We start from the raw sequence: 72,089 nt of genomic DNA, 5'->3' as shown, positions 1-72,089 counted from the left end.
AGTAATATTGTCATAAAATGATTTCATTCTATTCCCTCCATGTTGCTCCCAAACAAGATTACTTACATTCCATTTATCTTCATTCATTTCCATTTCATTCCCTTATGAACTCCCAAACAGAGCTTAAAGGTTTATGACTTAACTTATATATATATATATATATATATATATATATATATATATATATATATATTAAACTTGAAAATGAATGAAAATAAATAATTTTTTGTTCAATGTTTAGAATTTTTTTTAAAATTTTTTTTTATATATCATTAATTCCACATAACACATTCCAAAACGCACTATTCCATTGTGATAACTTCACATAATACTCAATTACAATTCAATCTACTATCCACCACCAATCTAATCTATGTTATCTTGATAGTAAATCTACAAATTGCATTCTCATATCCTTAGAGCTTGCCACATTATTATTATTATCTTTTTTTTTTAGAGATGTCATTATTATTATCTATATAATATAAAACCGAAGTTTTTGACTTTTGAAAAGACTTACATTAGAATTAGGATTAAAAAATAATTATAATTTTTTTAATTAGACCTCACATTAAAATTTTTTTTTTTTAAATGACTCACTTTAGGTTTCAAAAAAGAAAAAGAAAAAAGAAAGATTCACGTTAAAAAAAATTAGGATTAAGGAAAAAAGAGAGAGAGAGAGAGAGAGAGAGTCTTGTTAGGATTCTCTCACTATTTAGTTTTAAAATAGACCGCATGTTATATTTTTTTTAAAGGACTCACATTAGGTTTCAAAAAAAAAAAAAAAAAAATTAAAGAAAGACTCACGTATAAAAAAAAAAACTTTAGGATTAAGGAAAAAAAGAAGAAGAGAGACTCTGTTAGGACTCTCTTACTATTTAGTTTTAAAAATTAAAAAAAATTAAAAATTAAAATGATGATGTGGAAAATTATGGGAGTTTCAGAGGATTTGGTTATATATATATAGAGAGAGAGATAGAGAGAGAGAGATAGAGAGAGAGAGATTAAAAATATAAAATTTTAATAAATTTGAAATGAGTTTACATATCTTATGTTAAGAAAAAATAAAAATAAAAACTACTCTCCATTTACTTCAAGTTTGGGAGAATGATATCCACTCCAAACTCCAAAATAAGTGACATTTCTCTCTCCTAAGGTTTAGAAAATTTGACAAAATTTGGGAGAATGATATCTACCACAATTAAAGGAAGTGACGCTTCCCTTCCTTAAAGTTTATTTTTTTAATTTTAAAATTCAACATATTAATCATTCTATTAATAACAATATAAGAAAATATTGAAAAGATTCATTTGATCAAACCTTAATCATCATTTTTTTTTATACAACTTCAACGTATGATGTCCTTTCCATGGTTGTAATAATCTTTTTTTTTTCTTTTTCTTTTTTTAAATAGAATAGAATTTCAACCTATGTTATATGTTCCATGATGATGTGATAGGAATGTGTGTATTGAGCTTCTATGTCTATGTGTGCATATGCATGTATGTTAGTGCTGAGCATATTAATTGGAAGTTAGTTAGTTACTATGCCAGCTGTATGTGCCAGCTAAGAGTGGGCTGATGAGTCTAACTGATTGTAACTATTTGTAACTACCTGATTGTATTGTACTAAGGTGTATATAAGGTAGAGAAGGGTGTATGGGAAGTTTAAGGAGAAATAATAACAATTTCCTTTGTCTTAGTCTTTCCTAATCTCTCAATTTCTCTCTGATCTCCCTATTCCCAATTTTCTTTCCTTGGAGGCAGGTTTCCTCGAAACAACCCTTGAATATAATCCCTCTTCCCTAAGCTGATTCTATCAATTTGGTATCAGAGCCAACTCTATCTTCATGGCAGAAACACGATCCTTGGCTGCTCTCAATGAGAAATACAACAATCTTTCATTCACTTCTGACCAGCATGAACAAGAAATACGAGGCATTCATCAAAAACTAGATGCCATGACTTCGGTATTACAGACATTGACAGAAACTGTGCAAGGATTCACTGAGGCTGGAAATCAATGGCAAAATGGGACTACACCTTTAACTCCAGCTACTACAACAACACAATTGGACTCACTCACAGCAATTCCAAAGACAGTGAGATTGGAATTCCCAAGATTCAGAGGAGAAAATCTCTTTGGTTGGGTCTATAAGGCTCATCAGTTCTTCCAATTGTACAATACTCCTATCAATCATAGGATTCTTCTAGCTTCTTATCACATGGAGGATGAAGCTTTGGTTTGGTTTCAAGAAGCTGAGGAAACAGGACAATTCACTAGCTGGGAAGCCTTTGTGAGAGCTTTACATATCAGATTTGGAGCTTTGGCCTATGATGATCCGATGGAAGCATTAACAAAATTAAGGCAGTTCAGTTCTGTTTCTTCCTAGAAGGCTCAGTTTGAAGCTTTATCAAATAGGATCAAGGAATTATCAGAAAAACATAAACTTAGTTGCTTTTTAGGTGGGTTAAGGGATGACATTCGTTTACCTGTTAAGATGTTTAATCCACAAAGCCTTAATTCAGCCTTTGGCCTTGCTAAAATACAAGAAGAGTACCTCCTTAGTAACAAGAGAACCACTAAGCCTTGGATAGATGTGCCTAAACCCTCTATTCTTGGACCACCACCAGCAAACAAGAATGACAAGATGGATGTCAAAACTTCCAGATTTCCTATTCAAAGACTACTTGCTGCCCGGATTGAAGAAAGAAGGAAAGAAGGGAATTTGCTTCCATTGTGAGGAAAAGTGGCATGCAGGACATCAATGCAAGACTCCAAAAATTTTCCTTATGGAAGGATTGTTTGAATTCCATTCTGACCCTCCATTAAAAGAAGTGGATTCTGATGTGTATAGTGGGTTGGAGTAAGGTGTGGAGGAGGATATGGTAGGTTCCAGAGGCAGTAGCTTGAGAGTACTGTAGAATTGAAGGGTAGTATGGCTAAAATTACCCTTTATGCATTACTTGATAGCCCATCTCCAGGTACAATGAGGGTCTTGGCAAGAATCAAGCAACAAGAGATGGTTATTTTGATTGATAGTGGTAGCACACATAATTTTGTGGATGAAGGTATATGGAAGACCTTGAATTTACCTTTTTCATCTCAAGATACATTTGAAGTCCAGATTGCTAATGGTGCTTTGATCAAGACTAAAGGAGTTAGTTATGGGGTTCCACTTAGAGTTCAAAGGCATATCTTTAAGGTGGATTTGAACATATTACCCCTTGGTGATTGTGCAGTGGTCTTGGGTACACAATGGTTGTATTCTTTGGGGTTGACTTAATGGGATTTCAAACATTTAACTATGCAATTCTGGTATGAAGGAATTTCTATTATGCAGAAGGGTTTGCAACGCTCAAAGCCTTCCTTACATGAGGGTGAGAAGTTTTTGACACCTGCTCTCAAGAAGGGGTTGTTCTTGCAGATTATAGCTCCTTCTCCAGCAGCTTCAACAATGCAGCCTCATCCTGCTTTAGCCCAACTACTTCAGAATTTCAGCAAGGTCTTTGAAGTACCTACTGGTCTGCCACCATTCAAGAATCATGAGCATTCTATCACTTTGAAGGAGGGCAATCAAGCCATCAGTGAAAGGCCCTACATGTATCCTTTCTATCAAAAATTTGAGATTGAAAAGATTGTCAAAGAATTTCTTGATGTTAGTTCTATTAGAGCTAGCCAAAGTCCATTTTCTTCACCTGTGTTGTTGGTAAGAAAGGCAGATGGCAGTTGGCAGTTGGCGCACGTGCATTGACTATAGGTCACTTAATAAGGCCACTATTAAGGATAAGTATCCAATTCCAATAGTAGATGAGTTACTTGATGAGTTGTGTGGAGCAACAATATTTTCTAAACTGGATCTTAGGTCTGGTTACCATCAAATTAGAATGAATGAACATGACATTCCAAAAACTGCATTTAAGACTCATGAGGGCCATTATGAGTTCCTAGTCATGCCTTTTGGCCTAACAAATGCACCCTCCACTTTTCAATCCTTAATGAATGACATCTGTAGACGACTAAATTTCTTAGTTCGGCATGCCTTGGATGCACATTTCTAAAGCAGATATTTCAGAAAGTCTATCCTTACACATCTTTACCATGAAGCAACGTCAACAACATCTTTAAACCTTTCTTAAGGAAGTTTGTTTTGGTGTTCTTTGATGATATTTTAGTCTTTAGCAAGACCTTAGATGAACATGTTTCTCATTTACAATTGGTCTTGGAGGTGCTACTTAAGAACCATTATTTGCTAAAATGAGCAAATGTGTTTTTGGGTGCCAAGAAGTGGAGTATTTAGGACATTTGATTTCAGGTGAGGGGGTTAGAACTGATCCTAGAAAGACTGAGGCTATGCAGAAATGGCCTACTCCCACTTCTGTTAAGGCTTTAAGGGGGTTTCTTGGGTTAACTGGGTATTATAGGAAGTTCATAAAAAATTATGGAGTCATTGCTGCCCCACTGACTGCCTTACTTAAAAAGGACTTTTTTCATTGGTCCTTTGATGCTGAATTGGCCTTCAATGCACTTAAGTAAGCTGTTTCTAATCCACCAGTCTTGGCTTTACCTAATTTCTTGAAGCCTTTTGTGATTGAATGTGATGCTTCTGGTTATGGTTTGGGTGCTATTTTGATGCAAGACAATAGACCTTTAGCTTATCATATTGAGGCACTTAAAGGAAGGTGTTTGCATCTGTCTACTTATGAAAAGGAACTATTGGCATTGGTGAAGGCTATTAAGAAATGGAGGCCTTATTTGGTTAGCAATCATTTTTTCATTAGAACTAGTCACCACGGTCTTAAATACATCCTTGAGTAGAGAATTGGCACTCCTACTCAACAGAAATGGATCACAAAGCTGCTGGGTTATTCTTTTGTGGCGGAGTACAAAAAAGGGAGAGAAAATAGAGCTGTTGATGCTCTTTCTAGAGCGCAACCTTCTGCTAACAGCCTTGCCCATGATGCTTCACTTTATCTCATTTCATTCCCCTGTCCAATGTGGTTGGATTTACTCAAGGTTAGTTACAATTCTGATGTGGTTTACTAAGACTTGCTTTCTAAGCTTGCTGATCCCACTACTCTTCCTCCAACTGGTTATTCTTTACAGAATGGCCTTATTCTTTATAAGAATAAGATTTTTATCAGCCCTACATCTTCCTTGATTCCATTGATCCTTCAACAAATGCATGACACCTCAATTGGTGGTCACTCAGGTTACCTTAAGACTCTTCATAGGGTTAACAAGGATTTTTATTAGTAGGGCATGAAGTCTGCTATTAAGGATCATATCAGGTGTTGTGAGGTTTACCAAAGAACCAAAAGTGATACTTCTAAACCAGCTGGCCTGTTGCAGCCTCTTCCCATTCCTGATAGGCCTTGGCTGGATATTAGCATGGATTTCATTGAAGGGTTGCCTAAATCTCATGGTCAGGATGTTATCTTGGTAGTGGTTGACAGACTCACTAAGTTTATGCACTTCTTCTCTCTTCATCATCCTTTCACTGTTGCCAAAGTTACTGCTGTGTTCATGCAGGGTGTCTTCAAACTATATGGCATGCCCAAGTTAATTGTTAGTGATAGGGGTGTTGTCTTTACTGCTGCTTTTTGGAAGGAGTTGTTTAGGTTGCAAGACACTAAATTGGCCATAACCTCAGCTTATCATCCACAATCTGATGGTCAGACTGAGGTTGTTAATAGAAGCTTGGAGCAGTACTTGAAGGCATTTGTGAGTGACAGACCTCATGAGTGGACTGATTGGTTGCATTTGGCAGAATATTGGTTCAATTCTAATTACCACACTTCTGCCAAAATGACCCCCCTTTGAGGCCTTGCATGGTTATCCCCCTCCTAGACTTTTGGATTATGTTTCTGGTGTAACTAAGGTGGAGGCAGTGGATCACTTCTTACGTATGAGACAGGAGCTTCTTCCTCTTTTAGTGTTGGTGATTGGGTTTACATTAAGCTTCAACCTTATAGACAGTCTTCTCTGCGAGTGAAAGAGTATAACAAGTTCTCTCCAAGGTTTTTTGGTCCATTTTAGATTGTTCAATGCATTGGTGAGGTGGCTTTGCCAGAGGGCTGTCCTATCCACCCTGTGTTCCACGTTTCTTGTTTGAGACAGAAATTGGGAGCTCAGGTTACTCCACTTCCTTCGCTTCCTTCTATGGATTCAGCTGGTCTACTTCAGCATGAACATGTTGCAATTCTGTAGCAGAGGTCCAAACGGTTGTGAATTCGTGTCATTACTAAGGTATTGGTTCAATGGCAAGGCCAATCTGCTGAAGATGCAACCTGGGAGTCTCTTTATGTTCTTCACAACAGATTTCCTCACCTTGTGGGCAAGGTTCTTTGATTGGGGGGGGGGGGCACTTTGTTGTGATGTCTGACCTTGAGGACAAGGTTTTTTTTAAGTGGGGTGGATTGATAGGAGTGTGTGTGTATTGAGCTTTCGTGTCTGTGTGTGCATATGCATGTATGTTAGTGCTGAGCATATTAATTGGAAGTTAGTTAGTTACTATGCCAGCTATATGTGCCAGCTAAGAGGGGGTTGATGAGTCTAACTGATTGTAATTATTTGTAACTACCTGATTGTATTGTACTAAGCTGTATATAAGGTAGAGAAGGGTGTATGGGAAGTTTAAGCAGAAATAATAACAATTTCCTTTGTCTCACTCTTTCCTAATCTCTTAATTTCTCTCTGATCTCCCTATTCCCAATTTTCTTTCCTTGGAGGCTGCTTTCCTTGAAACAACCCTTGAATATAATCCCTCTTCCCTAAGCTAATTATATCATGATGCCTTTTATCATCAGGTCAAGAGACAATTTAGTTTTTGGCGCAAGTGGAGTGTGAACCTCTATATTTTTTATTCGATAACAAGATATTTTACCAATTGAATTAATTGAAACCCATAAACCCTAATCATCCTTAATGAATTTTTTATTATTTTTAAAATTTTGTTCCTTGTTGCCAAAACTCAAGAGAGGGAAATGTAATTTACCCCCAAAAAATTATATTAAAGGTGAAGTTGTAAAATTTTTAGGAAATACCCATGTGGGAGGGTAAGATCCAGCACAGAATAGAGCCCCGGAGCCTAATCCGAGGAGTTGGAGGGGCCGCCCACACATCAGTGCTGACTCGACACATGGATAGAATCCGAGGAGGAGAGATGAAGAGGCTGATCCCCTGAAGAGGCTGATCCCCTGAGGAGCCTGAAGAGTGAGCATTCCTCGGATTACTTCAAGTAGGCCATTTGCATCAGAAGACAAAACACTGAGGAAGATGTTAGAGACGTGCAAGCAAAGAAGAATGAAAATATCCAGATAAAGTAGTCATCACATCCGCATTCAATACAATGCACCAATTCAGTTGGCCGCATTAATGAAGGAATGACACATGCACAATGTCCTTACAGCTTGCAACACACTTTTCCACCTCCAACAAAAATTGTTGATGGGACAAGCATCCAAAAGAAGGTCAATGATTGTACAAATGGAGGGTTAGGGTGCAATTCAGTTGACTATATAAAGAGAGAAAACCCCTCCAAAACGGGGGATGAAAAACTAAAAGGAAATACTTCCTCTATAAAACTATTTTGTTATTCAAACTTGAATATTATATGAACTAACATTCCTCGGCCTATCCTGAGGAAGTGTTAATCAAAGAAATTGCTACCCTCTAGTACCTTGTGTTATATTTTTCCATTTACTATCTTCTAAAACTATATAAGCAAATCAAGGTTGACCTTGAAAGCTCACTTTCTAATAAATTAATTGTATTGGGTCATATTACTTAAGCTTTCCATTCTAGCTGGGCCCAAGTGTTTATGCCCACGTACAACCTAGTTGTGTAAAATTTAAGTTTCACCCTAATATGTTTTCAAAAAAAAAAAAAAAAAAATTCAACCTAATATCATCCCCAGATTTAATAAAATTAATTGAGAGAAAGGGGTTCGGTTAACTGATGTGTGGTGTTGGTTTTTGGTAGTTTAGTGAGACAAAAGAGTATGTTTGAATGGAATAGTTAAAGAACAGAAAGTTTATTGGAGGATATAATTGAAAAGAGGACTATAATTAAATTACATAGAAAATGTTTAAAATAAAATGTCTTTATCTCAACAAAAAAAGTCTTAAAAAATTAGCTACTACGTCTTTGATATTCTTGATGGGTTACATTACATCATGAGGTGCACTAAGCAGGTGTGTTAGCACAAATCAAAAGCAAAATGCATTTTAAAGATTTAAACTTTAGATTATTTTAGTACTTGCCAAGTGACCCATCTAAGATTTGCATAATCCCTTCTCTTGGAGCATCTCCAAGAGTCACAATATCTCTATTTTTGGAAGAAAAAATTCTACTGTTCATGCTCCAGCCGGTTCTCTATCAACACTTTTCCAATTTTTTTTTAAAAGTTGCTACAGTACTTCTCTTAATTTAGAGAACACTGTAGCATCTCTATTCCTTAATTTTATCTTAAAATATTGAACAGTGCTATTAATTTACTATTTTTTCTCTCTCATCCAAAATTTTTTCCTTCTTCTCTATTGTGCTCTTGGTTTCTCTTCAAAAAGCTCTCTTTCCCTCTCCAAGAACTCCTCTCTCACAAAATCAACCCTCGTCGCTGCTCTCTCTCACAAAAAATCGCACCATGTCTTTCACAAAAGAACTCACACCGTGTTTCAATCGAAGTTCGCTCAACCACCTATGACGAAGAATGGAGTTCTGAAAACATTGGCTCAACCTTGAATATCGATACCCAAAATTTTGATTTAATAGGGTTTTTGTCATGTTTGAATTTATTAGTTTATCGTATGAGTCTCTGATTTGGTAGTTTTGAATGATTTTCTATTGTTCTTCACCACTATCTGGGTTTAGGTTTTGGGTTTTTGGTTTTTTTCTCTCTGTCTGTCTTTCACTCTGTTCTTGATCTTTTCTCTATTTTTTCTATTTAATTAATCCTATTAGAGTCAATAAACTAATCTGATTCCTTTTACACACCCAAACCAAGAAAAACACAAAAACCCAAACAAACAAAACAACAAAAAAGAAAATAGAATCGTTTTCCTCGTTTGATTCCCACCAATCTCTGTTTTTTTTTTTTTTTGGGGTGTGGAAATATTGAGAATCTGAATTCTGTGTGTTTTTTGTAGCTGAAATTGTGATGGGTTTCAAGCTCTAATCAAAATTTTTTGATCCAGTGATTTTTTTTTCCTAAGTTGGGATCAACCCTGCTGATTGTGGTTGTGTTCTCTGCTGCGTTGACTTTAAAGAATTCTTGGTAACGGCAATGATGTTTGATCGCTGAATTCATATTGGGTTTTGCATGTTTGTCATTTTTGCTTGGTGGGTTTTTGATATCTATGTGGTTGGAATGGTTTTTGGAAAATGTTTTCTGGGAATTCTTGATTTTGTTTTTTTAAAGAGCATTGTCATAATTTCCATATGATTTGGTGAATTTTTGTTTCTGAATGTGATTTTTATTGATAATGCGTGAATATGTGTGTTTCTATAGCTAAAAATTAAAAGATTTATTGACAAATGTATGAGTTCCTGTTGCATTGAATTGTGTGGGCCATGAATTAAAAAGTAGTGAAAATCTTAGAGTTCTTGTTGCAATTGACTTGTGTAGCTGTGTGTGTGTGTGTAAATAATTCTATGAATGAAAATGTAAGTGACTAATCTAAGAGTTCATATTGCATTGAGTCGTGTAATTCTAGAATGTGGTAATTTATGTTGCTTGGTTCCATGAGATTTTGTGAAAATTATTTCTGAATGTACAATTTTAATTGTGAAATCTCTTATGCTGTTAATATTTTGGGCTGAGAATGAAAAATTTATGGACAGCTTATAGTTTCTGTGTAATTGAGATAAATTATTGTTAAATGCTTGAAATTGTGATAGAACTGGGAGTTTGATGCCAATAAACTATGAACTGAATGAAATGGATTCCTTACACATTATAGAATTATAAGTGGATTCCTTAATAATTATATATTTCTTGTTGTTCTTAATTACGATTGTCTTGTTGGTATGAAAATATAAGGCAGGGGATGTGTCAATGTAGCTTGTGTAATGAATTATATGATTGAAATGATGATAATTTATTATTTATTTGAGGACTATGTTTTTTTGTTTTTGTTTTTGTTTTTGTTTTTGTTACTAGGAATGGATTTGAGTATTCCAAGAGACACATCTTTCACTAATCTTTTAGAAGATAGTTATGATGAATATATGTCAGGATCTTCACACCTAAGTGGTGAAGATAGTGTTCCACAAGCTCAAGCATTTAGCCAAATGTCTCCACCCCAAGTTGAATCCACAGCTAAGAAATTACAACGTGGCAACAACTTCTCCATACAAGAAGACGTGCTTCTTGTGTTTGCATTTCTCAACGTCAACCAAGATGTAGTGCAAAGCACTAACCAAAAATGCACAACATATTGGTCAAGAATTTGGGAGTATTACCACCAGTGAAAGACCTTCACTTTTGAGTGTACGGTGGGTTCTCTAACGAACCAATGGTCAACGATTCAACTTTGCACCAATAAGTTTTGTGGGTGTTTGGTACAAATTGAATCAAAGAATGAAAGTGGTAAGACTAATGAAGACAAGGTACATCTTATAAAGAAATTTTTGTTGATTTGCTAATTTGTTCCAATTGTTTCAAGATAGTAACTATAAACAATTTGTTAATTTTTCAGCTTAATTCTACAAAATAGCTCTATCAAACATTGTAGCATACCAAATTTCAATATGAACATTGCTGGAATTAATTAAAGTACTCACCAAAATGGTTGGCTATTGGTAACAATCAGCAACCAAAAAAAAGAGGGAGATCTGAGGCATCTTCACCTTCAATCTAGAGTCAATAAGTTTAGAGGATGATGATATTCCACAGGTTCCAATTGTAAACTTGGAGAGACCACCAGGGGTGAAGGCCGAAAAAGAAAGATTGAAGAAACAAAGGTCTAGAGAAAGCACGACTTCACATATAAAAGACATATTGAATGTCATGATGGAAGAAAGAAGAAAAATAAGTGAGACGAAAATGGCTTGTATTGAGAAAGGACGTCTTTTAGACCAAGAGCATGAGATGGCACGAATTCAACTTAAGGATAAAAAACTTGAAATAGCAAGAATGAAAATGGAGTTGGATATGAAAAGATTGAAATAGGAATATGAAATGGAAAAATTGAGAGTGGGAAAGTTGAAGGAGGACAATGAAATGGAGAAATAGAGAATGGGAAAGCTGAAGGAGGTCAATGAAATGGAGAAATTGAGAATGAATCAAATGAAGGAAGAAAAAGAGCTTATGATGATGGATGTAAGTATGTTGTCTCCAGTGCAGCAAGAATATATTCAACAATGCCAAATGGAAATCCTTGAAAAACGAAGGTCTCGTTCTTAGACTATTATCATCATTAATGCTCTTATTTTGTATATAATTAAAAGAGCACTTTAGACTTGTTTTGTATATTGGGTCGCTCATTTTTGTTTTGCTGCAATATGATCTTGTTGCACCATTCATTTTGTTTTGCTACAATGTGATCCTATTGCACTATATATGTATATCCAAGGTGATGGTAATCTCTGCAGCACATTAAGCTGCGTAATTTCATTTTGTTTTGCAGCACATGAAGCTGCGAAATTTGCTTTAAACTCTGTTTTCCCCTTATGTTTTTCTGATGGTAATCTCCCCCCCTTGCTTGAGGCAATTTGTAAGGGAGATGCCACTGCTTGTAGTCCTTCTTAGTCTTTTAATGAAATTGCAGTTTTTTTTTTTTTAAAAGGTGATGTTCAACCTTATTGTATTAAAGCTTTTGTTCTTTTGTTCAAATTTTATGCTTCCCATATACAGGGCTTTCGTTCAGATTGTGTGTGTGTGTGTGTGCACGCTGCCCATATACAGAGGCTCTCATTCAGATTGTGTGTGTGTGTGTGTGTGTGTGTGTGTGTGCTGCCCATATACAGGGGCTTTCATTCAGATTGTGTGTGTAGCTTTGAAAATATTATTGTTTGGAGATTTAAAAATTGGGAGATTTAAAAATATAGTTGTTGGGAATTTGAAAAATATAGCTGTTGGGAATGAATAGAGAAAGAATAAAAAAAATATTAAAAAAAGAATAAAGAAAAGTTAAAGAAATAATGAAGAAATAATATTTAAATGAAATAGAGAATGAAATAGAGAATCTGTTGAAAAGTAGAGTTGAAAAAGTTGGTAATTAAAAGGTAAAAGTCACTGTTCATTCTCCAAACAGTTCAAAATTTTAGAAAATCTGTTGGAGATGCTGTTAATTAACCATTTTCATATATTAGATACTAGTAAATTGTAGAGGACACCAATGACCAAACCACCGCAATAATTCAGGTACAATGCACTGCAACCAGGGGCGGAGCCAGGGGGGGTCGAGGGGGGGCAACTGCCCCCCTGACTCTTCTAAAACTTTTTTAGCTATAGGCATATGAAAAGTTTGCCACTCTGATTCATTAAGATGGGGAAAAAAAAAATCACTCAGTAAAACCAAAAACTGATAGTCTACCCAAAAAAGCAAAAGAGTATGACACCGTAACAAAGTGAGCAAGAAGTTTCCTGACATGTCAAAGTCTTTTTATTTTTATTTTTTTTATCTGGATACACCAAAGTCAACAAGTCAAAAGAACTTTTAGCTTTGGCTTATCCTATATTTTCACTTTCTCACTAATATACTTTCACAAACTCATAATACTTTTGCCTTTTATTTTTTATTTAATTTATTTACATGATAAGAAACACAATAATTTTCACAATATATTAAATTGTGTAAGCAAACTAGTTTTTTATCCCTCACACGTCTCTCTTCAGGATCATCTTTCGATGAAAAGAAGGAATGCATTTAAGAATACCAAACCGGTTTAGTGACATTGAAAAGAGAAGGGGATCTCTTTTTCAAAAAAGAAAAATCATGAAAATTACATTAGTTTACAATTGTCTATTTATTTTGTTTTAAATATTTATTAATAATTTCAATTTAATTTTGCCCCCCCTTAACTAAAATTCTGGCTCCGCTTGCAACTATCCCATTTTTTTATTGGCTTTTCTGTTCACTTAAACTAATACAATCTTTTTTTTTTTTTTTTTTTGACATGAGAAACTAAGGTGCGATTTGGATAGCTGAACGTGTCTAGCATTCAGTGTTTCCAGCTTCTTCTTTTTTTTTTTTTTTTTTCTTGCGCACAGATTTCAACCAAGGACAAGAGGCATTGTTCGGCTACTGTTCATACACTGTTCATGAACAGTACACGCACTTTTCAGCTTTTTTAAAATTAAAAATGGGACCCGCAGTACTATTCACACATTTAAAAATTATTTTGCTACAGTGTTTTCAGTTTTCAGCTGTATCCAAACGGACCCTAAAAGGGCGTTTGGATGTGGCTGAACCCGTCCAGCGTTCAGTGTTTCCAACCTCTTTTTTTTTTTTTTTTTTTCTGCTGTAGGGAACAAAAGGCACTGTATGCGTACTATGCGCGTACTGTGCGCGCACAGTGGCGCACTGTTCATCACTATTTCAACCAATTTTTTATTAAAAATGGGACCTGCAACACTATTTACACATTTAAAAATTATTTTGCTACAGTATTTTTCAGTTTTCAATTTCAGCTGCATCCAAACGGACCCTAATACAATCTTAATGGCACTGTTATTAATTTAATACTTATGAGGCTTGAACCAAAATATTTCTATGATTAGGATATAATACAAGTGTGTGACCACTTGTGGTTTATTTATTAGTGGCCAAATTGATTACACATTTCAGGGTCCAGAGTCCAGACTGTACAGTAAAAACAAGTGACTCTTGGGACCCCTAGAGAATGCACGTGTACTCATATACATAAATCAAATCTTTGTGGCAATATGAGTGAATTTTTTGTAACCCAATTGTTATATTTTAATGTATGTACCACCAAAAAAAGAGACAGATCTTTAGGATATACTATTAAAAGCAAATCAGAAGTAATTAATTTACTTGAAACTTTAAAAAAAATAAAAATAAAAATATTGTAGATTTCCGAATAGTTTATAATAATACCATCTCTATAGCAAGGTTGTGATAATTAGTTAATTACAAAATTAAGCATTATACTACGCCAATATCATGTTCATGATCTTTTTGTATGAATAGTTGCTTATAGTGGTTGGCACGCATGGACATGTGCACACAAGTGAGTGCAGGTACATGTGTATCATTGAAGATGACCATTGGCGGTGAAGATTACTAATTTATTATTAGATAATTCGAACATAATTTTCTTCTCTAAAACATATTACTCTTGGCAGTATTTAAATTAGCTTGAAAAGTTTGATATATTGACAAAAGACAGAGAAGAAAATGGACGGATTAATAAGGGTGAATTCAAAGTAGAGTATGTAGAAGGGTAGGATTTTCTAAAGTTTTTAGAATAACTCTACCAACTACTATATATATATATATATTTTTTTTTTACAATTCAATAATCTTGGGAGGGGGATCCGAACATTATTTTTTACCTTTGAAAATATTAAAAAGTGTCAATCAATTGAGTTATAAGGTTCTTAGCCTACAATACTTAAGACCACTGTCAATTTCTTTAAAACATTCTCCCCTCTCCTCATGTGTGTGTTAAATACTTAGTATTCTAAAAAAAAAAAAAAAACTCTTAGCCTACAATAGCTAAAGTTTTTAAAATTTTATTCATCCATTATAAAATAATGGAAATTACATTTTACCACTTTAGCTTATACTCCAATTTATACTTTGTACCTTAAATTATTTGAATGCACGTTTTGCACCTTAAATTATGACCCTTATTACACTTTGCATTCTGACATTAAATTTACTGTTATGTTAGGTGGAAATTTATAGCATATAACTTGCACATGAATTTTGCTTAAGGCTGCGTTTGGTTTAACGGTAAACCAATTTCAGAAATTATTTTCCCCGTTTGCGTGTGTTTGGTGAGCACAACAAATTTGGTCAACTGAAATTATTTTCCAGTTTGACCGTAAAACACCCCTTATACGATGGAATTGGTTTACCGTTCCTATTTTACCTTCAAATCACATTTTCCACGGAAAACAGAGAGAGAGCACGAAGAGAGGGAGACAGAGAACGAAGAGAGGAGAAAGAGAGAGAAGTGCCGACGAGCTCGCGCCGGCGAGATCGAGCCCCAAGCCCAGACGAGCTCGCGCCGGCGAGATCGAGCCTCAAGCCCAGACCGAGCCCCAAGCCCAGACGAGCTCGCGCCGACGAGATCGAGCCGCGAGATCGCTACCACGCCGGCGAGATCGAGCCGCGAGACCACCGTCCCAAGCCCAAACCCACCTCCGTCGTTACCAATTTGGCCGCCGTTACCGATCTCTCTCCCTCAATCTCTTAATCAATCCGAACATTGATCTCTGATTTTGTTGTTGTTGTTGCGGTGGTGTGGGTGGTGGTGTTTTGGTGGTTTTTGTGTTGTGTGGTGCTGGTGTGTGGGTGGAGGTGGATTTTTCTGTGGCTGCTGTGTGGGTGTTGTAGATTTTTTTGATATAAAATTTGTTTGGAAGCTGAGAAAATGTGAAAAATCAGTAAAAAATTTACATTTTCAGAATGTTACCAAACACTTCAAAATATTTTCCAAAGTATTTTTTAAAATGCCACCAAACATCTAAAAATATTTTCCTTTCCCGAAAATATTTTCCTTTCCTAAAAACATTTTCCGGAATTGCTTTATTGTCGAAACAAACGCACCCTAAGTGACACAAAGTTAAAAGGCAAAAACACTTTTCTTTTTTTTTTTTCAATCAAATAAAAACAAAAGCCTCTTTTTTTTTTTACCAATCTCTCTCTCTCTCGTAGCAGTAGCTCCTCTCCCCAAATCCTGCTGAACGTGTAACCTTAAATCCTCAAGACAAAATCATCAATGACACCACCACTGTTGGACTGAATCACAGAAAAATCATAATGGGCACCGACAAGTCATATGAGAATTCAGTTAGAGCAATAATGCAATAGGCAAAACCTAAACATAGATTATAGGAATGCTCTTTTATGTCATCGTAAAGAAACAACGTGGTAAAAGCAAATTCTAGTGATCATGAGTGGAGAAGTCAATTGGTCAACTTCCAATTGGATTAGCTAGGCATTGTGAACATCCTCCTTTTTGGATTTGTCCTAAATTTAAATTTGAAGCACAAGGTACCTTTATTCGGTGAATTTAGAGCTTTTACGTTGATAGATTTTATACTCTCCTCTCACACTTTAATTTTTTTTTTTGATAAGTCTCACTCTTTAATTAATCACATAAAAATGGCATTATCAGTTTGTTAAAGTTTAATGTAATGGAGCTTCTACTTTGATAAATTTTAAGGATGATTTTGTTTTGTGGATTTAGGGTTACACGTTCAACAGGATTTGAGAGAGAGAGAGAGAGAGAGAGAGAGATTGGGTAAAAAAAAAAAGAAAAAGAAAAAGTATTTTGTTTTTAATTGATTAGAAAGAGGGTGTTTTTGCTTTTTAACTTTGTGCTATCTAAGTAAAACTCACATGTAAGTCACATGCTATAAATTTCCATCCAACATAACAGTAAATTTAAGGTTAGGATGCAAAGTGTAACAAGAGTCATAGTTTAGAGTGTAAAATGTGCATTCGAATAGTTTAGGATGTAATTTGTAGTATAGTTTTTTTTTTTTTTTTTGAGAAGGTAATTTGTAGTATAGTTTAAGTTGATAAAATGTATTTTCTCCTATAAAGTAAATAGAGCGAATTTTTTCACATTTTTCATATTTAAATAAACCATGCATACTATATCCTACATTTTTTTTTAAAGGATTTGAATATTCAGTACAGAAAGAGGAGCCTCCAAGCTTCTCAATAATGACAAAAAAGAAAAAAAAAATTGTAACACTGCTTAAGGCTAAAAAGCTCTTTTACTGAAAAAAAAAAGAAAAAGAAAAAACCTACTGAATAGTACAAGGTATCATGAATTAATCTATTCTATTTCATATATCCAAATGACTTCTTCAATAGAATCTATTAAAAAAAAATCATCAATAATTCTGAGGGTACGTGTCTCATCTCAAATCACGTCTAAAAAAAATTATTAATGTTTTGTCATAATTAAGAACCATAATCAAACGAATAATTCAAATACAATCATATTTACATTTTAAATTAAAAAAAAAAAGTTAAAACAACATTGTGTTATGAGTTATTATTACCATATAACTAAGGCAATGGACTACCACACAAACTGACATCATGTTCATGTCTAACAACCCTTGGAGGTACTGCAATATGACTGTAGCAAAATAGAATATGCATTAATTATAAAATGATCTGGTTAACTAGTGTTGGTGTGCATTGGTTATGGTTAAGTTTTTTTTTTTTAAAAATTTTTTTTTATACATATATAGTTGAGGTGGGAGTACTTATTGAATCTTATATATTTTTATTGGAAATACAAAAAGGCAACAATAAATTAAGTTACAAGATTATTGGCAAGTTAAATTTTTTATTACAATAAATTAGTTGTTTATGGAGAATTGCACAACATTCAGTTAAAGAAAGAATACAAATCATCTGTCCCATTTTTTTGTGGTTCAATTTGTGTTCTATCAATTATAACTTATTATGTGTTTGCTTGGCATTTCTTATAAAATAATCAAAATTTATAATGGAAAAAAAAATTAACAAGACTTATTGGTAAAGTTTAAAGTGAAACACAAAAATAAAATAAATTATTTATATTCGTTACAAAATATATGTTTATTAACTTTTGCCGCTTCTCAATGCAACGGACAGCTAAAATCGTTCTTTAAGGAATGTAATGGAGAATTTCTTAATATTCTAAGCTAAATTATGTATGAATGTGTGTGTGTATATATATATATATATGAAGGGGATAAAAATAGTAAATGGATGGAGACAGTGATGACGGGTCGACACCATGAGTGACCCAGCTATGACGGTTGGGTGTTGCTGAATATCCGTCCTGTATAAATTAATTATGGCTGCCACGTAGCATGTCGTTTGATATATTTCGGATAAGCCTTTGCTTTATCCCCACGCAAACGTGTATATTTGGACTTCTTGCGACGCACGTTTGGGAAGACTCCTATATGGAAAGGAACTTGAGAAGGAAGTTGTATCCTTAAAGAAAGGTAATTCTACTCAATATAAATACCCCAGAAACCCTAGGTACGAAGGTACGCATAATATTCTTAACTCTGGCACTCTAGGGTTAAAGGAACGAAATTCTAACTTGACCTTCGGAGGGTATTTGGCCGACACCACACCGGTGCTCTCTTCTAGGTCCTTTGCTTTCTTTTTGCAGGTATTGCTTTCGTTCGAGGAGCGCTTGCAACTCACTGGTGATATTTTCGGCTTCATCAATATATATATATACTTTATAGCTTATGTCAATCCACGTGAGAAGCTAAACTGACTTTGTCCTGGTTATATTATTATCTAGTGCAGATCTGCCCTTTTCATTCAATAAAGAAGACGATAAAATAACTAAAGAAGACAACGACAGAACAACAATCATGAGGAATAGAGCTGATTATAACATTATAATGATTAAGTTAGGCGTACAAGGACATCATAATGATTTATGTAGACCATGTCACTCAAGACTCAAAGAGCACCTATATCCCATCAAAAAAAAAAAAAAAAGAAGAAAAAAACCTACCCACATTAATAACATGATTATTTGAAATCACAATCTCATTCGTACCTATTCCATACCACCCAAGTGTAAACAACAGGATAGTTGCAATCAAATTTCACCAACCTACCATTTTTTCAATCAATTTTGTTTTTGAATTTGGAATTATTACTTCAAAATTGATTGTTTGGTTGAGATCTATGATTGTACTTGCTCATTTTTTGTTTCTACAAATTTCTTGCATATGCCAAATCCTTTCCATGGGCCAAATCCTTTCCATTGATTAAGTACTGAATTATCTTTAGATTATGAGAATCGACCCTTTGTCAATATCTTAAATGATAAAGGAGTACTCAAATAAGAATGGCAATTGGTGGGTTTGAGACGAAAATTTATTTATTTTTTCTTCCAAACCCAATTTTCATTTGTCATATCATTTTTAAACCGCACATTTTTTAAGAATACTTTTTTTTAAACCTCACATTATTTTTAGATACATCTTTTTCAAAAGGTTCATTTTCAAAATATTGAAAAAAAAAAGATATACAACAAACAAACACAATTTTATACATAGCAAACTCTATTAAATTTTAGAAATTCCATCCCAAACCCATCCCATTGTACATATGAAAGGCCCAACCTTTTTCAAACCCATCCATGTATCTTAATAAGAGTCGGGTCAACACGAGCTCTTAAAGAGCTCGTGTTGACCAACAATTGAATATCTAAAATGCCATTTAATGAAATATAAAAATTATTAAACATTTTTACACTTAATAAAAGAAATTTCTAAAGAGAAAAAGATAGGTAAACTTACTTTTTAATAACCCTAAGCTTTTTACAAAGAAAGTAATAATAGAGGTATTTAATAATTTAAAGACATAATTGGGTACTCAAGGTATAAAAACAAACCCTTTCCAAATCATGAAGAGTTTAAAAATGTGAACTCAAACACATTCCAATCTCACTTAAAAAATATTAAATCCTTACTATTATGGTCGGATTGGTTCAAAAAAGTCACCAAACCCAACCTAATGCCATCCCTATATACTTAAAGTCTCAAACACATTAACAAATGACATATGCCATATGTAGAAAAAATATAGCATAAAAGCCCAAAACCTCACAGCATCCGGACTTGTAAAAGTCTGCTACAGTGCGATACTAAATGTAGAATCGCATTGTAGCTCAATTGTAAAAGAAAATATTAATATTTTCTTCATTTTTACAGTTTGCTTTATCTAACTCCTCTCTCTCTCACCGGTTACTCTCATCTCCTCTCTTTTTCTTTTTTTTCTTTTTTTCTTTTTCTTCTTTGTCAATTCTAATTCTCTCATTCAATCCCTCCCCCTCTGTTGTCCCTCTCGTCCCTTTTCTCTCTCTCTCTCTCTCTCTCTCTCTCTCTTTCCCTTGAATCAAGGGTTTGATGTGATGGAGCTCATGGGTTTGATGGTGGGTTTGGATGCCGTGGATCAGGCGGTGGTGAGGTTGGTGGTGCGGGTGAGATCGGCGTGGTGGCTGGAGGTTAGCGCGGTGGAGATCAGCGTGGAGACCAATGTGGAGTTCGGCATAGAGACCAGCGTTTGGTGATTTTGTCCTTTGATTCTCACCGTGGATGTGACTAGTGTTTGGATTGGTTGGTTGGGTTGCTATGGTTTTGTTGGGTTTTTAGTGGGTATTTGGTGGGTTTTATTTTTTGGGTTTTTGGTTTCGGTGGGATTTTGTTGGGTAGAGGGTAGTGGTGGCGTGGTGGGCATGGTGGTGGCGTGGTGATGATTGTTTGTTTAGTTGTGGCCGGTGCTAGAGTTTGAGGGAAAAAGAGAGGAAAATGAAGAGAAAAAGAGAAATAGTAAAAAAAAAATGAATAAAAAAATATTTAAATAAAATGGGAAAAAATAGAGTTTTGGGATGTTGAGTACATTGTAAAATAGTATGATATAATTGGTAAAGTAACTTTTTGAGATGGTAAAATAGGATAAGATGACATTTGCGAATACGAATGCTCTTATAGAAAAGTAGAGAATTCTATTCTAAATGGAATTTATAATTATTATTATTTTGGTTGAAACTCTATATCAAACAACTGTCACTACTATCAAACATTCATTTTTAGGCTTGCCATCATGATCCTAACATTATTTTCCATATCCATACATTGTAATTGGTAAATTAGAATGAGTAATGCTATGAATACATAAAAATATACAACTTTGTACTATAATTCGCCACATGTTGGGTTCTGATTGGTGGATGTGTGATGGTGGGCTATGTGGAGACACACTTCTACCACTCACAACTCGCCACGTGGCGAGTTGTGGCATAAAATTGTGCATTTTTATGTATCCCTAGCATTACTCAATTGGAATATATATATATATATATATATATATATATATATTTTTTTTTTTTTGTTGATACAAGATAGAATTTCTACTCTAGCCTAATCTAAGTGTATATGTGTGTGAAGCTCCCTCTTGGAGACTTGAACCCCGGCTCTTGCCCCCCATACCCCACAAGCATTTATACTTGTAGAGTGACCACCGCACCAAGGGGGAGCGGTGGTGGAATAGAAATTATAGAATTCCTCCGTTTTGTATTACAATTTACTCCACCAATTATAATATGCCATGTATTATATTTATTTTCCTTATAAAATAAGTAAAGCTTAATTAAAAAAATATAAAAACTTATGACATACCATATTTAGTAAAGTATAAAGGGGAACAAAAAGGGTCCTACATGAAATCTATATTTGGTTACAAAATTTAGATATAGTATTTTAGGTGTTATTCTTTAAATTCCTCTCTTAAAATTTAGCCATGTAGCTTTTTTCTTATAGGATGAAAATGAATTTATAATTAAGTATAGCCACATGACTGAATTTTAAGATGAGAACTTAAAGAATAACATCTAAATATTGTACCTAAAGTTTTGCTCAAAAAAAAAAAAACTTTGAATTTTTGTATTCCATTTTATGTTTTAAACTTTTTTGAATTCTTTTACTGCCCAATTCAACTTAGCATACCAATCTTCAACATTTTTATTGATACAAACATTTTTCTCAAAACATACCTCCATACACAATTAAAACATGGTACATGTGCTTCTAAAAAAAATGGTATATGTAGTGAGTTCCAGTTAGCTTAATCGGTAAAATCTTTGATGGTTGAATAGAAGATATGAGGTTTAATCGCCGCCTACACCAAAAATTGATTGGAGTTTTGATTTTTTTTTTTTGAGAAAGTTTCAACCTATGGCATCCACTCCTGATGATAACTCTTTATCATCAGACCAAGACACCAATTAGTTTTTGGTGTAGGCAAAGATTGAACCTCAGATTTTTTATACAACAATCAGAAATTTTATCAGTCGAGTTAACTGAAACCCACGAGCCACGATTGGTATTTTGGTTTAACAATAAAGAGTTATTATTAGGAGTTGACATCATGGGTTAAAACTCTTTCTCTAAAAAAAATAAAAAATAAAAACGTGGCACATGTCGGAATTGTTTGTTTTCTCTAACCTAAGACAAAAGAAACGTCTGTGAAGAGAATATCTATAAAGAACGATATCTTAGTTGCTTAATTACTGATATTAAAGATTGGGAATTGATTCTCAAAGTGGCATTTAAACCTAGTCTTAAGAATTATTCAAAGAAATTAAATAAAAGAGAAGAAGATAGAGGGGTTGATTAAAAACTTGTTTCATTCAGTTAGTTAAAATTGATAAATTATAAGTGCAATGCTTTTGAATTAGTTTACCATAAATCCTCAAAGGTTTTGCAATATTTATTTATATAATCAATCGAAAAATATTTTCAACTTTTCTAATATATATCTCTATAACCACTACAAAAAATATCTCCAACTAGTCAAATAATAGCACACAATTTTATTTAGAATTAACAATGTCAACTTTCAAGGAACTAAAGGAATGAATCTTTCCTTGTTTTGCATGAAAATTCCTTCCATAGGAACACAGTCAACATAAGTTACCTACAAACCTAACTAAAAAGATGGGAACAAGTTATATTTTATGTCTTAAAATTCTGGTTTGAAGTAGTGTTCTTTCTAAAAGATGAAGAAAACAGTGATGGGCCACCATATTTGTGAACAACTCTACAAGAACGTAATTATATATGTTGTTATCAGATTTAGTCAAATTCATTGATTATTAGAACTCTTGGAATGCTTCTTCTCCAAGTTTCTTTCATTTTATTTTATTTATTTTTCCCTATATAATATTTCAAAACTGCAATTATAAGCATATGGAATAAATATGACCTTAGCATATATATGCAGATGATTGCATGACATATGATGCGGCAATATTCAAATAGAATGTTTTAATATAAAATAGAATCTTCCATTAACAAAAATATGTAACATATCTAAATTCAATAAATGATTATATATACACACATTTTTTAAACAGTTTTTATTTTAAGTAAGTTACAGCTACCCATGTGCTGTAATTATACACATGAAAGTTCATTTAATATGATTTTGTCTAAAAAATGATTTTCTCTCCCTCTTATTTTGTTTATAAATTAAAATTTTGATGATTATGATAGTTATTAATAAGAATTTATTTGATGTATTCTTATACATATTAAATATGAGATTTGATAATGATAGTAGTTATAAATAGGTATATATTATAATTTATGTTTTTACATGAAACTAATAAATATATAAATAGATATGGTATTTATTAAGAAACATTTATTTCAATTTTATGTATGTAACTATATATTTTATTAAAGAAAAATATAAGTTGGTATGATTTAAATGGAGAGTTTAAAAATAAAATAAATTTTAAATTTATTCTATATTTAAATATAAAATATAATTTAAATTTATTCTATATTTTAATATAGAATAGTCTATAATCTATACAATGCACAGGAAATTTAAACATAGTAATATTTATTATCTTTATTATATTGTGCGCGTAAATATGGAATTTGATACTTAAGTTATTTATAATAGTTATTTATAATTATTATATTTGCATATGGAACTAATTATTTTACAGATACAAACTATTTTACAAAATTTTGATATGGTCAGCCTTTTATTGGTTTTCATTTAGGATCACCATTAATATCACTTTTTCATTACCAATAATCATTCACCACATCAGCAATATGTAAAAAAATTTGTAAATTTTTTTGTAAAATAGTTTGTATCTCTAGCATTATTCATGGAACTAAATATTTTATTATGAAGCACTTATTAGGATTGTATTTTTATATGAAACTATATATTCTACAATTTAAATAAAATATAATGTGTCAAGAATATATTATAAACCAATTTCTAATTTGTGTCATGCACATGCATGAAAGTCCAACAAAAAAATTTTGAGCAATGCTACAACCACATACTATTTTACAACATTTTTACAAATTATTAATATGACAAATTTTTATTGATTTTTATTTAAGCCCACTACTAACATTGTTTTTTTACTTAACAATAACTACTCACTATATCAGTAATTTGTAAAATAGTTTGAACATGATACATATTTAATTAATAAGGCTTAGTAAATAAAATTTCTAATTGGATAATTTATTGATAAATAAAAGGGAACATATCTAATTTCGTTATAATTATTTATAAAATATCAAACTTAATTTAATAAGGATTTTTTTTGGTGTTGAGCTGTTTTATCCAAAAGGATGGTGAGTCTAAATCCTAATTAGTTTTAAAAAGCATAATTTAGTACTATTTGTAATTCTAAAAAAAAAAAAGTTAAAAAAAACATTAAAATAAATAGATGAATTAAAGTGAGCTCTCAAATATTATGTATTTAGGTTGTCGAAATTAACAAAAGTTAAGGAATTCTAATCTCTCATGCCTTCCACTTGACAAAAATGCTAAATTCATTATCAATTTTACTAGAAAAGTTCACAAATTGGCCTGTTAATGAATATGATTGGTCCAAATCTTTTTTGTTTTTGGTTGCTAAGATGGTTCTACAATAATAGCATAAAAATAAATTTCTTAGTTTTTTTTGGGTTATAAGTTTAAAAGTTGACACATTAGCATTGGTTTCAAGTTAACTCAATTAGTAGGTATTTTGTTCTCAAATAAGAGATTTAGGGGTTCAAACTTCAAAACCCGGTTATACAAAATTGGATTGATATCTTGACTTGATAATAATGAACAATTATCATAGAGCTAATGTCATAGATTAAAATTTTATTATATTTATATATATATATATATAAATTAATTTGTAAGACTTATATAGTGAAATTTGTAGCATCCTTAACTTTACTTTCTACTTGTAACCATTTAGGCCTAAAATTATTTAACATTTCTTATCATGTCTCACCTAACATAATGGCCCTGTGAGTTGTTTAACTTGTTTTCCCCATTAAATTTGTACTAAGCTCTCAGGATTTCATTTTAAAAAAAAAAAACTTTCAGGATTTCTAAAACTAGTTTCTTACCAAACACTAATATCTAATTTTTCAGAAACAATTAGGAATTTAAACTTACTAAAATCTTAAATATTCAACAACAAAAAAAAATCGTATCAACGGAATAGGCCTTTAAGTGTAAATATGTGCACGCTTTTATGACTTTGAAGTCCAAGAAACACAAACCCAACTTCTTATTCTGAAGTGATGATCGAAATCGCACCAGACCAAAATTGTAGTGGTAAAGGCCCACAGGCAAAAGATAGCAATCAGTTGAAATTTGAACCCAGGCCCAATCTATTTCAAAATTGTGTGTGCACAAACAATTTGTCTGTATTTTGGGCCTTTATGAGCAGCCGAAGAGATTATCAACACTTAATAGCGATCCATATTTCCATTTGGGCCACAATGAGCACTCCTGAGATTAGTAACAATTTTTTTGAGATTAAAAAAAAAAAGTTTTAGCAGTAGACTTCCACTTTAGTAAAGATGGTTTTTTATTTTTTCCTATAAAAAAAAAAAAAAAAAAAGAAAGAAAAACGTCTTAGCAATTTCAATATACTTTTTTTTTTTTTTGACTGAAAGAGGTAGAGTAATTTCAATATACTTAACCGGGCGAAAAAAGAAAAAAATGAATAATATACATAACTTGGTATTTAAAATATTATAAGTGTCTTTGATGCTTTGAATCTTCTAATAGTGGAATATTGTGGGATGTCTTTTTGCATATTGGAATCAATGTTTTGATTTTGCACAGTGGGATATCCTTTTGCATAGTGGGATATTTTTTTGCAATATGTATTTTTGTTTGCATTGATGAAATGATATATGATGGGGGATAAACACCAAATAATCGTCCATGAAGGTCGTCCAGGGCAAGACCAAACAATCGAAGGCTGTCAGAACCTCATCCATGAAGGTCGTCCATACAGGGAGAAGTTTGGATGAGGTTTTGTATGGTCAAGTTTCACAAGAACCCCGCCATGTCGTCCCAAGTCGTCGTGAACCTCGTCCATGGAAAGGGTCGTCCATAAAGGAAGGACCTCCCTAGGATGCGAGGTACGCTCGACTGGAAGCCCTTAGGACGAGGACCCTTGGACGAACCCTGGACACTTAGGAAAATTCCTGAGCGTGTAGAACAACTCCTTATTACACGCATAACTTCCAACAACAGTTATGTGAGAAATATGCAACTCCTAAGCAGTTGTGGAAGTTATCTCTGAACCCTCACACCTCCTCAAATCCAAGAGAGGTTACAAGTTTGATAACTGTTCTTAGGACACTATATAAACGTTCATTCAGACAAAACAAAGGTACGATTTTACTTTTCCCAAAAAGTTGGAACTCCAAAAATATAGAAAGAAAACTAACTTTGTCATCGGAGGGTTCTTGGCCGGCGACCCTGGTCACCTTTGATTTCTTTTCTTTCTTTTTCAGGCCATCGAGAGAGCAAGTAGTCCTTTCAAGTCCGAAGCATCCAGCCTATTGATTTTCTTCGCATCATCAGTTGGTGCCGTCTGTGGGAAACAGGGAGTTTTCTTTTCGTTCGAGTTCTGTTTTTAACGATTAGCCTTTCCCAGACAAAATGCTGAATGGTTCGAACAAGATCAAGGGCTACCAACCCAGGCCACCAGGAGAGTAGGGATGCTTCAAGTAACCCCCTCCGCGATCGTCAATCAGCACTTGTCATGCAACCACCTTCTGTTTAACATATACAGTCCATGGCTGCTGCTATGGCGGAATTGACCTGTCAGAATCAAGAGTTGAACAGGGAGATCAATTTAAGGAGGCAGCGCCATGATGAGCACGCGGAAGGACGAGCCCAAAGTTAGGAAGGTCGAGGAGAAAATGTTAAGTTCGAAAATCAGACAAAGGGTATTGCTTCAAGAAGAGTGTCACACTTGGAAAGGGAGATGGACCAAATGAGAAAAGCCATGGATGAGATGAGGGAGAACATGAGGCGGTCGAACCCAGTGGATGATTTAGTTCACCGAACGGACTCCCCTTTCACGGCTTCCATCAACAGTCACCCCTTACCTCCGAAATTCAAAATGCCTTCCTTGGATTCGTATGATGGAAATCGTGACCCATGTGACCACATTGCTACTTTCAAGACGACCATGCACCTTCAAGGGGTCCCGAATGAGATTATGTGCAGAGCTTTCCCTACCACACTTAAGGGACCAGCGCGGGTGTGGTTCAGCAAAATACGCCCAAACTCAGTGGGATCATTTGAAGAGTTAAGGAAGTTGTTTGTCAATAATTTCATTGGAGGACAATGCCATAAGCGTTCCTCTTCTAGTTTGCTAACTATAGAGTAAGGGGAAAATGAGAGTTTACGGTCCTTCATTACCCAGTTTAATAAGGAAGCCTTAGACGGTGGATGAAATGGATGACAAGTTGTTATTGGCCGCTTTCCATAATAGGGTCAATTCTGACTTGTTCATCCATAAGCTCTACGAGCAAGAACCACAAACTATGGTCGAACTCTTCCATTTGGCCCAGAATTTCATGAATGCTGAGGACGCTATCATAGCCAAGAAGAGAAAGAGAGCAGAGCGCTCGGAAGCAAGCCACCAATGTTACTCAGATCAGGGCCCTCGTCCAAAGAAGGCTCGGGTAGACAAGAGAAAAGACAAGGATGGTAAGAAGGCAAGTTCCTCAGCGAGAAATCAACAATACACACCCCTGAGTATGCCACTAGAGCAGGTTTTTATGCAGATCAAGGATGATTCGTCCTTGAAGTGGCCGGATAAGATAAAAGGAGATATTAACAAGCGCAATAGGAACAAGTATTGCCGCTTTCACAGAGACCACAGGCATGAAACGGACGAGTGCTTTGATTTGAAATAGCAGATAGAAAATCTTATTAGACAAGGAAAGTTGAAGAATTTCCTTGGACGAGACCAGAGAGACGAGAAACTGAAGGCTAAGGTGGAAGATTCATCACGACCCCCACTAGGAGGATAAGAGTAATTATCGGAGGAACCTCGATAGCGCAGTCATCCAAGTCGAGGAAGACAAACCTGGAGGTGGTGCAGAACGTCCAGCTGTCTGGACGACCTCCCAGGACGAGGGAAGCAGATGAGCAGGCCATTACGTTCACAGACGAGGACACAGGACGACTTCACCACCCACACGATGACGCGATAGTCATCACCCTACTCATGCTAATTACATGACCAGGAGGGTGCTGGTAGACAATGGCAGTTCAGTAGACATTCTGTATTACCCCGCCTTCCAGCAAATGAGGTTGGGACGAGATCAACTCCGACCGGTGAATTCACCACTAGTGGGATTTGGAGGAATGAAGGTGCAGCCTGTGGGCACCATCACATTACCAGTGGTGGTCGGAGCGTATCCCCAGCAGAACCCACTGAGGTGTTAGAAGACGTCCCTTTGGACGAGAGCAGGCTTGAGAAGTTCACTAGAATTGGGGCGAGCATGGAAGAAGAGGCAAAGCATGCTTTGGTCCAGTTTTTGAAGAAAAGCCTTGATGTCTTTGCATGGAGTCATGAAGACATGCCTGGTATTGATCCAAGTGTTATTACTCACAGCCTGAACGTGTGTCCCTATTCCAAGCCAGTGCGTTAGAAGAAGAGGGTTTTTGCTCCTGAGCGAGACAATGCCATCAAAGAAGAAGTCCAGAAGTTAATTACTGCGGAGTTCATCCGAGAAGTTTATTATCCAGATTAGTTGGCGAACGTAGTCATGGTAAAGAAAGCCAACGGAAAGTGCGGATGTGCGTGGACTTTACTGACTTAAACAAAACTTTCCCCAAGGATAGTTACCCATTACCATGCATTGACCAGTTGGTGGACTCGACGGCAGGTCACAGGTTGCTGAGCTTCAAGGACGCCTTCTCAGGCTACAACCAGATAAAGATGGACGAGACGGATCAAGAAAATACCTCATTCATTACAAGCCAAGGGTTGTTTTACTACAAAGTAATGCCCTTCGATTTGAAAAACGCAGAGGTGACTTACCAAAGACTGGTTAACCACATGTTCCGTCCTCAAATCAGGCAAAATGTGGAGGTTTATGTAGATGATATGCTGGTAAAGAGCTTGGACAAGGGAAATCATCTGGATGACCTTCAAGAGACTTTTGGTACACTTCTGCAATATAACATGAAATTAAATCCAAGCAAGTGTGCTTTCGGAGTTTCGTCGAGGAAGTTTTTAGGGTTCATGGTTTCGCACAGAGGAATTGAAGCAAATTCGGACAAAATTCAGGCGATACTGAATATGGAACCACTGAAAAATATCAAGGAAGTCCAGTCTCTTACCGGACAAGTTGCCGCCCTTAACAGGTTTGTGTCGAAAGCTAATAACAAGTGTTTGCCATTCTTTAAAGTCCTCAAGAAGGCATTTGAGTGGACGGACGAGTGTCAAAAGGCATTCCAAGACTTGAAGACATACCTTATGACAGCGCCATTGCTAAGTCCGTCTGTACCTAGAGAAGAACTGTATTTGTATTTGGCGGTGTCCCCACACGCAGTAAGCTCGGCGTTGGTCAGAGAAGAAGGGAGAATCCAGATACCAATTTATTACACAAGTCATGCGATGAGAGGAGCGGAAGGACGATACCCGATGGTGGAGAAGCTAGCTTTAGCCATGGTTACGGCTTCCAGGAAGCTGAGGTATTAGTTCCAAGCTCATATTATCAACGTCCTAACAGATCATCCCATAAAGAAGGCAATGAACAAGTTGGAAGCCGCTAGACGATTAATACAGTGGGCTGTGGAACTTAGCGAGTTTGACGTCAAATACCTTCCAAGGAGCGCGATAAAGGCGCAGGCATTAGTAGATTTCATTGCAGAGTTCACCCCCAACTAGGACGAGCTTGACAAAGACGAGAGAGTTGAAAGGTGGGTTATCAATGTAGACAGATCGTCCACATTATATACAGGGGGGATTGGAGTCATACTTAAGTCCCCAGAGGGTGATAAGTTGGAGTACGCGGCCCGTCTACAGTACCCAACCACCAATAACGAGGCTGAGTACGAAGCTCTACTCAAAGGACTGGAATTGGCTAAGTCCTTAAGGGCGGAGTTGATAATAATCAAAGGAGATTCTCAGTTAGTCATCAACCAAGTAAATGGAATGTGTGATGCCAAGGAAGATCGGATGAAGAAATACCTTAGCAAAGTGAAACGACTTGCACAAAAGTTTTCAGAGGTAAGTTTTGTTCAACTCCCCAGGAATGAAAATATGGAAGCAGATGCCTTGGCAAAAGTAGCTTCGGCAGGAGGAGTTACGAACGAATACGACAAAGTCCAATATATGCCAAGCATAGACCTTCTGGACATACAGTAGATATGAGGGGGACAAAATTGGATGAGTCCAATAGTAATCTATCTTAAAGATGGAAGGCTTCCAGAAGACAAGGACGAAGCTAGGAAGTTGAGGGTCAGGGCAGCCAAATACGTCTTCATAAACGAAGTGTTGTACAAGCGAAGTTTTTCCCAACCTTACCTAAGGTGCTTGGTTCTGGACGAGTCAAACTATGTTTTGAGGGAAGTTCATGAAGGAGCATATGGGAATCATTCAAGAGCGAGATCGCCTATCCATAAGGTCGTCCGTGCAGGCTACTATTGGCCTACAATGCAAGCAGATGCTAAGGCCTATGTCAAGGTGTGTGACCAGTGTCAGCGCTATAGCAATATTTCTAGACAGCCGTCAGAGTACTAGACCCCAATGATGGCCCCATGGCCCTTTGCACTGTGAGGACTAGATATCCTAGGTCCTTTCCTGGTGGGAACTAGACAAATGAAGTTTTTGGTAGTAGGGATTGATTACTTTATCAAGTGGGTAGAGGGCGAACCTCTTGCAAAAATCACTCAACAAAATGTCAAAAATTTTATTTGGAAGAATATTTTATGTAGGTTCGGAGTACCCAGGGTACTAGTATCAGATAACAGACGTCAGTTTGATAACGCACCCTTCAGGGACTTTTGCGAACATTTTAGAATCAAGAATCACTACTCCTCACCCTCCCATCCACAGGCGAATGGACAAGCAGAAGTAGCGAACCGATCCCTACTGAAAATCATCAAGACTCGGCTCGAGGGGGCAAAAGGGATATGGCCAGACGAGTTACTAGGTGTTCTTTAGGCCTACAGGACGACTGCAAGAACTCCAATAGGAGAAACCCCCTTCAAGCTAGCCTATGGAAGTGAAGCCGTCATACCGGCAGAAGTTCATATGGCTAGCCATCGAGTAATGGAGTATCAGGAGAGAGAAAATGAGGAACAACTTCATCTTGACCTCAATCTCATTGACGAGGTAAAAATGGATGTGGAGCAAAGGACAACAAGATACAAGAATCTTATGGCTAGGCAGCATGATGCCATGGTAAAGCCCAGGCGTTTCAATTTCGGGGACCTCGTTCTTAGAAGAGTTTCCTTGGCAACCAGGAACCTAGCTCATGAAAAATTGGGACCTAATTGAGAAGGACCCTATAGGGTAATCAACTGCAAAAGGTAGGGGTCTTACTACCTGAAAGCTCTGGACGAACGAAAGTTAGAGCATCCATGGAACGTGGAGCACCTGAGGAGGCACTATCAGTAATGAGCGAGGACGAGGGAAAGCAGTGACGAGGTTGCGGATATGGATGAAGTTACAACTATAATCTACGTGTTCACTTATATTTACTGTCGTGTTTTTATTACTACTATGGTGTGTATTAAGAATAAAAAGTGCACTAGTTCTTAAACTTTTGCAATGTCTATAGACCAGTTTATGAAAGACGAGGTTATGTATTTTCTTAAGTATTTCAATAAGGCACTAGCTTATAAGCGTGTGCCATATTTATGGACAATGTTCATATAATAATATGGTTTGTATTTCTAATGTATTTAATGCATATCTAATTTCCATAATAATACCCACAAGAGGGGCAAAAGCCTAAGGTGAATGAAAATCTCTGGACGCAGGGATGTAACGTTCATAAGCTTCCCTCGAGACGAGGATAAAGTAAAGGAAAATATGCTAAGGCATGCTCGTCTGAAAGTCAACGGACGAGAAAAGGGCATACGGTGAAGCTTGTCCATGGTCGAACATATGACCAAGACGCCCATATGCTCTAGGACGAGGTAAACACTGCAAACGTCTGGACGAAAGATGAACGCCAACTGCCTAACCCAAGGACGAGGAAAAGGACGCATGATCATCATTGCCATTTTTTAGACGAGTCATACTTAAAAAAAAATTTATGGCTAACAAAGACGTCCATGCATATGTGGGTCGTCCATAAGAAAAATGAATGGACGACCATACAACACTTAGAATGCTCACTACTTAAAAGCCAATAACATCTAATGATGAAAGTATAGCATAAACTAGTCTAAACAATAAAATCCAATACTGGATAAAAGTATGCATTTATCAAAGTCTAAAACAATGGTAGACGACCATCGCCCAAAAACCCTTACAAAGTAAGCCTTAAAAAGGTAATTGTTAATAAACTCGTCTAGAAAACTCTGGACGAGAAAATTGTATTCAAATACATCTTAAAAATGTCCTAAAAACAGTGGACCAAAATAAAGAAACAAAAACAAACACTTTGAATGATTAATAAAAAAATCTTGTCTTCAAGGAGGAGCATCAGCATTGGGATCGTCCTGAGCTGGCTTTGTAGAGGCATCATCCTCAATATTAGCGTCTTCTGAGCTCGTCTGGAGGAGGGAATTTGAAGTAGCTCCACCAAGGTTAAGTTTAATGTGGCTGAAGTCAATTTCAGGAAAGTTCTCCACTGCCTCCATCCTGAAATTCTCAAACCCAGTTGCGTAGTTGGTGTCCAATAGATTAGTGAATTGTTTGGACGCCTGAAACTCTGCAACCGCGTCTCCCTTAGCCTTGGCAAGAAGGGTGCTAAGCTCGTTGTTCTTCTTCTAGAGGAGTTCAAGACGAGCGTCCTTCTCTTTGACGTCTATCCTCAACTCCTCGACGTTGCTCCTTAGCTTCTTCGCATCCTCCTTAGCCTTGGCAGCTACTTCAGCCCACCTTGTAGACTCGTCCTTTCCCTTTTGGATTGTCTTCTCCAGCAGAATCCTCGTCTTATCCAATTCAGTTGCCTGCCTGTACGTGGTAATAAACTTAGACATAGCCTACACAAATTAAAATTTTCATTATAATGGGCATATATACGAAACTGGCAAGACGAGGCATATATACATATAAAAAAGAAAGAAAGAAGGGGGCATACCTTAAAAAGGTCATGAACGCCAGAACGCTCAAAATCCTTTAGATACATGTCATAGCACACCATCACGTCTTCGTCCGTCATAACCTTCTCAAAACTTTCCCAAGCCAAGCCCTCGCTGGAAAGAAGGTTTTGAGGGGCTTGTTGAGAAGGCTGAGACGAGGGAGGAGGGTCAGCTTTGGACGAGATCTGCACGGACGGAGAATCCTTCGGTTCAGAATCAACATCTGAAATTTGGATGGGACTCTTGGGGACAAGGAAAGGGTGGAATTGATCGTCCTGGGTTTGAGCCTTTTTAGCCTTGGACGACCTATGTTTGGCCCTCTTTTCCTTACGTCTGCTTAGAAGATTCCCCAAATCAACTCCCAAGATGAGACTGCTGAGACTCCTCAAGGACAGGACAAGGCTGAGACTCCTCGAGGGCAGGACGAGGTTGAGGCTAAACCTCTGGCCCTACATTCTCGTCCATTATCTCCTTCCCTTTATTCTCCTTCATGGTGGCCATTCCTGCAGAGAAATTCGTTAGAATCACCCTTAGAAATGACAAGAAATCATTTAAAAATAAAAACTTATGTCTACGGACTGTACGCTCGTGGGCTGTGGCTTCAGGAGTAGGCGCAGGACCAAGTCCCCAAGTAGCGAGGCGTTGGAAGGTGACTAAGGAGTGGAAGTCCCTTTCAGGGTGTAGACGAGCTTTCTGAACTCGTCCAAGGTAAAACTTGCTTAAATGAGGTCGTCTGGCACCTACAAAAAAGAGGAGGGTGATTAGACGACTACAATACGAAGTGTAACAAAAGTTGAAGGGACAGCCAGACATACCTTCAGGACGAAGGTTTCCTAATTCTCCTGTGTAGGGAGGGAATGAATCCCTGTCAACCTTAATAGGGCGTCTAGCCCAAAAGCCAGAGACGAAGAAGAACTTCGTCTTCCATTTCCTATTTGAGGTGACTAAGGATTTAATCAGCCTATAATCTCTCCCTCTGGCTGTAAGCTGGTAAAAGCCAAGGGATTGGTTAATCTCAGAGGGCTTATAACAGTAGAGGAACTCGCCCACAGTAAGAGGACGATCCCCCTCAAACACCTCCCTCCATAAAACTTGCATAGCGACTATTAGCCTCCATGCATTGGGGTTGAACTGACAAATACCTAAGCTTAACCTAGAAAGCAACTCCTTGGCAAAGGCATTGAGGGGCAACCTCAAACCCCCCAAGAGGTAAGCCTCATAAATGCCAACACCAAAACGGGGCTGACAACACCACTCATCATGCATAGGTACTCTAGGATTTAAAGTTTCAGGGATTTGGTACCAAGACTTAAGGAGGCCTAACTTTCTCTCGTTTGTCTTGGAGGCAACCCTAACAGCACAACTATAGACCATTTCTTCCTCGTCTTGAGTAGAAGACGAGGGGGCACTAGTGCCAGCCCTAGACCCAGACTCAGTCCTCGTCCTAAGGCTTTCCTGAAATTCCTTTAAGGGAATCCCAGGAACACCTGACGTATACTCGTCCGTGGTGTTTCCCTCACTACTGCTATGGCTATCACCATTACTACTATCACTAGACCCACTAAAACTACTAGGGTCATGATACTCGTCTATAGCTCTGTCAACGCTATTGCTAGACGAGGAAAGCTCTATAGACATTTTTTTAGAAAGCTTAAAACCCGAGGACGAGGATGTAGAAAATACCTGAGTCTAAATGAAAGGGAACTACGGACGCAGGAAACTTCTTGACGAGGCACTACGACGAGGATGTCAAAAAAGAAAATTTGAAAAAGTGCAGAGGGTTTGAGAGAAAATCCACTATTTAAAGGCGTTGAAAAATGGTGTCTCGAATTACGTGACCAATCAAGACACGCCACCTAGCATTTCCCTTGAGAAATTAAATCGACATGACAAGTTGCCAATGAAGCTACGACACGTGGCACACATACAGCTAACATAAAGACACACGTCCAAAAATGACATCGTTTTACATGCTTTTTTTTTTTGATAGGTAAAAATATGTGCATTCAAAAAAACACTACCTTATGCAAAAGACATAAGGCAGAGAGATAAGTACACAGGGAAGAGAAAAAGAAAAAGAAAAAAGAGGAGAAAAAACTAAGAACACATAAGAGAACTAAGAAACGTAGGGAGAGATTCACTAGAGGTGAGTCCCCAAGCCCTAGACCAATCAAACAGAGTGCCACTAAGAGAAGCCAAAAGCTGGTCGTCTGAACTTTCCATGTCCTCAAACGTCCTCCTATTGCGTTCCTTCCAGAGACACCACATCAAGCATAAAGGAGCTAAATTCCAAATGCTAGACGAATGCTTTCCAAGCCAATTCCACCAACTGAATAGAGTATCCGCAATCGATCTAGGCAAGACCCAGGAAAACCCAAAAGATCTAAGAACCAAACTCCACAGTCTAGAAGCCTTTCCACAATGTAATAACAAATGATCCGCCGTCTCCCCATTACAGCGGCACATGATACACCAATCGACAAAATCCAACCCTCTTCCCCTCAAATTATCCCCTGTAAGGATCCTATCCCAAACAGCAGTCCACACAAAGAAAGAGACACGCCTAGGAGCCTTAACCTTCCAAACCCCTTTCCAAGGGAAGATAATAGGCGCAGAGCTTCTCAACTTATTGTAAAACGAACGAATATCAAAGACCCCGTTCTTTGTCAACTTCCATCGCATACGATCTACATTTTCGGTGTGAGGAAGATTGGAGCCCAATGTTTGTAGAAAATCATCCACTTCACGCATCTCCCAATCATTAGGACTCCGAATAAAACGAACATTCCAGCTTCTCCGCTCCTCAATCCCCAACCGTTCAAGAGAAGAGGCCACCGATGCCTCTTTATTGGATGCAATCCCATACACGCTCGGAAAAGACAACTGAAGAGGAGACTCCCCACACCAATGGTCAGTCCAAAGCTTCACTCTATCCCCCACCCCTACCTCAAAGAAAGTATTCTTGCTGAAATCCTCCCATCCCATTCGGATACTTCTCCACAAGCCACACCCATGCGCCCCTCTACCTAGCTTGGACTTCCATCCCCCCCAATCTTCCCCAAACTTAAGGGCTATGACTCTTCTCCAAAGCCTTGTCTCCTCAATCCCAAACCTCCATAACCACTTCCCTAGTAAAGCTTTATTAAAGGTAGTTAATTTCCTTACCCCTAACCCACCATTTTTCAAAGGTGCACACACCTTATCCCACCCCACCAAATGAAGCTTGGATTCCCCCCACAAGAAATCCCTTTGCAACCTCTCAATTTTATTGGCCACATGCGTAGGGATGGTAAAAAGCGACAGATAATAAGTGGGAAGACTAGACAAAGTGCTTTTAAGCAACGTTAGTCTTCCACCTTTTGACAAATACAACTTCTTCCAACCGGCCAACTTACGCTCAAAATTCTCCAAGATAGGATTCCAAACAGTAGGGGACTTGAAGGACGCCCCCAAAGGCATACCAAGATAGGTCATAGGCAAAGATCCAATCCGGCATCCCAAAAGCTCTGCTAAGACATGGATATTAGGAACCTCCCCAATAGGACCCATCTCACTTTTCAGCACATTAACCTTAAGACCTGTCACTGCCTGAAAACAAAGAAGAAGCATCCGAATATAAAGAATCTGCTCCTCATCAGCATCGCAAAACAGAATCGTGTCATCCGCAAACAATAGATGCGATACACAAACCCCTCCCCCTCGTCTACCGTGAGCCCTAAAACCTCGAATTAAACCAGCCCCTTCAGCTCTTTGCAGCATCTTACTGAGAACCTCCATCAAAACCAAAAACAACATGGGCGACAGCGGGTCCCCTTGTCTCAACCCCCTCGAACTCCCAAAAAAATCAGCCGGGGTCCCATTAAACAACACCGAGAATTGGGCTGTAGACAACCTATAGACAAGGGGGCAACTGATGGGGGATAAACTCCAAATAATCGTCCATGGAGGTCGTCTAGGGCAAGACCAAACAATCGAAGGTTGTCAGAACCTCGTCCATGAAGGTCGTCCATACAGGGAGAAGTTTGGATGAGGTTTTATGTGGTCAAGTTTCACAAGAACCCCGCCATGTCGTCCCAGGTCGTCATGAACCTCGTCCATGGAAAGGGTCGTCCATAAAGGAAGGACCTCTCCAGGATGCGAGGTACGCTCGGCTGGAAGCCCTCAGGACGAGGACCCTTGGACGAACCTTGGACACTTAGAAAAATTCCTGAGCATGTAGAACAACTCCTTATTACACGCATAACTTTCAACAATAGTTAGGTGAGAAATATGTAACTCCCAAGCAGTTGTGGAAGTTATCTCTGAACCCTCACACCTCCTCAAATTCAGGAGAGGTTACAAGTTTGATAACTGTTCTTAGGACACTATATAAACATTCATTCAGACAAAACAAATGTACGATTTTACTATTCCCAAAAAGTTGGAACTCCAAAAATATAGAAAGAAAACTAACTTTGTCATCAGAGGGTTCTTGACCGGCGACCCCGGTCACCTTTGATTTCTTTTCTTTCTTTTTCAGGTCATCGAAAGAGCAAGTAGTCCTTTCAAGTCCGAAGCATCTAGCCTACTGATTTTCTTCGCATCATCAATACATATACTATTACTGTTTTGTTATGTCGACAAATATTGTTTGTCGATGATATCTTAAAGTTCTCAAATATATCATGGATAGAACATTTACATGTGTTAATTATACGATATCAAACACTCAAAATTGAATTTTATCTTCATGTAAATTGAATGGTTGAAAAAAGAGAAAATTGGTGCTTGCTCCACTTATTTATTAAAAAAAGTATGGGTTCAAGTTATATATGATATAACTTTCATCAATTTATACCACTTAGTAACTTTTTTATTTTTATTTTTTTTATAAATCATTTTTTGGATTACATTACCTGTTTATCCTCCATGCTTGTCAAATCTCAAAACGGTTCCATAAACTTTTAAATTTCTAAGTTTTTTTTTGTATCCCCTATTGGAACATACAAATATGGCCAGAAGGAAGAGAATGAGAAATTGTTTTAGAATGATGCGCCTAACCTTAGCAGTTAGCATTATGAAGTAGAGATGAAATGGGAAGGAAGTTCAATCATACAACAAGTAGTGAAGCAGCAATGCTCAAAGAATCAAACTTGCCTAAAGATTACAACATCATAAAAGTGTAGGGAAGCTGAAGGCAAAACGTAAGCGTAGTCAGAGTTTATTCATAGATTATTTAGTTAGAATGAATAAAAATAAAATAGATAAACCACAATTTTTAGGACTCAACTCTTTTTGTATTGGATAGTACTATGTTATATGATTACAACACAAATTCATTGGTTTCGATATTATTCATACAACTTTAATAACCTTAAAATTTGTTTCGCCATGTGTGTCAATTGATTTAATTCATAAAATTTCTTCTTGTAATTTAAAAAAAAAAAAAAAAACCCTAAGATTGAACCTTGTTGTGCAATAAAAGAATCAAGATTTTCATATGTACCAAAAAAGAAAAGAGTATTAAAGTAAAGATTACATAAACTAAGTAGGAAATATCTTTACTTTAATACTCTTTTCTTTTTTGGTACATATGAAAATCTTGATTCTTTTATTGCACAACAAGGTTCAATAAAGTGGTTCCATAAATCTTGATGTAACACCATAATTTTTCATAGATTAATAAAGTGGTTCCATTCTTCTTTTCAAAAAAAAAGGAAAGATTATACAACCTTAGACACGGGTTAGGTCTAATGCATTAGTACACTCGACTCAACACAATTTGAACACATGTTTAGTTTTGGATACGTATTCAAATCGTGTCAAGTAAACTGGATACGATTTAGAATCATGTTGTGTTAGGATCAGTACACTGGACTCAAGTTTAGACTTTACAAACCCTTCATGTAAATCCTATGATACCAATGGGCTTTAATGGCTAAAATGAAGCCCAGAACTACAATCTCTTAGAATTTATTGGGCTGACCTACAATATCAAGGCCATTAATTGCCGGCCCATTCACTACAACAAATCAGACTTTTTTCAAGGGTCAAAACCCCTAAAAAAAGTATTAAAAAACCTTGAAAGAAGTTATTTTAAGAGTCCAATAGACCCTTGATAACCTTTGAAACATATACCGTCGAAAAGAAAATTTTGAGAGCCTTCATGACCCTCAAAACAAGTGCTCTAATCTTATTTTGAGGGTCAAGAGACCCTTAAATAACCTTTTACCAAGGTTTAAAAGATTTATATTTACAGCCCTTGATAAATAAAGTTATTTTAAGGGGTCTCTTGACCCTCAAAATAAGATTTTATTTTATTTAAAAAAAAGACCACAATCATGCACAATATATATATATATATATATATATATATATATATATATATATATATATATATATATATATATTCATGTTGAAACTACCATATTGAAGAAGCATATTAGTGCAAATAGATATCAAAAGAAAAATGTCACCCAATTGCAACTATTAGGAACCAAAGCTTAAATATCAAATTGAAGTTACAAAATTTTGAAAAATACATTTTTTTTTTTCAATCCACTTCAATAATTTCAGCATTTCTCAACAATAAGATGTGGTTACTAACACATCTTGTCCTACAATAATTAACACCAACACCCAATCAGGTAACTGAAGAACTAATTTGGAACATAAACTATAGTATAGAATTTATCTCTATTGTTTTTTAAACAATAGCATGCTGTGGGATTTTCCCATAACCAATTTGATGTCAGTAATCCAGAGATTCAAACAATGTTCGCAGTTAAACAAGTTATTTTCAGCTTTACCTGAGCACTTAGAAAATGTGGAACCCGAACCCTTTTGGAGCCATCAGCTAAACGTTTACATGGTAATACACTTTCCACAGCAGGGGAATCATTACTGACCTGCAAGCATGCAAGGGAACAACACAAGTATAAGAACAATTTTATCTTTGCTGAAATCAAATTCAATTTCCTTAAATCGTGGATAAAAGTTTATGCTATGGTTTTAATCTACAACAGGATTTCAAAGATTAATTAAGACAAAAGTTAGGACGAGAATCTGAGGTTTAATCTACCAAGAGTTGTATCTTGTAAATGTTTTGTCTCAATAGTATATAAGATTATAAAAATAAATAAAAAAGAGATTGTAATCGCAGAAATAAGGTTTTCTGGGTCCTGATTGCAACAAAACTGTGCCTTGAGAATCAGAATTTATGCCTAACATAAGGTGAATGCAGCAAGAATGATCATATCCCCAAAAAAGAACCATTATTCATTCTTAGAATTTACAAAACTTATTGTAAAAATGAAATTAAAATTCAGCTTGCTGTGCACTTCAACCATGTGTAGGAGTTAACTTTGCTTGCTATTAGTCGATTCTTACTATAGTTGCCTACCAACTTAGATAGTAAATGAATCAATGATTCCTAACATTTAAATATCAGAGAATTTAGCACTAACACAGTACAATGCTGCAATCATGTTGATCATGCAATTTAGATGGATCTATTTCCAAGATTCAGTTTTCTGATTATTAAACACAGCTTGTACACAAAGCTGTTTTTGGATTCTATCTTACCTGACTTTCAATGGCCCCTATCAACAACTCTTGACAGCCTGATGCATGCACACTTTCTAATTTGGAGCACTGAAGTAACAGTCTCTCTGGATACATAAACATGGTCATCAATTATATGTTGTTTGATAATAAAGAAAAATTACGATCATTATCTAAGAATGATTCATCAAATAACATACCTGGATGCAAATTCTTACAAGAGTTTAGATTTAGATCATTCAGTTCTGGGCAGTTTAAATATAAAGCCTGCATTCAAATTCACAAACTAAGAGCCCAAGAGAAGACCATACAAGAATACACAAGTAACTTTTTAATTTAAAGAGTCTCACATCTAAGCCAGAACAACCCCACAAACTGAGTTTCTTCAGCCGACCATGCTTGATAATCAGCTTTTGGTAAATATGAGGGTTTGCAGTGTTTCTTAATTCCCAATCACTGCTTTCATCAGGGATTCCATTTTGGGAATTGGGATCACAAATGGTCATGCCACAATCCATGAGCTCAAGAAGTGGCAATTGAGCTGTAGCAAACTGAATGCCACCTGAAAATTACAGACAACGCTTCAATGAACAGAGGCAGTGTGAAAACAAAGATTACCAAACAAAAGACTAAAAATCAGATAAAAATCCTCAAATGGGTAATTACTTGAAGTAATATTAGGACAAAGAGCAAGGAGGAGTCTTGAAAGTGTTTCAGGGAACACATTGCAGATCATTCCAATGCCACTATCACTAATGCTTGATCTGCAAATAGAAGTATAGCATTAAAAAAAATCTCAAACATTATGAGTAGTGAAGAAGCAATCATCTTGAAGTTTACATATATTTTAACATTTTCTACTCTTATTACAAAGCCTACAAATGAAGGTTCAAGCCAACTTGTTCAGTAGGCAAACTTAAGGCAATTTACAGTGTTACACAAACATGAAAGTTCTGAGATTCGTAAGATAAAAATGCTACTCTGCATCCATAGTCATGATGGTTACCTTCAACATGGGAGCATAAAATCAAAATTGGATATAGCAATGCTCATTTTAAAAAAAGGTTTTGGCTCCCACATGCAATTCTTACCTTATAAGTCCCTATTCTGGTATTTTCTTTAATATTAGGACAGATTCATTTCATAGTGCTTGTAAATTATGTACAAGCCAGTATTTAACTTGGTAACAATACCAACACAATCAATTAACCATCTTATGGAAGGTTGAAAACAGTTGTACTTGGGAGGAAAAACATACCCACTCAGGTCAAGCAATTCTAAGTTCGGATAGCTTGAAGCAATGGCAGCAACAGATGCATCAGTGATTTCAGATCCAAGAACAAGTGAAAGCATTCGCAATCCCCTGAACAGTGAAGCAGCCAACTTATATTATTGCTATCCAGTGGTCAAAATAGGACTTTCAGTTGCTAAATAGCGAAGTATCTGAAGAATTCTAGACATGTCAAAAAAAATTACTAAATACCACACTAAAGTCATAAATCATGGATATGTGACAAACCTTAGATTTGCAGCAGTAAGAGCAAGCACAACAGAATGAGAAAGACGAACCGATGCAATGTGTATGTTTTGCAACCTTAAGCAATTCCTTCCCAAACCATCAACCATGGTAGTAAGATCAGTGCTATCATTTTCTTGACGATAAAATTCTAAGGAAATCTCCTTGAGATTTGGGCAGTTAAAAACCTATGGACACATACAAAGGAATTAACTTAAATGCAGAAGAGAAAGAAAACATTGAATTGCAATTCTAGAGAAAGATCACACCTCAAGCAATAATAAAAAGGAAAAGGGAAAAAAAATCACCATCTTAGAGTGTGAGTAAAGATCCGAAAGCCAAAGTGTAGAAAGGCTTGACGAACAAAGAACAAAACCCCCTAGATTAGAACACCCTTCCATCTTAAGGCTTTTAAGACATCTTTTATCCGCAACAAAACGACCCAATTCATCGCTGCATTTGAAATTCATAAAATCAACTCTATCAATCAACCAATTGATACAAACAGTTTTGCCAGCTTGAGGAAAAAAACGGTAAATGCTATGGATCATGTAGCAGCAAAAATAATGGCCTAAGCACAAACCAAAATAAGTGGTAAAACAAAACCAAAATAAGTGGTAACTAACCAGTTGGTATCCTAAGCACAGAAACAAATCCAACACTGTTATGAAAATTTAAAAGCACAGCAACCAAACCCACAAAAATTAGTTCAATTTAATAGCTTCATAGAGTAAACTATTGCACATAACACACACGCGCGCGGGCACACGCACACACACATGGGAGAATATATCTATAACAATTGCATCCAAATATCAAACAGAGAAAATATTCTGAGTCATTTTACATCCACTATTTTACAAAATTGATGCATTGATGTACACATTTTAAAAGGCCAAAAAGTAATGTCTACATTTAAAACATGAAAATAGATGTGAGAGAATAACAGCCCCATCCAATAATAATAATAAAGTTACTTCTAAACTAATTTTTAGATTTGCAGTGTAGATCACATTGTGCATTATACAAGACAACCCGATAATTTCACCCAAAAAATAAACAAAAACAAAAAGAGAACAGGAATTATACCCATTGATCCGATTAATCGCGGTATCGGATTTCAAGATCTCCATAAATTCCAGATTAGGGCATGAAAATGCAATGCAAGCTAACATTGTTGCATCCAAATCACTGCAACAACAACAACAACAAAAGAAATATTAGAAAATTAAAAATCCACAGTACCAATATTATTCTTTATTGACCATTCACATATTAAGCCTTATTTATTTATAGAAAAATATGTCAACCTCAAAGGAAAAAAAACAAAAAACAAAACTCAATTTTCCATCATTACTTTACTTCCACTGCATTGTAGTATTAGAAAGCTAAAAACGCATTGAACACTTGGGAATCATTAAAGAGCACATTGAAAATGCTATTAGATCGAGCAGTATAACATCGTTCCTCGCGTCGATCTATATAGATCAAACACTACGACGTCGTTTTCTCACATCGATCCTTATAGATCAAGTTCACATCGCACTTTCAGTTCATTTTATTCATTAAGGTTCAATTATTTTAAGCAATTCATGTTGTTTAAGCTTAATGTCCGTTAGAACAATCCGATCGGTCCGGTGAAACCCTAGATCTGACAGAATTTCATATCAGAAACCCTAACCTTTCCATTCTAAGGGAGAGTCTGACGAGCCTTGGGCATTTCTGCAACACTGATCCTACGAAACCGACCTGAGCTCTGGCTGGAACCCTAAGCCTGAGCTCCTCCGCCGCCTTCCACAACCTCTTCGAAGTCTCTCTCCACGACTTCGAAACTCTCGCCGCTGACAAAAGCCCCGCCGGCGGCAACCTCCTGAGTATATCCCACAAGCAACTCGTCGGTAACGCGCCCGGCTCCGGATCCATTGAAGGACAACCGAAGTCGTCCTCCTCCTGATCCTCTTCTTCGACCTCAGGCTCCGGCTCGGGGAAGCCGGCGCGGACGTCGTCGTCGAAAGAGAGGGCGCGACGGAGGTGCGCGTAGGGCTGACAATCATGCAGAGGAATTTGATGGTCTTTGTGTATTTGCTGTTGTTGGACTCCATGAAAGCTTTTGAAAGTTCGAGAGAGAGAGTTTTTTAGGGAGGATGGTTGAACAAAATGAAAATGGGTTTTCTAAGAGAGTGAGCAAAGATTTTATTCAAAAATTGGTTTTCTGAATTCTGAGTTTTTGAGAGAGAGAGAGAGTTTATTTCGAGGGTTTTGAAACATTTGGATATCTTTTATTAAGGGTTGTGTTAGAATTTTGTTGAAGAATGTAAAATTTGGAGGCAGCAATTACCCGGGGATTTAGTTTTTAATTTTATTTCAAGGGTTTTGATGACCATTGCAATAAAATTAGTCAGAGTATAATTAGTGTGCCAGTTTGTTAGCGTTTGTTCCAACCATTTTTAGTGAACCCTTGAAAAAAGTGGGATGAAACAAGTCATGTTTCTTGTAGTGATTCTTGAGTCCCAATTACTAATATTTTGTTCCCATCCAAAACCAAAGTTAAGGCACAAAGATACCATTCTAGGATTGGTGCATTGGATTTATTAGAGGGCCCCATATAATAATGAATGAATAACAGTATAATAAAAACGACAATAATTGCAGGTTTGGTACATCAACAATAATGCTTAATTAGTCGATTTGATACATCAACAAATTTTTTTTTTTCATTTAAATTGACACAGCACTTTCCATTAAATTTTTTTTTTTGACACGGCACAAGGACTAAAACACAATTAAAGGTTAGAACACAAGGTGTAAAGTTTAGGAATATATTTTTTTTAATACGAAATAAACAAGATATTCTCAACAAAGTTTAGGACTTTAGGACTATGTAATTCTAATCGAAAAAAAGGAGTATGTAATTTACCAAAAAAAAGAAGCTTCCGCACACATTAGGGCGTGATTAGTATATATGCCGACCTTCAAAAAAGAAGAAGTATATATGCCAGAATGAACCCATAGCCCAATTAATGGCAGAACATAGAGCACATTTGTGTGGGTGTGTGTTTTCTTTGGGTTGATTAAGAGCCCATTGATTGATGAATATATATAGTTTGGGCCTTATACAATTAAGGCCCAATCCGATCCTTTATGCACTAAGACTACTCTAGGAAAAAGCGGAGATTTATTTGAAAGTGGTTCAGTAATTTTAATTGGGTGAGAGTTTTTATTTAAATTTTTTTTTTTAAAAACTCTGCTGATAAAATTCTTATAACTTAATGTAAGTGTACGTGTTTGTAAAGCTCCCTTCTAAATATTTGAAGTCGGACACTTGCCCTTTATCCCACAAGAACTTGTACTTATAGAATGACTAACACATTGAGAATGCTCAGTAGCGAGGTCTTTTAGTTTCAATGGAATGATGGACCATTACGCAAAAGTGACGTAATTCACCTAATCACTCTATAATTTTTTCTAAAACTATTAGCTTTAGCCCTTATTACATTCTTCTTCTTCTTCTTCTGATTCTTCTGTGTGAGAGAGAGAGAGAGAGAGAGAGAGAGAGAGAGAGAGAGAGAGAGAGAGAGAGAGAGAGAGAGAGAGAGAGAGAGAGAGAGAGAGAAGAAGAAGAAGAAGAAGAAGAAGAAGAAGAAGAAGCTCCATTCAATAGATGAAATATGGAGGCCAAATGAGGAATTTATGATCGGTTTCTATTGACATCGTGATCACCTTGTAGTTACTCGTCGAACTACAATCGAAAGATAGAGTTGGCTAATTTTCGGTTAACTCTACTTTACTTCCATAAATTCAAACGGACCATAAGGTTCCAGACCTAGACTCAAGAGATTCCTTTGTACCAATGACAATGAGAATTTCAAAGCACCTGCCCCTTCCATTTTCCTTAGTCTAGTTGGTGCACAATCGTGGCGAACATGTAGGGGGAGGGCCTATCCTTTCTGATTCGAAAGGCAGTAGCATCACATAGGCTCCATGGTATTATGTCATGCAATAATGGGGTAAATATCTCTTATCTTCTATTTGCAAATGATAGCTTCATATTTTGGCAAGCTATAGTGGAAGAATGCCAATACCTTCTTGATTTGCTAGATTGCTGTGAAAGGGCTTTAGGTTAAGCAATTAATAGATTGAAGACTTTGATTTTCTTCAGCAAGAATACTGCACCAGAAGTTAAGGGAGTAGAGTAGAATTTGATAGGAGGAAGAATTATGAAGGATTGTGAAAAATACCTTGGACTTCCTAAGGTTGGGGGTAAATCAAAGATGAATACATTTAGAGACTTGCAGGAAAAAATTACCAAAAGAGTTATGGGGTAAAAAGAAATATTCATCTCAAAGGCAAGAAGTGAAATTCTAGTAAAAATGGTGGCTCAAACCGTACCTACCTACTCTATGGGTATTTTTAAAATTCTTAAGGCTTTATGTGACACAATGAATTCTACTCTGGCAAAATATTGGTGGGAGAAAACAAAAGATGAGAGGAAAATTTATTGGATTAACTGGAAGAAGTTATGTACTCCAAAGAAAAATGGTGGTATGGGTTTTCATGATATCCAAGCGTTCAATTTAGTGTTATTAGCTAAATAAGCGTGGCATTTAACTCACAACACCCACTCACTGTTCTACAGAGTATACAAGTCCAGGTATTTCCCTATGTATTCATTTATGGATGTAGACCTTGGTAATAATCCTCCATTTGCGTGGTGGAGTTTGTTGGCAGCAAGGGATATCATTAAAGAAGGCTCACGGTGGAGGGTAGGAGATGGGAGAACAATTGAAGTATCAACCCAAAAATGGCTGTCCCATAAGCCAATCTTTCTAGGGGATACTCGGCCTATTATGTATGTCAGGGATCTGATTGATAACAGCACTATGCAGTGGGATAGGGAAATTTTTTTTGACTTGTTTGCTCACAGGACTCAGATGGAAATACTTGCTATACATCTATTGAGAACTTTAGAGCATGACAACTTGAATTGGACTGAAAATACTAATAATGTCTTCATTGTGAAATCAGCATATCGGGTGGTGCTAAGGATGAAGGAACGATCCAGAATTGAGCACTCTACTACTGGGCAAGATCGGCATCACTGGATAAAAATCTGGATTTTGAATGTTCCACCAAAGGTCAGAAATTTCTTATGGCATGCTTGTTTCAATATTATACTGCCGACCAGGGAGAATCTTTCTCGGCGAAAGGTGTCAGTTAAAACTCATTGTGAATTCTGTTGCCAGTCATCAGAATCTGTTGGACACCTCCTATGGGAATGTCCTTTTGCCAGAAACGTGTGGGCTATGTGTCGGGGTAAACTTCAGAAGTGTTCAAATGAGGCTCATGAGTTCTTCAATTTAATCAAATTGCTTGTTAAGAAGCTTCCACAGCTGGAGTTAGAAGCTGGACAATGGTGTCTTGGGCAATATGGAATGTAAGGAATAAATTCTACTTTGACAGAATCCAACATCATCCAAAAATCATCCTAGAAGGGGCTATTGGCATTTTAGAAGAGTTGGTTGAATTGCATTGTTTTTCTGTAGCTGTTGATATTGTATTCGTTGTTTTGTTTTGTTGGTATTGTCCAGCTAGATGATATTATACTTACTCTACTTCAATAAAATATCTATCTTCTAGCTCAAAAAAAAAAAAAAAAAAAAAAAAACTTCCATTCACCACCTTTGCTCCTTTTAGTGGAACATTATTTATTTATTGGCAAGTGTTTGAAGTTGGGAATAGTTTGGTTAAGTGCCCTGGTGGAGCTATTGATGGCTGTGCCTCAATCCCTTAGAGCATATGTAGTAGGTGTGCCAAATGTTAAATTTTTGGCACACCAAACTTCAAAATATGAGCCTCATTAGATGTCTTATATGTGTCAATTTTTTGAAACATGCTACAGTACGTTTTTAAATTTGAGAGCCCACTGTACACATTTTTCATAATTTATATTACTTTTTTATTCTCGCTGGGCCCACTTCCTTTGTCTCCTCATCTCCTCTTTCTTCCTCGTGTCTCCTCATTCTCTTACTGAATTGTATCTGCTCTCTCTCTCTCTCTCTCTCTCTCTCTCTCTCTCTCTCTCTCTCTCTCTCTCTCTCTCTCTCTCTCTCTACTCCACGTCATTGCCTCCCTCTCCGACAAAACCTAGGCCGGAGCATTAAGCCACGCCACACGAACCCGACCTACACTCTCAGATTGCCGTCCGCCAACACAACCACACAAACCCGACCCACCATGCCACCGAGCTTGCTGTGCCATCCACCACGTCATCAAAACCTCCCACCATCGAATTTCTCTCAATCGGCCTGTAGTGGTGGGTTTTGCTTTTGGGTTTGTTTGATTTGGGATGTGGGTTTGTGTCGGTAGATGTGGGTCTGTTTAATTTGGTTGTGTTTTTTGCCGTGCCGATCTCTCTGGTTGTATTTTATTTTAAGGTGGCGTTGGTTGATGTGGGTTTGTGCCGATGGTGGCTGATCGATGTTGTTGTGGCAGTGGTTATTGGTGGCTGTTGTGTGGCAGTGGTGGATGTGCCGTTGTTGTTGTTGATGTTGATAACGATGACAGGGAAGATATACTATATTATTTTAATGTATAAAATTGAATGATAAAACATTTGATGAATGTGATATTGTAAAATGATCTGGTAAAATAATAAATTAGACTTTTATTTTGTCAAAATGACATTTTTTATGAAACAACTGATGATGCTCTTACTTCCAAGCAGCGTGCCTTAAAAAGAGAAGGATTCGTTTTGAAGTTTCTGCTTTTGGCGTGGGTTTAGCATCTAGACGTGCATGTGTATAATAATATGAATTTTGACTTCCACTTTTAGAAGATTGACTCTAGATGTTTAGTTAAGTGCCTTATAGAACAACATATGGTTTTTTTTTTAATCAAAATTTTCACTGTTTTTGGTTTTGACATTCTGGATTCCATATTTGAATACCGATGTGCATTATATCCAAGTACTGCTTGTGTCCTATAAATAAAAAAATAAGTACTGCTTGTGATTTGTGAAAGGAGGTGAAGGATATTCTGTTTTGACTTTGTGAACATTTACTAATTGTCCTATAATTAAGAAAAATAAATAAAAAGTCAAATTATATATGTTTTCTTCTGAAAGCCTATTTGTTTGTTTTGTTTTGTTTTTTGTTTGTTTGTTTGTTTTTGTTTTTGTTTTTTTTTTTTTCAACTGGAATAAAGAAAGAGTTTGCTGCCACTAAGAAGAAGGTTGGTACATTAAAGCAAGCTATGTAGCTGTTTGGATTTGCTGTTTCTATACATAACTCTGTTTCCATCACTCATAACTCAAAATATGTGCGTCCCACAAAAAAAAAAAACTCTATTTGGATTTGTTTCCATCACTCAATTATCTGATTTAAGAGTGATGAGTTATGGAAACTGAAAACACAATTTAGATGTTTTCAAGTTATGAAAACAGAGTTATGATGATATTTTCGTAATTAAACCCACATACCCAGCCGCAATGTTTGACAAACAGACTGATTTTTTTTTTTTTTGGGGTGAAACCCAGCCGAAACTTTTGACTTAAGTTTTAAAAATGGGTCTGTTTTTGAAGTTGAAAAATGGTCTGAGTTAAGGTGCCAAATGTGGGGTTTGGGAAATTGTGGTATTTTAAGTGATGAGTGATGAGTGATGAAAATTGAGTGAGGAGTGATGAGTGATGACAAAAAAAAAAAACAAATTGCCCCTATATGTGTGAACCGGGAATACATTTTGGGATAAGATCTCCTCTCATTGAACCTTTTAATTCTTTTCCATTTTTATTTAAATGTAAGACATGTGACATTTAAAAATTAAATAAATGTCACTTGTTGCTCATGAGAGGGAAAATGAGGACTCAATTGGAGGAAATCATTTCCTACAAGTTTTAAGGTGTAGTGGGATTTTTTTGGCTGAATAGGTGGAGCGAGATTTCTGAATGTTAATTACTGTTACAATAGCAGATTGCCAATATTCAATTGGTATCCTAGAGGCCTACTAGAACTATTCTTTTAATTTTTGATATTATGACTGGCAACCAGGATTTTTGTGACATAGGCTGCTCGCAGTTGTATGGATAAATGCTTCATTTTGTTAATGTTATTTATCCTTTTTACTTTTAATTAGCTGGCCTTTCCTCCTAATGAGCTTAATCCTTTTTCTTTTCAGGTTCTTCCAGGGAGCCAACGAAAGTAACCAAACCCCTCACACCAAGACACTTGTACAAAATTGAGGACTGAACCAATTTTTAGATTTTTCTTGTCAGTAGTGTAGCCATATTAGAACGGGCTCACACTGATGAATTGTTCATTAAAGAGTGTCATTGGCATTAGTTTTAAGTTTTAGCTTTTACTAATCGCAGATCTGTGCGTTGCATGTAATGATTTTTTAGATAAAATATTATTTTAGTCCCTAAACTTTATAAAGAGTTAAAAAAAAAAAGTTTTATCATATTTTTCATAATCTTGTCTATAACATTTTTTACCATTATCATATATTTATTGGTTGATGATTTGCATAACATAAACATTAAATAAGAGGTAGCACTAATGATTACATTTTTTAAAGTCTTAATGTATGAAGATTATGATTATATATATATATATATATATAATTTCCCTAGTTAGAGTTTGATTAGTTTTAAGTTTAAATTTTGTATTATTATATTTAATTGTTGATTTTATTGCACTATAAAGTTTTTAATGTCCTCCGTATAACAATCTTTATTTTGTTTCTTACTCCTCTTGACCACTTTTTTATTTTTCAAATAATGGTTATTAATTGACGTTTGATTTCATTTCTTTTTTTCTTTGTTCATTTATTCTTTATTACTTTGTATGTTCCCTTGTTAGTTGTAAATTTTATGGTTATCAATAAAAAATATATACCATGGATGACTTAAATAGTTATAGATGTAGTTACGTTAGTGGTATGTCAAACGGTTTTTTTTTTCCTTCTGAATTTTCAAGGAAATATGAAAGTCATTTATCTAGTTTGGTCTCAATCAATTAAGATATCCATAATATATGAAATAATAATAAGCCTTAAATTTTTTTAATGTATGAAGTGGTTAGGTTAGTGGTATGTCAAAGGTTTAATAAAAAAATAATTTAAAAATAATTTCAAGGAAATATAAAAGGCCTTTTTTTGAAAAAAGAAATTGTGACTTTTTGAATTATAGAAATATGATTGTTTTAATTACTTTGTTTATAGATTTCATTATTAAGTTAGAAACATCTAAATTAAAGCAGATGAATATATAAGCGCAAAATTATATATAAAATTACAACCGCACAAGATAAATATGTATAGATTTATTTTTTTATTATTCCTGAATCATTATTTCATTGTTTACTTAAAAATATCTAAATTGAAGTTTTTTTTTTTGAAAAAAAAATCTAAATTAAAATAGATGAATATGTAAAGGTAAAATTATATGAAAAGTTAAAACTACCCAAGATGAATGTTTAACCACTTGTAGATGTGTGTTTTTTGAAGACTAATAGTATACACAATTGCTTTAGCTGGAACAATATAAGTATGCAAATATTGTTGCGAGTGGTTCCATTATTTGCAAATTATCAAGTTTGGTGGCCTTACAAAACAAGTATTTTATTTTGCAAAAAACTTTACATAAACTCCTCTTTTGTGACAACCTTATTTTTTATTTTTTATTTTTTTTTGCCAAAACAACTTAAGAATATTAAGACTTAGTTAATACACGTGGCAGTTGTAAAACACGTTAGTGATATGAAAAATAGAAAGGTTTAATATTTTAGAAAAAAATTTAGTAGATTGTAATATAAAACATTTTTTTCTCAATATTTCATGTAACTTTTCCCATAAGATCAATATTGTTGGCATCCTTTAAAGATGATACATAATATTTTTGAGAAGAAGAAGAAGAAGCAGAGACGATGCTAACACATAATATAAAATCATTAAGTTTGCGTATTTTAAATTTGTGGCAAAAAAATATTAATGTATCTATGATAAAAGTTTTTGTCTAAATGATATATAGTAGTTTATATTTTTTTAGACTTGATTCAAAAAATTCATTCTCAATAGCCTTTTAAGTTTACAAATTGCTCAATCTATAGGCCTAGACACATTCAAAGGGTGCTATCTAAGTTATAAATTATATGACCCTATATCACACAAATATATTGATTCCCCAATGTATGGTAAAGGAAGGCAGGTTTGTGTCTAGCCATTTTCTTGATTTGTGCTGCATAATTTAATAGTATGGAGAATGTGACTGGGTTTAAATGTTGAATAAAATAAGATGAGAGGAAAAAGAGTAAAAATAAAATATATAGCAAAAAACATCAAATTATCCAAATCATTCTATGTAATATAATAATATTATATTTGATAGTGAATGATAAATTTGACCAACTCCATGTCGTCCAAAGGAGCCGTCCAGAGAATGAAGATGCATCCACACAAGAAGGTCATCCATGTGAGGATAACCGTCCGTGAGAAGGTCGTCCATAGAAGAACGACCTTCCATAGGAATAAGGTATGCTCATCAGGAAGGATCCTGGAAGAGCCCCTGTTAGGAAAATGAGAAGGTCGTTTATAGAAGGACGACCTTCCCTGGGAACAGGGCACGCTCGTTAGGGAGGCTCTTGGACAAGCTCCTGACACTTAGGAAAATTCTCAAGCATGAACTTGCCTACATGCTAATGTTCCAGGACGTGAGTGAAATCCAAGTTAAGTACAATAACTCCTTATCACATGGATAACTTCCAGTGATAGTTATACGAAAAAGTGTAACTCCTAAACAGTTGTGGAAGTTATTCTTGAACCCTCAAACCTCCTTAAATATAGGGGAGGTTACAAATCTAATAACCGTTTTCAGGGTATACTATATAAACGCCCATTCAGACAAGACAAAAGTACGTTTTTACATTTCCTGAAAAGTTGGAACTCTAAAATTTAAGAGAGAAAACTAACTTTGCCATCGGAGTATTCTTGGCTAGCAACTCCGGTCACCTATGATCATTGTTCTTTCTTTTTTAGGCTTTCAAGATAGTCACCACACCTTTGAAATCCAAAGCATCCAGTCTACTGATTTTCTTTGTATCATCAATATTATTATATACTATATGTGTAATGCAGTAGGATAATTTTTAATCAAAGAAAATATAAAAGACAACAACTTAAAATACAAAACTAATTGCATCAACTCAAAGTAAAATTCCAATTAACACAAAAATTCATCAACGTAAAGAATTGAAGCAATAAAAAAAGATCAAACAAAAAATGAAGAGAGAGAGAGAGAGAGAGAGAGAGAGAGAGAGAGAGAGAGAGAGAGAGAGAGAGAAAAGTAACCTTTTTTTGTGTGAGAAAACTATGCATAGAATGAAAAGAAAAATGTCAAATTTATAGTGAGATGTTAAGAATAAGAAGAATCAAAATAAAGGAAGATAAAATTGTAGAGAAAGAATAATATTAAGGTAGAAAGTAGTGGGGAGATGAAGAGGTAAAAGTGAGGGAGAATTTCGGAAAGTTCATAATAAAAATAATGGTTAAAAGATATTTTAATTTTTAAATAATGGAGTTTTTAAGTCACCTAAAATGAGAAAATGTTTTAAAAAATATATAAAAAAATTGGAAACAAAAAATGATGATGTGACTGCTGATGTGGCTCAATATGAGCGTAACAATATTTATAGATATAGATATAAATATAGAATAGATGTACAGTTTTTTCAAAGTTTACTTTTATCCACATTTTTTCACTTTTTCAAAAAAATTTAAAGTGCAAGTATACTTATCAGACTTTCAGTAAAAATTTAAATAAGCTCTTCTTAAACTTTGACATTTTACCTGAAGAGTATCGTTTGCATAAAACATTGGACAATGTTTACAGGCTTGACTTGAGATGCATTTTTGGGTGGTTCTATTTGCCTCATGAACCTGTTATGCAAAAATATATATATATTTTTCATTGGTTTTGAACCTATGGTCCCTCCCATGTCTCCCACCTGTTTAATTAATGGGGTTTTTCGTCTGCTGCTTCTCTCATTCTTCCCATCAAATCCTTGGTCTTTTGCTCAAACTTATTAATGCTAAATTCCCAATTTAAAACAAGAATAATGAGGATTTGCTAGCCCCGTTTGGAAATCTTATTCAAGATGCTCAAGCTTTAGCCGCATCTTTCTAGCTTTGCCAATTTTCTCATGCCCGTAGAAATGGAAACTCCACGGCTCAACTACTAGCTCGCAAGGCTAAAGAAATGGCTGATATTGTTATTTGGTTTGGAAGTTTTCTTCCTAATGTTTCTGTTTCAGATCAGATGTAATCTGTTTCCTCTTTCGATTGATTAATATAGACAAAGCCTTGTCAGTTTCTCAGAAAGAAAAGAAAGCTAATCTTCACATCTGTTGTGGCTGCGCTTTGAATTCCTAAATTTACATGAAAGGAAAAAAAAAATGTCAAAAACAGAAAAGAAAAGGCGTTTTGGCATGTAATACTAAAAGCGAAACCAAAAAAAAAACATTTCATTACCAACCAGAAACTCAAGTACCTTTAATGTGGCCAATAGACGTTGATGGAAATAACCGCCCATTATCTCATTTATGCCACATGGAAGGCAACTATGCATCATGGAAGAAGATTGGAACACTAAGTCAATTAGGCCAGTAGTATAATTTAGTCACTTTAGGAACTTAGTCTTTTAGGATTTCTCATTTGCTCTAGTTGTTAACTTGTGCATATTTTAAAAGTCCTATTAAGCATGCGTTTGGATTGGGCGCTTGCTGTGTTTGGTGTTTTGGAGCCCGGGTCCTACGCACTGTTCATGGACCAGCCACCCACAGAAAAACGTAGTAAGTGTTATACACGGTGTTTTCAGCTTTAAAAAATAATTTGTTTTAGTGTTTTCAGCAATAAGTTTTCAGTTTTCAGCAAAATAAGCAGTATCCAAACAGACCTTAAGTGTGCGTTTGGCTCCAAATTAAAAAACCAGCTTATTTTTATTATTCAACTTATTTTTGCTACTATTTATGAGCCCTACTGCACTTTTTGGTACTATTCATAGGTTCCATTATACTATTTCAGTTAACTTTTACTTTTATCTATAGTACTTTCAACAAAAAGTGTTCAATTTCAGTAAAATAAGTAGATCTCAAACAGACCCTAAATTATGTGTTTCTAGACCCCAAACCCAATCTATGAAGTTAAATTGCACTTTGAGCTAGTATAAGTATACCGAAATCCATCTCAAAATAAGTGCAACAAATGTTAGTCCATCTCAATATAACAACAACAAATCTTAATCCATCTCAAGTAATCTAGAAAAGATAATTAAAAGGTTAAAATTAACTTTTGATTAAACAGCTATGTTTGTGAAAGGTAAGAGTTTGATGTTGGACAAAGTTAGAGTCTTCATAGTATTGCTAAAGGCCAATGGGGGACCTAATAAGGATGTGTTGGAGTTCAAGGTCACACACCTAATCCTCAATTGGGTTTGGTAGCAAATTTGACTACGTCGGGGACAACAACAATGGAAAGATGAAGCTCAAAAATCCCTAGCCAACTATCTCCATGTCCAATCTAAGCTTGTGACACCAATTCAAGAGAGTAGGGATGGTAATTTGTGTTCGCGTGTCAGGTTTGTGTCATGTCAACTCATGCGTAGTTGACTATATGGGTCAACACTAACTCGACATGTTTATTAAATGGGTTAAGATTCCTTAATCCTTACATGACTTATTTATTAAACGGGTTAGTCGTGTCGACTTGTTTATCTGATTTTATCAAAATGAAGAAAAACAATTATGAAAAAACAAGCAAATAAATATTTTAAATATAAAGTTCAGAACTAATGAGTAACTGCATCACAAATAATTATTTAAAACTAAAGCATATCTCAAAATCATAAATAATCAATCACAATATGTCAAATAAAATAAATTACAACAACTAATAAGTTTATATACCTAGTGTTTGAAGGGTATATTGGTAAAATTTCATTTAATTAAATGGGTCAGATGGGTCAAACGGGTTTCATAGGTTGAACCCTAACCCAACCCATTTATCAACGGGTTCGTTGTGTCAACATGAATATGACATGAACTCATTAAATCTCAACCCATAACCTGCTAATTTTGTGTCGTGTTGTGTCGGGTTCACAGGTCGTATCTAATTTTGCCACCCCTACAAGAGAGAGAGAGAGAGAGAGAGAGAGAGAGAGAGAGAGAGAGAAGCATTATTTTTAAAATTTTAAAAAATAATAATAATTCAATAGGTTTTTTAACAAAGATTATTGAGAGACTTCAATTGTATCGTGTTGTGTCGGGTTCACGGGTCATATCTAATTTTGCCACCCCTACAAGAAAGAGAGAGAGAGAAGCATTATTTTTAAAATTTTAAAAAATATTAATAATTCAATAGGTTTTTTAACAAAGATTATTGAGAGACTTCAATTGAATAAACTTTAAAATGAGAGGATTGAAATTGAATGAAAGTGAAGTTGTTAGACTAAATTGAATTTTAGACAAATTAGAGGGTGCAATTTGTAACTTAACCAATTTTAAATTGTAATTTATTCCATGTAAGCGAGTGTATTTCTATTTTTTTTTTTTCGAACACATTCACTTAGTCTGTACTTTCCTTTTATTATTTATTTTCCCCCCTCACCTTAGCTGTCACTGTCCATGATCCATCAATTTTTTCATATTATATGCTCACTCTAAAGTCAGTCCTCCTTGGTGGTTCAATTTTGTTCACCTTGGTTCATCTAGCAACCTTTTAGTCTCTGAAGTCAGTCTTCTCAAACTTTTTTTTATTAGCAACCTTTAGGGATGTCTTCATTTTTGTATCGACCATCGCATAGATTCATATCATCTCTACCATCACAACAGCGGAGAAGCTCATTACCTTCTCCACTTCCCTATGACACACGACTTCAAATCTTTGCATTTGTGATCCCTTTATTTGTCTCATTTATACCATTGAAGTATCTTAACACCGATTTTAATCCTCATGCTACTCACCCAAGAACTATGAAGGCTTTCATTTACATCTCGATTGTCTTCTGTGTGGCTTCCATAGCTGAAGCCAAGTTCAACCTTGCAGTTGATAATATATATGGGCTTGTTTTTGGTCACATCAGCGAATTCGCAGCCATACTTGCAGTGATGTTGCTAGCATCTATAGGTTTTCCAGCTCCACTTACATGGTTCGATTATATTGCTTTCATGTTCATAATGATGTGTTCTTTTCTCAGCTTACTTGCTTGGTTAAGAAGATGGCTTTATGAGAAAACAAGGAAAGCAGTGCAGTTTGCACTAGAATGTCTATGTGGACTCATGATGGGAATCTCAGTGAGGTATCATCGCCTTCTGCACCATGATTGTTCAACCTTGTTGCCTATCACTTCTACTAGTATATCAAGGGTACGAACTCCGTGATGCTATTTCAATTTCATGTTAAAAAATCATTGTTCTAATAAAGGTTTCTGATAAAAAAATATTTACACATTTGTGAAGACCTCTTTTGGGACGTTGATTTGTTTCATAGTTTTTTAGAAAAAGAAGGAAAAAGAAAAAGAAAAAGAAAAGCTTTATATATAGCTATGTGTATTCCATATGATTTTGCGCAGAGTCTTTGTAAAATCTTAGATTGTAATTTATTCAACGTAAGCGAGTTTGTTTCTATTTATTTAATATTCCTTTTGTCTTGTATATTTCACTTGGTTTCTAACTTTGTATTATGTTATGATGATTAATGATGAGTATGGTTCATTATCTGTTACGTTATACGTATTCTAAATCAATGAAAGTGAGCTTATATTTTCTTCGTAAATACTGTAATATGCTCTTTCACCTACTCTGTATACTTTATTTTTCATTATGTGCCCTATTTAGGGCCTAAGGTTCTGTTTGGTTGGAGGCAAGGGTGTTAATGTTTGACATTACATGAATACAACGCAGGTTTTTATGGGTTGGGGTTAGGGCATAGCAAGTTCGGGTCATAAACGGGTAAAGAGATATAATAATAATAATAAAAAACGTTTCATAAGCGGGTTGACTTACATGACCTGTAATTGACACGTTTGACACATCAGTTTATTCGTGTCAACATGAAATGAACCGTTTAATACAATTTGTTTAAATTGTATACCAAATAAATATTCATTTTATTTTAGATCTGTCAAATACCTTTTACATCCAACTTATATTTTAAATTAAAAAAGAAAAGTAAGTAATTACAAAAACTTATAAGTGATGTAATTGTAAGTTGAGACTTTACAAACACTAAAGCATCTATGGATGATACTCATAATCATAGTCACAATCAGTTTACTGGTTGCTCCAGCTCTTTCAATATATATATATATTTGGATAAAAGGCATAAACTTCATTAAACACGAACAGAAAATGATAATACATTATGGAGAGAGCTTGTTCAAGATAACAAGGACTCTCTTCAATATTGATACTTAGTATTTGACGAATTTTGTGGATGTCATATTTTTGTTGAACTATGTTATTTGATTTGGATTGAAGTGTATGCACATTTTTTAGGATGTAAATAATTTATTTCTAGATGGATGGTAACATGGTATTACATCATGGATTTAATATTTATTAAGTATTATGATGTTATTTTGAACTTTTTGACAATGTGTTTTAAGTATTTGATGTTATTATTAACTTTCAAATTGTATCCTTAATAGGTATTTTTATATTATAAGTTTGTATTAAATTTATAACAATATTTATTAGGTGCTTTTTTGAAGCGGGTTAAATGGATTGAATTTGTGTCAACCCAGCTTGTTTAATATTAGGCAGGTTGAAATGGGTCGTGTTATATTTGTCACTCCAACACAAGCCGTTTATTAAGTGTGTCAAGTGGGTCATGTTGTATCAACCTGTTTCATTAACAGGTTGTGAGAGCATCCACATCGGTATGTGCAAATTTTTTTCCATTTTGCACATCTAAAACTTACTTTTTCTATTTTACACATCTATTTTTACAAAACACGCACATCAGTTTGTCTATTATACACATTTATTCAAATAAAATATTCATTTCTTTAACATTGTAAACAGTAACCGTGAGAGTGAGGTGAGAAGGAAATGAGAAAAAGAGAGTGAAGAGAGAGAAAAAAGAATAAAAAAATAATTTACACGGTGAATAGTAACCGTGTATTTATGCACGGTTACTGTTCATTTACAAGACCATTGTGTATATTTAGATATTTTTACGAAGACTGATGTGGGGTTTTTTGGTTAAAATATGCAAAATTGAGCACTTTTTGTATTTTAGAAGACTATCTACGAGCTGATGTGGATGCTCTTAGGGTTAAAGGACCATGACAAGATTATTAAATTGGTTGAGTTTGGGTTGAGCCATTTAACTAGATACCACTACATCGACACGACATGCTAACCCAAATTGATATCTGTAATTGGAGGGGGTGGAAAAGTGAAAGGATAGAAAATGAGAAATGATTAATAGAAAAGTGGGAGGATATGAAATTTGGTACATAAGTTTAAACACACGTTTTCAGTTTTTAAACAACATTACACGTATTTCCATACACGTTTTCACCCACACATATTTCCAAAAAAATTGCAAACTATTGTTATACACACGTACCAGACGGACCCTTAATTTTTTCTTATATGTGTTTGGTTGGGAGGATGGAAAAGTTGAGACATAAAAAATTCATTAGTTTGGTTGAGAAAAAGAATGAGAGATGTAAAATGAAATTGGTATAAATTTATAATTACGTTCTTATTAAATAAAACAAAAGGCAACATATATTTTTATTAAAAAAATGTGTATGGACACTTCAATTTATATTTTTTACTTTTAAAAAGCACCAGCCAAAAAGATCCAAAACAGATTAAAAGGAAAAAGAAAAAAGAATAAGAATGAAAGAAACAGGTAAAACCAAAAAGAAGAAAATGACAAAAAGGGAGATAAGCACCCCCAAAAGATAAAAGATAAAAAATAAAAAACCATAAGCCAAAACCAACTAACAATGCGAATAAAAGAAACCCAAAAAACAAAAAAGTTGCTGAATAATGACAATTTAGTCCAAAATACACGTTCTCCTTTTCTCCCTCATTTTCTCCCTAATTTGAGAAGAGTAAAAGTTTTGGTGGGCCCAAAGATACAAAAAAAACCGGCTCTAACATTTTTCTCTTTCCCTCCCCCTTCCAACCAAGCACCTCTTCCACCTATTTTCTCTCATATTTTTCACTTCTTTTTTCATTCTCCCCAAAATCTTCCCAACCAAACATATCCTATTAATAGTAATGGCAATGGATAATTATAGCTCGGATGGTCTTATTCCTTATTTCATTTTTTTATTGCTTTGGCTCGTTCAATTTTAGATTTGTTTAGCTTCTAATTTCTATTTTGTTGACTTGATGTAAAGGTAATGGATATTAGAATGTGAACTTCAAAGTATAATGCATTTGGGATTTTTTTTTCAAAGAAAAATTTGTTGATATGCCAAGTTCATTTTGAAAAACTAGAAATATAAATTTGGGTCCTAAGATGTTTGGTCCAAATGTATGAATATGATAGCCAGATATTACATGAAGACAGTGGCAGGTTTATGAATTTTTTCTAGGGGGGTTATTAAGAAATTTAAATTAAACAAAATTTAATATAAAAAAGAAATTAAGTATATTGAGTTATTGAAAAAAAAAAACACACAAACACACACACAAATATATAAAGTTTTACAATTTCCTTCTACGAATGTTCATATTTTGAAATCGTTTAATAATAGTTTATTATTAGTTGTTATTATCTATTGTCAACGTAAGTGTAACCATTTTATTTTGTTAAGTTTGTATAATATTTTTATTTTTATGCAATTGTGGTTATATATTTGTCATTGTTTTTATAAAAATATTTTAAACTAAATGACAAAACTCAACTCGACTTGCACTATATAATTATTAACCCACATAATCACTCTCATCCATACACAAATAATACACTAAGTTGTTTGATTGCGGGATAAGCTAATATGTAATCAGGGTGTGCAAGATTTAAAACAAGGTGTGAAAAATATATTTGAGTAAATTAAATTAGTAAATTAAATTGAATCCAATCCATAAATAATTTTTTTTTTCAAGTAAGTGGGTTCATTTGAACCCCAAGTGTATGTGCAGCCGCCTCTGCGTGGTGATAACTCATGTTACAAACCTTCTGCTTATTAGAAAACCTTTCTGTATTGTTGGTTTCAGATAGATCCATATTCATGAATTTTTTTTTTATTTATGATGAGAATCTATTCATGAAGAACTTTTTTATTTTTGAGGGAATATTTATGAAGAGCTTATTTTTGAATGTTGACATGAAATTTCAAATTTCAACGTCTTTGAAAAAAAAAAAAAAATTCTTTGTGGGTTCCTATGCGGTTGTAAATTAATAGATAAATTAATGTATTAAGAATTTAGCCAGAGAAGAGCCAAACTTTTCCTAAATGATTAATTTCCTTTTCTGGGTATAAAGTCTTTTATCATCGAATAAGAAATTTGAGGTTCAATCATCACTTATACAAAAAAATCAATTGGTGTCTTAATCTGATGATAAAATGCAATTATCAGAAGTGAACATCATATATTGAAATTATCTTTAAAAAAATAAATAAGTTTTTTTTTTAAATTAATTATTATTATTATTATTATTTTATACAAGATAGAATTTTTACTCTAACTTAATCTAAGGATCTGTTTGGATAGAACTTATTTTGCTGAAACTGAAAACTGAAAACACTGTAGTAAAATAATTTTTAAATGTGTGAATAGTGCTGTGGGACCCATTTTTAATGAAAAAGTTGCTGAAAAGTGAAATTTGTGGGACCCGTAAACAGTGCATTTGTGCACTGTTCATCACTGAAAAGTCAATCTATGCGGCTGGGTTAAAAAAAAAAAAAAACAAAACAAAAACGCGGACGTGGACGCCTGACTTGAATCCAAACGCCCTCTAAGTGTATATGTATGTGAAGCTCCTTCCTAAAAACTTAAACTCTGGCCCTTATTTCCCACACTTCACAAGTATTTATACTTGTGGAGTGACCACCGTACCAAAGGTGGGCGGTGGTAAAAAATAAATAAGTTAAATATTGGACGTAGCAAATTAAGGAGGTGCAGTTTTCCACTAAATTCGGTTTGATGGTGAGATAAGTTACCCTAAAATAGAAACTGTATCCTCCAAATTTATTTAGTTTTCTTTTTAAGTGTAACAATCAATGGGGTTAAACAACATGATGAAATGAGTTGTGTATTGACTTTACGTACATTTGTTTGACATTATTATACACCTTATAAAGCAACATGCTTAGCTCAGAACCATATTAGATAGAAGAAAACAAATGAAGGTTATTACCATGATAGTTATAATGACAAATTATGTGAATTATATTTAGTTTAAAAAATGAACTTTAATTTAACATACATTGTAAATCTAGTAAAGGGTAAGTGTGGGGGGTAAAAACTCTTGAATAAATATTTGGGCTTTGGGCCTAATTGGCTAGTACCAGTTTGATTTGATCAGGGCCTCTAGGTCCACAAGTCAATCCGCATTATAGTAGTCCAAGGAGTTGTCCGAGGATGAGTGTCTCCTCGGATAGGTCCAGCAATGACCCTGGGACTTGCTAAATGGGTTAGAAGCAGAACTCTGGAAGAACTAGTAGGTAAGAGGGTGATCCAAGCACCCTTTAGAAGCAGAGACATGTGAGAAATATTTAAGGAAAAAGCTGCTACCACCACATTAAAGGCCCTGCATCTACCTCCCTGGCCGCATTAATGGGGAAATGACCTATGAACAGTAGGATTCAGCCTCCCTGTTATTATTTGAAGACTTCAAGAAGGTGGTGGATGGGACAAGTATCCAAGGGGAAGATTTGTATGACACGTGGATGAACCAGTGAAGAATAAATATATAAGGAAACGAGAGAGGAAAGAGAAGGGGCATCTACACTTTCTGCTAAAAAAAAAGGAACTAAGAATTGTAAACTTTGGCATAGAAAGAGAATATATATACAAATCGTCCTCGACTTACGTCCGAGGAGGTCTCTTGGTCATATTCGTTTACTATTTGCACAGATAGTGGCACTCTAGCTTGTTAATCAAACTTCCAACCTCCCGAACCTAGATTTCAAATCCATACTTTACAAATTTTATTGTATAAGGCTCATTGGGCCCGAGCCCAACACTTGTTTTTGGGTCCGGGTACAATTGTGCACTTACAGAAAGCCTAATTAAGAGCTTTGTAACTTAATTGACATCTCTCTATGCATAAATTGCTTAGGGGTTTAAGGAAGAAATTGTTCGAATTGTGCTGTAAGCAGCATGTTGTAACTATTTAAAGCAAAAAAAAAATTACAAGAATGTCTTGAAAATATTTCCTTGAATGATTCTTGAGTTATCACTATTGGAGTACATTTGAATCTTCAAAATGTTTTTATAATTACATTAACAATTGGGCTTAATCTCTTAATTAGCTTAAAATTGACATATTACAAGAAGAGTAATGTTATAGTTATAAACTATTTTATAACATTTTTACAAAATGTTGATGTGTCCAACTTCTTATTGGTTTTCATCTAGGCCTACTATTAACATCATTTTTCCATTTTTTAATAATCACTCACCACATCAGCAGTTTGTAAAATTTTTTGTAAAAAAATTTGTATTTCTAGCGTTATTCTTACAGGAAAGTCTTGAAAATTTTTCCTTAAATGATTCTTGAGCTATCTCTATTGGAGTACATTTCAACCTTAAAAATGTTTCTAAAATTACATTAACAATTGGGCTTAACCTATTAATTAGTTTTTTTTTAGAATAATAAATATTTTAATACACACACGCAGGAAAAGGAGAGAACCTATTAATTAGCTTAATTAACTTAAATTTGGCATAAGTTGTAAAATTTGGATTCTCCCAACCATCAATCTGTAGTCCACGTATTATCGTCAATACATAATTACTTTCAAATAAATCTTTGGATCTACATTTATTTTCAACTTTCCGAAGCATTTTGCCGTTTATTATGCCCTTCTTGATGCTTAGATAGTTATATGAAATTGTACATCACAAATAAAAGCTAATAAAGACACCTGCAATCCCGTAGAAAGAAAACAAATAAAAAATAAAAGCATCCCACGAGTATTCAGGAGCATAATTAGGACCCTTTATCAATGGGGTGGGGCTTGTGTCCAGTGGCCAATTTCACTGGACATGTTGAGATGCGGACACTTGTTCAATTTTGGACACGTGTCTGTATCCTAATGTATCCAGTGGAACTGACCACTGGACACAAATCTCACTCTTATCAATGAGTAGCTGTTACATGCTCTAGAACACAAGTAGTCCAAAAATGTAGACAATATGCACACAATTTCAACATGATGAGGGGTAGGTAGCAATGATTATGCTTTCTTCCTTTGAGAGTCTTGATATCTTTTTGGTCAACAAATTGGAATCACATAAGAGAAATTTGCTGAGGAGGTTTTTTTTTTTTTTTCAATTGGACAACAAAGAGAATAAATAGTAGCTTCCATAATATTTAGAGTCCGATTATCTGATGCTCTTAAGGTATTTGCCAATGAATCATTTTAGAAAAGTTTTTATATCACTTTTATGAGAAATATAAAAAAAATTTAAATTTTTTTTCTCTTTCTCATAATTATTAAAAAAATTATTAAAAAATTATCAATAACAACTCACTGTAGCTAGATTGTAAAAAATAAAAAACTTTTTTATTCTCACAACGCCTCTCTTTTCTCACTTCTCTCTTCTCTTTCCTCTCTATGGATGTGATCCGGCGATGGTGGTCTGATGGTCATGGGTTCTATGGTCTGATGCAGTGGCGACTCCAGGAAATTTTTTCAGGGTATTCCTCAACAAGCATAAATTACACAATCTAATAAAAAGAAAATTTTATATATTGACAATAACAACAATCAAAAAACACGCAAATACATAAAGTTTATTATTGCTTTCTACGAGTTTTCATATTTTGAAATCGTTGCATGATAGTCTCATTAGCAATACTACAAGCTACATCTTTTTCAATATACACAACCAAGCAATCATTCATCCACTGATCTCCCATTCAATTGCGCAGTTCGTTCTTTATATATTTCATTGCTAAAAAACTTCTTTCTACTGTTGCAGTAGCAACTGGAAGGGTCAAAGTTAACTTCACAAGCAAATAGACTAATGGATACGTCTCATGCTTCCTTGTGTTCACTAACTTTTCAGCAAGTTCCCTAACTCCTTGAAGCTCTAAAAAGAAGTCATTGCTGCGCATATCAAAAATGTAATTCTGAAGTTGAGAGTCAAGTGCCAAAATATTTGTCCCAAGAAAATCAAAGGGATAGAACTTAGCTAGACGTATCAACTTTTCCTTATCGAAAGCCACAAATGAATTACTTGGATTCAAGCAAGCCATACAAAGTAGCAAATCGGTATTCGCCTCAGAAAAACGGTTGTTGAGCTCTTGAAGTTGCATATCTATGACTGTGTAGAATAGCTCAACATGATAATGATGTAAATTTGTATTTTGTTGAGTGTTGCGTTGTGGCCTCCCACTAACTATAAATATTTCATCCATGTTCAAAATAGAAATATCATGTGTAGTACAAAATGAAGACACTTCAGTCAATAAAGATTCTCATTCATCATCTCTCATCACTTGCAATCGTTGCTTAGACACTTTAACAAGATCCATAACATTTACTATATCCTGATTTTTTTTTTTTGCAATGCTATTGACAACTCATTTGTGATCTCTAAAATTTTTTTCATCAAGTGTAGAGCAAAGACAAATTCAAAAGATAGAATTGGCCTCATAATAGATCGAGCTTCAACTTTTTGGTCGGAGAGGCCATCTTCTTCAATAACCTCAAGTATATCAATAACAGCAGAGAACATCAAAATCAAGTTGAGAATAGTCCAATAATATGATCCCCAACGTGTATCATCAAGGCGTTTAAGATTTGTCTCTTGATTTAAACATTGCCCACTTCTACGTACATCATTCTCTAAATCTTCTTTAATTTTGGCAAATTGTGCATCTCGAAGAGCATCTCGTCTCTTACAAGAGCCTCCAACAATAGTTACTAAATTACTAATCACATAAAAAAATTCAGCAATGATAATGTGATTTTTAGCAACGGCAACAAGTGTCAATTGAAGTTGATGAACAAAAAAATGGACATAAAATGCTGACTTATTCTCTTTCAAAATTAAAGTTTTGAGACCATTGATATCACCTTGCATATTACTAGCCCCGTCATAACCTGGCCCATGTAGGTTTGATTAACTCAAATTATGTTCACAAAGTAGACATTCAATAGCATATTTGAGTGACAAAGCGGTGGTACTTGCTACATGTACAATACCAAGGAACCGCTTTATAATAATTCCTTTTTTGTTCACATAACGAAGAACAAGAGTCATTTGTTCTTTCACTGAGATATCACGTGACTCATCAACTAATATTAAAAAGAACCCATTGTCAAGATCCTTGATGATGACTTTGGATGTTTCACGTGCAATTGCATTCATAATGTCTTTTTGAATATCAGAGTGGGTAAGCTTGCAATTTTTCGAAGCATTTTGCAACACTTCTTTGATAGATTTATTGTGATCCCCCAAAAATTGTAGAAGCTGAAGGAAATTTCCTTTATCACTTGAACCTTGAGATTCATCGTGACCACGAAAAGCTAATCCTCGACATAAAAGGAATCTTATGCAATCAATTATTGCATTTAATTGAACCTGATATTCAAAATTTTCTTGATTTGATTGCTTAACAAAAACATTTTGAATGTGTTGCTTTTCCTTCAGTAGATCTTCACCCTTCTTGACAGCTTGGTTATGAGCACTATTAACTTCTCCAACATGGGAATCTAACTTCACAAGCTGATTCCAAAGTTTGAATCCCTTCGTTACAAAAGTCTCACCTCCTCCTTGCTTACCAACATCTTGCCCAAATAGGTAGAAATAAAAACAAAATGCTGCATCCTTGTCTATACTATATTCGAACCATTTTCTACCTACATACCAGTCGGATCTAAATCGACGGGGCTTTCTAGAAAAATTTGATACAAGGAACTCATGAACAAGTTGACAAGGGCCTTTTGTTAAATAATGTCTTCTTATTTCATCATGATTATTACGATGATAATATGATATCTTTTGTCGTAGACTAGGATCTAAAGGAAGATTTTCTAAGTTAAAGTCAACACGAATTCGCTTAGAAGATGAAGATGAATCTTGCACAGGAGATGAATCTTGCATAGGAGATGAATCTTGGGTACGCGGTTTTCTTATCAAATATTTGTCCATAATTCTAGCAAAAGAATAAACAATAAACTATAAGTTCATTTGAAATATTAATAAAATTATTAATTATTGTTGTTTAGTTGTTTCATTAATTTGTTTGTCTTTTATAAACTATAATTTGTTATATTGTTGTTTCATTAATTATAAAATTATTAATTATTGTTTATCTTAACATAATTTAATTTGTTTTTCTTTTATAATGTATTGGTTAATTATGTTGCTTTAATTATTGTTGTTTAGCCTAACAATAAACGATATTGCTTTAATTTATTTGTCATTAATTATATTGCTTTAATTTGTTATATTGTTTACACTAAAGGAGCCACTAATGTGCACATTACACATCCCATGGGCAGCACAGTAATTAAAGCACTAAAGTAGTGTAATGTGCAGCCCGGCCCCCCCATGTGCCCATCTACCCCACCCCACTCAACACACAACACAAGCACGCCTCATGCTTGATGCCCCTGCCAAACAGAAAATTTCACAATCACACGTTACTCTAAAAGATAATTAATATAGAGACCAACACCAACACACTACACACACCAACACCAACACCAACATCAACACCAACGAATAAGATAAACTGATAAAAGCCAAATTCAAAAAGTCAAAAACAGACAAAAAATTAATAAAGTTAAAGACTTAAAGATAAAGTTCGGCCAAAATGAGCCAATCACAGACAAACTCACAGTTCAAGAATCAAAAGAGTAAAGAGAGAGAGTTAGTCTTATTAAAGATAAAGAATAAAGAGAGAGAGAGAGAGAGTGAGAGACAGAGAGTCAGAGAGAAAAAGAGAGAGAAGTACCTTGAGGGAGGGAGCACCGGAGTAGCCGAGCAGGAAGGCCTGAAGGATGAGGCAATGACGAGGCGACGCCGCGACGAGTGATCTGTTGATCTCCGTCCTCCGATAGTCTGATGAGGGTTAGCGACGAGCGACGACGACACCGCGGAGGGGCGAGTGAGCGAGCTGTGACGATGACGACGCAGAGGCCGGAGGGGCGAACGAGCGGCGATGACGCGGAGGGGCGAGCGAGCGACAACGGCAATCTGGACTGATCCGATCTGATCTAACGAGCGAGCTGTGATGATCCGATCTCCAACGAGCGAGCTATGACTGATCCGATCTCCATCTGTTGGCTTAAGCTCTAGCGGCGTTGCTTTGACTGAGGGACTGAGTTTAGGTTTGCTTTAGGCCTTTAGTGGTTTTTTTTTTTTTTTTTTGATAATGCCTTTAGTGATTTCTGATTTAGACCTTTAGGGACTGACTGACTGAGGCGTTGCTTTGTTTTGTTTTGTTTTGTTTTTTTTTGTTTTTTTGTGGAGAATCCGTGGGTTTGCTACACCTACCTCTATAATCTGTTGGGCTTACCGTGGGCTTGCAATGGGCTTGGCTCTGTTACAATTTTTGTTTTTTTAGATTTTAGTTCAAAATTTTTTTTGGGCTTTTTTTTTTTGGCTTGAAAGTAGAACATATAATTTTTTTTATTATTTTAATTTGAGGGTGTTCCTAATTCTGTGATTAAGGGTGTTCCTACTATAGAGAAAATATAAAAAATTAAAAAAAAAATTTTCAAGTTTTTTTTTGGGTCAGGGTGTTCCTAGGAACACCCTGACTTGCACGTAGCGTCGCCTTTGGTTTGATGGTTTGATGGTCCGTTGTGGTCTGATGGTCACGGTGCGGTGTTACTGGGTCGTGGGTAGTGATTTTGATTTTGATTTTGGGTCACCGACGGTCGTGAGTCGTGTTCCTGGGTCACCAACGGTCTGATTGCTGTTGGGTCGGCTTGTGGTAGTGGATCATGTTTGTGGGTCACCGATGCGGATCGTGTTCCTGGGTCACTCGTGTTCCTTGGTCTTCTCTAGAAGATCCATAATTTGGTCCAATTGATTTTGATTTTGATTTTGATTTTGATTTTTTTTTCCTGCTGTTGATTGGATGTGGATGTGGATGTGAAGGGTGTGGTGGGTGGATGTTGATGTTGATTTGGTCCAATTGTTGTTAATTTTTTTTTTGTTCGACGGTGGATGTGGATGTGGAGTTTTTTTTTTCTCTGCTGTTGTTTGTGGTTGCGGTGGATCTGGCTGGTGGCTGGTGGCGGTGATGGTAGGTGGATGTGGTATGGGGGAGTGGATGTGGAGGCCGGCGGTGCTGAGAATAGTTGGGTTGAGAAAGAGAGAGACAGAGGAGAGAGAGGAAGAGTACAAAATGAATAAAAAATAATAAAGAAAGAATATTTAAATGAAGTGTTAAAAAAAATAGAAGTTTAGATGTAAGAGATATTGTAAAGTGATGTGTTATATGTTATAAAATTGATTTTTGAGTTGGTAAATGATAACTTTTTAGAAGCTTTGATGGGAATGCTCTTATGATCCCACCACAATGTAAAAAGGGTTTCACAATCCAAAATTACGAGCATCAATATTGGTGGTGGTAAAAATTTAGTAATTTGACACCACAAAATAATATTTTTATCTATTTTACCACCCCACTTTACAAAATATTAAACATCAGTGGTTTTATTTTAGCATTCAATACAATAAGATAATATAAACAAAAAGTCTGAGCTACAATGGAGGATGAGAAGAGAGAGGAGGCGTGTGACGAGAAAATAAGAAAGGAAGAGAAAAAAAATTTTAATTATCTGAGCTACAGTGGAGGACCTAATGTAATATTGTTTTTTTTTGTTTAACATCTGAGCTACATATAGTGCACATGCAAAGATGGTTGTACACTGTAACTTAACAACAAAAAATGTTGGCTTTTCCTCCATTGATGCAGGAGCATTTTGTTATATTTGGTTGATAAATTTAGCATTTTAGCAATTTGCCTCCACCAGTCGAATGCTCTTACACATTTCCAAACTCATTAACTTAATAGGGTTAATTACTTTGACACCATCTTTGGTAATTATATGATCCACGTATGAAATAAAGGTGATGATCCATGCCTCCCTCTCTCTCTCTCTCTCTCTCTCTCTCTCTCTCTCTCTCTCTCTCTCTCTCTCTCTCTCTCTCTATATATATATATATATATATATATATAAAGATGGGTGCAAGTTTTTTTTTTTATAAATTTTTTTTTGTTATTTTAGACTTTTAACTTATGACATCTACTTATAATTGTGCTATTTATCATCAGATCAAGACACCAATTAGTTTTTAGTGTAGGAAAACTCCTAATTTCTTATTCAACGGTCTTTTAGTCAATCTTCGAACCTGAGCTAGACACTGGCTACAAGGCGACCGACTGATACTCAAAGACTTTACTAGTTGAAATGGGTTCAAGTTACACTTAGTGTAACTTTACAAAAGTCATGCTTATAATAGTCGAGAAAACGTGGGTGAAAATTTGTATCCAAATTGTAATTTTGGACCTATTTGATCCACTAGATTTTTTATTTTATTTTTTATTGTAGAGAAAATATCTTTCAATGGACTAACATACTACACAATGCACATGGGTCATTATTGAAATAGAGAAAGAGAGAAAGATAGAGGCAGAAAGTTCTCTATTTTGGATAGTACAAAGGAATTGAAAAAGTGAGATGATAGAACTCTTAGCCTACTTGTTGCTCAAATGAGAGAGAGTGAGACTGAAATACCTAATTTGGGGGCTAAGGCACAACTTTGCTGCAGCTTATGTGTTGTACTAGAGGTTTGCTTAGTAAGTTAGTATTAATAAAAAAAAACCTTTAGTCCTACAAGAAATGAAAAAACAAGCAAGAAAACACAATAAACACACAAATTTTCCAAATTCTCAATTCATTTCTAAGCACTATGAAGATAGATAGCTTAAAAAATCAAGGGCTAAAATTGAAGACAAAATCATATACTATGTAATAAAAGTTGGACGTAGACGTAGTGGTTGTGTCATGTGGCTTCACCAAATTGCAATATATTTTTTTTTTAGATTTTTGTATTTAAAACATATATAATTTTTCTTCTCCTATAATCTCTAAGTTGATAAAATCATAATTTGATTACAATCCAAATTCTTTATATAATCCATCTAATCCTTATTTAATCTTAATTTGAATACAATCCAAATTCTTCATCTAATCCTTATTTTTATGTTTAGTGTATTATAAAAAAACAACAAATTTTGTTTAATTACTACACTACACGTTCTAATGCATCTTTAATTGTAGAATTTTTAAAGATTTTTAGATTTTAAAAAAATATATATAATTTTTCTTCTCCTATAATTTCCAAGTTGATAAATTTTTTTAATTTGATTACAATTTAAAATCTTCATCTTATCCATTTAATAAACAAGTTTAAGTAAGACTCTAATTCTATTTGTTCTTATTGACTTATTTGGATAAAGTAACAATAAGTATTGTATCAATTTTTTTTATAAAGTAACAATTTTACTTTTAGCCT

The 72,089-nt window shown here is 35.0% G+C and overlaps 2 protein-coding genes across 2 annotated transcripts; both read right to left on the bottom strand.

Moving 5' to 3' along the window:
* Positions 1-32,534: 32,534 nt before the first annotated feature.
* On the bottom strand, positions 32,535-46,247 carry LOC142644399 (F-box/LRR-repeat protein 17-like). Its single transcript, XM_075819025.1, has 12 exons — positions 46,149-46,247; positions 44,042-44,403; positions 43,450-43,551; positions 42,669-42,813; positions 42,364-42,548; positions 42,103-42,207; positions 41,511-41,608; positions 41,195-41,406; positions 41,045-41,111; positions 40,866-40,951; positions 40,091-40,189; positions 32,535-33,170 (listed from the first exon to the last, which is right to left on the bottom strand). The coding sequence occupies exons 1-12, from the start codon at positions 46,245-46,247 to the stop codon at positions 32,988-32,990; spliced, it is 1,743 nt and encodes a 580-aa protein (XP_075675140.1). The 3' UTR covers positions 32,535-32,987.
* A 19,216-nt stretch (positions 46,248-65,463) lies between these two features.
* On the bottom strand, positions 65,464-66,920 carry LOC142644398 (uncharacterized). The gene is made up of 3 exons (XM_075819024.1): positions 66,755-66,920; positions 66,239-66,472; positions 65,464-65,945 (listed from the first exon to the last, which is right to left on the bottom strand). The coding sequence occupies exons 1-3, from the start codon at positions 66,918-66,920 to the stop codon at positions 65,464-65,466; spliced, it is 882 nt and encodes a 293-aa protein (XP_075675139.1).
* Between the last annotated feature and the right edge of the window lie 5,169 nt (positions 66,921-72,089).

Source organism: Castanea sativa, chromosome 7 (genome assembly GCF_040712315.1).
Source record: "Castanea sativa cultivar Marrone di Chiusa Pesio chromosome 7, ASM4071231v1".
Taxonomy (NCBI): domain Eukaryota; kingdom Viridiplantae; phylum Streptophyta; class Magnoliopsida; order Fagales; family Fagaceae; genus Castanea; species Castanea sativa.
Note: the sequence above shows the minus strand (reverse complement) of the source record. Positions and strands in the feature narration are given on the sequence as shown.

Bases quoted from the DNA above. Each gene is read 5' to 3' on its own strand.
- LOC142644399 (XM_075819025.1), bottom strand. From the start codon at position 46,247: ATGGAAGGGGCAGGTGCTTTGAAATTCTCATTGTCATTGGTACAAAGG. The intron at 42,549-42,668 runs GTGATTTTTTTT...ATGTGTCCATAG, and splicing joins TTTACTCACACTCTAAGATG to GTTTTTAACTGCCCAAATCT. The intron at 40,190-40,865 runs GTAAGATAGAAT...GCATGCTTGCAG, and splicing joins TAGGGGCCATTGAAAGTCAG to GTCAGTAATGATTCCCCTGC.
- LOC142644398 (XM_075819024.1), bottom strand. From the start codon at position 66,920: ATGAATGCAATTGCACGTGAAACATCCAAAGTCATCATCAAGGATCTT. The intron at 66,473-66,754 runs GTATTGTACATG...TTAGTAATTTAG, and splicing joins TATTATAAAGCGGTTCCTTG to TAACTATTGTTGGAGGCTCT. The intron at 65,946-66,238 runs GCCTCTCCGACC...AAATATTTATAG, and splicing joins TGAGGTTATTGAAGAAGATG to TTAGTGGGAGGCCACAACGC.